Source organism: Sinohyriopsis cumingii, chromosome 8, assembly GCF_028554795.1.
Source record: "Sinohyriopsis cumingii isolate HCF-2022 chromosome 8, ASM2855479v2, whole genome shotgun sequence".
Taxonomy (NCBI): Eukaryota; Metazoa; Mollusca; class Bivalvia; order Unionida; family Unionidae; genus Sinohyriopsis; species Sinohyriopsis cumingii.
In genome coordinates this window covers 66,076,292-66,148,380 of record NC_142968.1, presented here as the reverse complement: position 1 = coordinate 66,148,380, position 72,089 = coordinate 66,076,292, and the positions used below count along the sequence as shown (strand labels likewise).

At 34.3% G+C, this 72,089-nt stretch overlaps 1 pseudogene; it reads right to left on the bottom strand.

Moving 5' to 3' along the window:
• Positions 1-23,273: 23,273 nt before the first annotated feature.
• Positions 23,274-63,437, bottom strand: LOC149793719 (microfibril-associated glycoprotein 4 pseudogene; annotated as a pseudogene).
• Positions 63,438-72,089: the final 8,652 nt, after the last annotated feature.

Genomic DNA, 72,089 nt, shown 5'->3' with positions numbered 1-72,089 from the left:
GCCAAAAGGTTCGCGCTGAATACCTTTACAGTGTGACACACACATCAAGTGCATACAATCTGATAGAAAAGGCAGTGAAGAAACGAAGAGTGGATCATATTTCGTGCATAGTAAAACTCGTTTCAGGCACCCTTCCATCTCCACGTAAAGTCTTTTTTCTTTCCATATCGTCGCATGTACTGCTGGTAAAGGATCACGATGCCTTTATATACAAGGGGTAATCCGGTTTAAACATCATGCCTATGAACGACGGTTAAAGGCCTGAAATGTTGACATAACCCGTCGATCAGTAACCCATTCGTCAATTCGAAGGTTTGATCAAGAGCATTATGGTACCTCCAACTCTCTTGGACTATCTTGTTTTACCACGATCTTGCCATGGAAAACGGATGTTTCTTTAACGCCGCTCATGTGCTCAAACATGTAATCAAGACCAACTTTGTTAACACAAAGAGGAAATAAGGACTCTGGTTGAGTGTCGAATTGTTTGGCGATCTGGACAGGGGACTCTAGAATATACGAAAACGTTGGCACATTCCGCCCACAGAACAATGCCAAAGCGAAGATGAATTCAATAAAGGACTTTTTTCTGCCACACCAACGTCTTAAAAATGAAACAAATATCTGGTAGCCATCGGCAGAAGACAAAAACATTTTCAAGGAACGGTACCGATCGTTATGAGGCATCACCTTTCAGCACTAAGACGATCGTTTGCTAATGACATTTCTAATTGTTCGTTGGTAAACCTGGCGCAGCGTATTCTATTATCCAAGACAGAATACTTGCCAGATCCATATAGTTACTTTCTACTGTTTGCCGACAAAGAAAAACTCATGAAAGACGTGAAGTTTGTATTTTCCGACGAGTTTGGAAATGTAATCATTATTGCAGCTTACATCATGTCACAGCCAATGCCCGCTTAAAAGTGTATGATGCCTTGGAATCGAGTCCTCTACTTTCACACCTACAATTGTATGTACATTAAGCGGCCTGGTAGCCATCAACCAGACATCAAAGGAGACCATGCAGACGCATGGACGTACGAGTACCCAGAAGACACTATCGTAAATTTTTGCTAGCGGTGGCCCCAGACATTACGGATACCAATACCGAGAGCGACATTGACAAATTGCATAGCATGTTCAAAGTCAAAGGGCTGATACTGTACTATTGTTCCAGTCAAATAGCTAACTTTGACGTGATGAAAGAAGCTTTAGTGTAAGAGCAAGGTCAATAATTTTTTGTGAACACATTGGATCCACCAAAATTGTGTTTGCAAAACCACTAAAGTGTACGATTGTGTACCAGATTATTGTGAGCAATTATCAGGTGTTCAGACACAGCGTTATGGAAAGGAACAATTTATGTGGAGATGGAATGGTGACTGAAACGGGTTTTATTATGCACAAAATAAGATACACTCTTCGTTTCTTCACTGCCATTTTTAGCATATTGTATCCATCAGATTGTGTGAGGCTTCCCGATAGCAACATGTTTTCGTGTGAAACGCTGAGCTCCAGTATAAATAGGGAAAATGTCCAAGACGAAGACTTCATTGTCAATACAACCACCGACATGGAAAGATGATGAATAATTCAAAACAGCAATTCAACGAGAGACTCGCTAAAATTTCCATGCACTCGCAAACCACTTTGGATACCACTAACTCGTGATGTACAAATTAAAGAAACATTCTTGTTGCGCGTGATGTAGCATGGCTTTTGCGACTTTAAAAGTCGATTCAAGTTGTTCAAAACATGGCCTAAGGACCTGGATAGAATGCCTAGTACCAAATTGTTAGCCGTAGCCAGATTTGTCTCCTCTGGACTATTTTATTAAATGCAGCCATTACAAAGAGCTTGTACAGATTCACGTTAAATGCTCAGAACAATTACATCCTTTACGACACAAATTTGTAAATCAGTAGTACCCGAATGCTATATGAGTGTGATTACTTTGAAAGTGTCCCGGAAGATGAAGACTTTCAGAATTGCATAAACAAACATTTAGAAGAGGTGTCTCCTCAAGACAAAACATCTCTGAGACGTATAGTCTGTGTTAGTGACTGAAATAAACCTGTTACACTCTGCAACAGTAGATACAGTGAGTATAAAGTATGATATTTTCCTAAAAACGAAAGATATTATAGTGTGTCACTATTATAAAAGCTATCCATACCAGGGCTTTTGTCATCGGTGCTGGAAAGAAGTTGACTGTTTCCATCTATGACTGGACGACTTTCAGTGTGTGCCGTAGTGAATACATTTCTCGGATTTCGATTACTAGTAAATTCATTGTGGACTTTTTAAGAACAGCACTTGGAGAACAACGTGACCTCCAAAACTCTGTATGTAAAGGAAAGATAAACTATGTTAGAAATATTGAGAATGTTGATAAATACGAGATGTGTAGCTCTTTGTGAAGAAAACAGCGTCATGCATGCCAAGATGTGTGTATCGCTAGTTAGTTACACCAACAAATTATATATCACTGGAAGATGTAAGTGACGGAAAAGTCTTGGCTTCGATTTCCGAATACAAACTGTGGCTGACTATGCCAAACACTTTGCCTATCACTAATCAAAGAAAGGAATATTAACTCAGAACAAATAGAAGACGTATAAATGAAATCAGAAACAATTTTATAAATAGGTGAAGAAGAACCTGAAACAGAATAAAATGTTACAATGGTAAGAGAGTAGTCGCAGTACCATTGTACAAATAGAAACAAATAAGGTAGAAATGAATATTCCTGCGAAATTCGAGGCAGTGAATTTCATAGATAATAAACTATTACTGGAGCGTGTACGTATATTTCATGGAAGACAAATAAAGCGAGAATAGTATGCACTTATTTGTTTATATGCAGTTGTGGTCATTGTAATTTGTGCCACATTTATGTATGGCGTCATTTATGCCTAGTGTGTTGCGCGTTTTAATTATACAAGAAGAAATGAAGCTTTTTTTTAGGACAAAAATTACATCATCGTAATTACAGTATTATTTACACTACTCAAAATGTATAAAAGCAAAATATGGTACATCCCACTACCAGTCTATCTGCACATTATGTGGCATTGTTTAAAGGTCCAATATAGCAATTGCAGTGCAAGTGTTAGCCAGATAGTTCCAACGGAGCTGAATTTTGTGTGTGAAGATACTACTTCAAAACCGCGTTCGTTTTTTACCCATCGGTTTAAAACCTACCTCTCCAAATTATTTAAGATTTCTTACCAATTTTTTGGGCCATTAGTGCTAAGAAGGAGGTCCTGTAGTGTGCGCTTCACCTTTCATCAAACGAAACGATTTCTAGAAAAACATTATAATGAAAATGCCGTGGAATGTGTTATTTCGGCGTATAATCTATGATTTCTGCTGTTAAAGTGTGTGATAACTGATTGGGGGCTGCAAAAAACATTAGGAATAAACCTTCTCAAACACAGGAGATGCAGTACAGGAACAGTTCGAAAGAATTAAGTGACTGATGATGCAAGCAGTTCTACATCGATAATTATTAAAAAGTCAGAGCAAAATTACGAAGTGCAAAAGATTTAAAGAGCTGTTTAAAGGAACGCTTCGTCAGTAGCTTATATATTCACTTTACAAGGTATAATTATATTTGTTGCTTTTTATGTAGCAAGTTGTGCAAATTGTTTATAAAAGATGATTCGCTCGTTAAGAACATTACAAATGGTTCATGAAAGTGCATATTCGCTTTGCGTTTGCTGCCCTCCTCGTCAAGAAACACACACACACACTTGCTTCCAACATATGCAACTACTATACTGATTATTTAAGACCCGATTCGGTGAGCACTTTGAAGTCTTGCAGGAAAAAAGTAGATCTAGCTAGTTGTTTAATTTTTACGTAATAAATTATTAATCTTGTTCATAGATAGTTTAGTCATCAATGCAGCCATGACATGTCAAGTATTGTTGGTCTTGCAATAAAATGATTTTGTTCTTCGCTGCTTCTATGAATTTGTTGATAAAATATTGAATGGCATACTATTTTTAGCTAGTTTTGAGCCGTTAAACGGTTCATTTTAACGTACCTATTTCATTAGCATATATTGTTTCCTGTGCATTTGCTTGGTTTTGAAATGTTTATTAACTGTAGATATGTCATCCTATTTCTGATGCACACATCAGTCTTGTCAGTAAAATATACTCTTTATAAAATATCCTTTCAAGGTATCAAATTTATAAAGAGATGGATCACCTACACGCATCCATAATATTAAACATATCATCGGTAAAGATAAAGGGTACTTTTTGAATATATTGGTATGTATTTTCGAATTCAAACTACTTATAGATAATAAAGTTTTGGTTGTCCCAATGTATAAATTGTCAAGTTACCGAACTGACTGATTTATACTTTGATATGTTCTCCTCTTTGAATGCTTCACTGAAGATATGTCTATCGATCTAAAAGGAGATTTATCTTATCTATCAACAAGCTTTGTTAAAATTAAAACCCATTTACTGGTTTCATTTTTATATCATTCTTTCATATTGTAAGCTTTCCTCAACAGACACATGTATGCCTGAGTAAGCTGAAAACTAATCCGTATTTTACATTCGCAGCGACTCCTTGACGTTTTGGTCGCAAAGCTCTTTTCCTTCATTACACTTTTAATTTCGTTTTAACGTTTCAGTCCAAGAGTATTCCCAGAGTATGTCTATAACCCTGAAACTGTTCTTGTATCCATTGTGAGATGTTTAGTACGTTTGAATCTATATCATGTCTATCTGGCTCGATGATTGAATTCGTACTGAGATTGATGAAGTACATAAAAGGCAGCCACGGCTGTCATGCGGGCAAGCGTTTGCTAATAAACATGTTTATCTAGTGACTTCAAAATGTTATATACAACAGTATGTTCCATATAAACTCCATACACTATCATCACAACATCTAAACCAACATTGGATAGTGGTATCCATCATACAGAACAAGATGCTTGGTTTAGATTGTGCTATGTGAATCCCGTTTGGACATCAGAAGCATGTGTTCAGCAGTGGCAAAATCCCGACCATAGCAAATACTTTGTTAGTGTTCACTGAGAGTGGAGTACTCTCTTGTCAAGTGTATAGAATTCCATCCTGTGAGGCAGAAGGCTTTTTTATCTGAATTCATTTTCGGCATTATATTTTTATCCACCATCAGTGTAAATCTTGGACTTTCTGAGCCTATAAGTTTTGTTACATGTTTAGGATCTTATAAACAGCAACAAGAAAAAAAGTGAAGACAACAAGTTTTGTAAAGTTAACATATAATTTATTTCTCTAAAACACAAGGTAAACTGAGGAAAATAACATATGGTTTTAAGAATCAAATCCAAAAGTAATCCAAGAATAATCCAAGAATTAAAACTTAGAGGTCCTAGTAATAAAATGGTCTAATGGATTTGAGTTCTAATCCCGACGAAAATCCAAAATGGAAGGTGATTTCATATGCTGTAGTCAGTACAGTATTGAAGTGTCAACAATTCTTTGTTGAACCACATAAAATAATATTCCAGTGTTTGAATTCTGAATAAAATGTCAATAAATGTCTTTGTCCAAGAATTATGTCTGACCGCTTAAATATTCACGGGGAAAATAATAAATAATTCCATAAAATACAAGTTCAACTCAAACTGGTCACAACAAAACAAACACCTTAACGTCTAAATGTTTAAAACCCGAACTAAAATTATTTCTCAAAACATCACTATTAAATCTGGCTACTGCGTTAAACAGACGCCCGGATAAGGGTAAACCTTCCAGTAAAACCAGAATTTCTAGATGTTTAAAGTCAGGTACTTCCAGTACAGCCTCAGTTTTTCTCTAACTTTCACACTAAAAATGAATTTTAAAAAATAAAAAAGTTCTTTCTTATTATGAATCAATGTCAGGAACTAGGTCAGCGTTTGATCCAAAGTTCTAATATTAGGTTTTCGAAAAACTGAAATGAATTTCTGGAAAATATCAGATTCCATAAACAAAGTTACATTACAATAGCATGTAACAGAATAAAAAAAAATTAAAACTAACAAACAAACAATTAAATTAAATCAAATATGAACTAAATCAAATATACATACCAGTTTATATAAATATGTCGATAAGTAGATAAATAGATCATCTTATAATTTAAATATTTTTCGTTATTTGCCTTTAAGCATCTTACCTTTCAGTTTTGTTGTACTTGCTGTTTTTGGAAGTGTTTATCCTCCTATGAGTTTTTGACATTCTTTAACTTTAAGGTTTTATAACTTAACTTTAAATTAGTATTATATAGCCATCATTGTGCTAACGTACCTTTAAAATCTGAAACATATATCTATCTATCTATCTCTCTATCTATCTATCTATCGACATATTTATATTAACTGTTATGTATATTTAATTTAGTTTATATATTATATATATATATATATATATATATATATATATATATATATATATATATATATATATATATATATATATATATATATATATATATATATATATATATATACTGTACACTGACCAATGCAGACGTTTCACATAATAAAACATGTTTGAAACATTTTTCAAAAATCTTTAAAAATGAATTTATTTCATTAGCATAGACACACAATGATTGTGATGTTTTCTGAATTCTCTCCTTACGCTACATACACTGTAGGATTACCTGTTTGTAAGAATCTTTATCATAATATGTTGTGTTTTGTTATTATTATTATTCTTTGAAACTATTTTCTGTAGATTTTTTAGAACTTAACATGTAACATGATGTTTAGATCTTAACATGTAACATCTTATCATGATTGTGTTGACGTGCCGGTAAACAATACACATACATATATAGTCCTGAAACCCATGCTTATGTTTCGTTTTGTTCTGTTAAATTGTATTTTTGAACTTGGGGTCTGCATGTTATCTATATAGCCATATGTGGTCCCCAAGAATTCAACAAAAAAATGACAACGTAACTTGTTTATTATAGATGAGGCGACACGGATCGATTACATCTGTGAAGGTATGTATGATTCCTTCAGTATGCGGTTGAGGAAATAAAAGCTGTTATAACAATCTAACAAACTCTGAGCGGAAATAATGGAGATCGCACGGAGATTTCTTACAAGTATTCTTTTCGAAAAGCACTTCAGTTACTTGATCTGCATATCATTATCTCGATCTCTACTGAAAATTATGGTATGTCCTATACATCTACTGTGTCTTCATTGTCGACAGGATAACTATCCAACTTCTACATTCTACAGGTGTCGGAATAAAATAGCTATCCATAACATATATTTTGTTCAGACAGAAAAACTTAATTTTGGCAGTCCCCATCCCAGTCTGCAAGTGTTTCAGTCAGTTTTGAGTGAAGTAAAGCCGTGAGGACATGTCAAAATTTTACACTTTGATAGAAACAGACTTTATAAAAAAAGTGCAGGGTCATTTTTCGAATACCAAACATATCTATACAAATCTTAATAACTGCTTTAATAATCCCTGGTACAGTTTAAGATAAGAGATTGGGTAATTATGATGAAGCGTTGCTGACCTAGCATACGTGTTTCGTATATGAAGTAGAATTCTTCAGTAGGTATGACACTTACAGCGTATAAGGTTTAATGCCAGAAGCTCAAGTAAGACTATTAAAACGTTGATATCGTCAATTTACAGTAAATAATAGGAAAAAAGCTTTTGTTCTGCAAAGAATTTTAAAGTTGCTAGTATTCTTGTCGGTATGTAAGAAATATAATCTGAATAAATGTATATCGCTATCTAAGGATGTGTATATGCCCTAGAGTAACGCTGAAATATTAATTATGTGATTGTATTAACATATTTGCCGCAAATTTCAACGTGTTCATTTTGTCATCTTTAATATGTCGTTTAAAATACTCTTTAGCATAATAAAAAGTGTGCTGTCCTAATTATGTTATGTTACAATGATATTAATAAGGTCACTATAAGACTTTGCCAGCTCGTAAAAGATCTCTTTGAACTAAATATGCATATCATTTCCTTCGGTTTTAAATCGGTCCTTTGTAAAGCTTCATGTTCTGTAATATTTTAAGACTTTCACAGTAACGTCTTCTAAGATTGTTTAGGAAAATTTGCATTTTTTAAAGATATCCTTAGGCGTCAAGAACGGCATTTTCCACTTTAAATCAATTAGAGTATTACAAAATTGTTTATACAAAAGGACATGGACAACTAGAGAATTCATAATAATTACCACTAGTATTTTGACACTGGAGATGCGTCAAAATGTGAATGAAGATGGTTGGAAAGATGGATAGAAGGTTAGAGCAGCCCTTGCAGCACAACATGGCAACTATCTCCATCCAGTTACAGGTTAAAGCGTCAATTTTAATGCAGAAATTACAGTAATGCGCAGGTTTTTAATTACTGTCAGGAAATATATTGCATTGTCTTTTCAGATACTCTTTCTACACTGAAAGCGTTGCAAAACCTTAAATTTGACTAGCCGTCAATATGACAGATTGCATTGAACCATTATTTTCTCATGTCATCTCGAAAATGTATTCCGTTCTAGTAGGAAGTACATACCACTTTTCAATCATTTGGTTGTCAAATTATTTTCAAACTTTGTATATGCCATCTTGTTTCTCACAGAAATGGAACTTTTGTTCAAATCTTCCAATTTGAAAACAACTGGTTCGCCTATTATAATTTACATGCTTTTAAATATTTGAAATATGTATTGGGTAAAATTAGGAAAGTAACCCTTTACCCACATTCGTTTGCGTTTGCACATTCAAAACTGCTTGTCTAGGTCTCAATAGTGGCGAGAGAAATGTATCAGTTTAAGCGCAGCCAAAAAGATTACTTTCCTCGTTTAGATTTGTAAGGCGACAACCCATTTTTCTAGTATCATCTGAAGTTAAATTGTTTTATATTCTGGTATTTAAGTTTCTGTTAAACCTTTCCACGACAGATTTGTTGTTGTTTTGTTTTTGTTTTGTTTCCAGCTAACTCTTAAAAATGTGTTTCTTTTCAGAAGCCTATAACGATCATGTTGTAAACCTAACATTATTCATCATACTGTATTTTGTTAGGTTTTCGATATTTGAAGCCCTTTAACTGCATCATGTACGTAATGTTTTTACGACAACATGGTAATTCATCTAAATTACGCGTGACACTCATTCAAAATGTGAACAAAACGGGTACGTTAGCTATTCTCCATGTAAAGTCCTTGTTTATAAAGTCATAACGTTATAGTTCGGTAAAGCTAATTACATTTTGAAAGTTAGAAGCACACATTATTTACTAAAATTACTACTGCAATTGCTGCTGCTACTACTACTACTACTACCGATGCTGCTACTAATATAATGATACTTCTACTACATAAACGACTAATACTACTACTACTACCACTACCAATAGAAGACAAATGGACTTTATTACAAAATATACATGACACTCCTTGCCAAAAATGGCGTGGACATGAGGCTTCACTTTCTGGAAACCTCACGTTTCAAATTCACGAATAAACATTTCACTGACAGGACACGGCACCTGATAATTCGTTACAATGTTTATTATCACAACATCAATGAAAAGGTTTCTTTCAATTTTTTTAATTAAACATATCTGAATTTTTTCATTATTATATTATTTCTCGAATTTGTTCCCAGATTACAAACACACACACACACACACGCACACACACACACATATATAGAGACAGACAGACAGACAGACAGACAGAGATTGAAAAGGGCACTTCGTGAAGGTAATAACAAAACTTATTTTTTAAAAATCCTCAGAATGTTCGAAAACGACTGTACTCCTATATATTGGACTCACTAGTGGCAATTTACAACAAGACATAACAATACAAATTTGTGCACAAATAATAGATGAGCAGGTTCGAGTCTCTATCACACAGTAAACCAATATGTTTTTGTGGTTTTGTTTTAAGTTACCCTGGCACGTAACAGATGGGCCTTCCGATGTTTAGATCTACGGTACTAAATCATAGGAACTATATTCTGGAAAGGTTCAGACGATTTAATATGGTGTGTGTGCGTTTGTGTGCTTGTGTCTGTGGGCGTGTCCTAGATGTGTGTTTCATTTTGTGCTGTTGTAGTTTGTATTGCTTCATCAGCTTCCAAAGCACCCCGTAACATAAGCATCGTGTTTATTATCATATGGATCTATATCTTTGGTCACGGTATGAGTGGTTACTTCAGCAGACGGTACAGCAACAAAAAAAAAAACAACCTGTCATTGATATTCTCTGACCAACCTGGAGTCAAGAGATAGAGATCTTTAAATATGTACAGGTATAACATGTGTGCTGTTAAAATGTTCTTCCGTCACGTAACCTATCATTCTCGGTGTCTCTGACTGAAAAATACCATTACGTGCGAGCAATGCTACTCTATGTTATGGAAGTGTAAAGAAATAAAATAAATGGTATTCTTTATTCATTTGAATAATAAAGCTAACTTCTGTCAATTATCAGCACCCCGATCTGCAAATAGCTGTAATTTTAAACGTATGAAAATAAACCTATGAGAGCCTGTAAACAAGCTTTCATTGTGGCAAACAAGACGTTTGAAAATTGACATCAGTATTATTTCGACTACAAAGAATGTTTACAAATGCATTTATAATTGATTCATAAATGCATTATAAATACGAGATGGGGTAATTTTCTAACATTTATTACAATATGGTGAAGTTACATAACAGTAAGAAATGCCGCGGATTGATTTTTTTCTGACCTGGTCAGTTCTGAATGTGTTGGTCATTTTACTAAGAAGTGTAATTCATTTTTAATTTCCATGTTGTGACATAAATAGAGTAATCTACGTGCCCTACCTGTAACTATATGAATAGGGAATGTATAGCTGTCATGTTTTGTTATGGCCAATAACATTTTCATATTCTATAAGAATTATTGCATACCTTTATTTATAAACAGCTTAAACCATTTACTTCATCGTGCTTTTTTGCAAGTGAAAACCCATTAACAGTTGTCTAAATAAATCAACTTCGACATTAGCATAAGTCGCCCATGTTACTCTGTCACTATCATCGAGTGACTCAATGAGCATTTCCTGGGATATATATATATATATTGTTACATACAAAGGGGTATTTACTTGACCGAGAGGTTGTCAAACCCTGGCGCGCTTCTCGCTAGAAGTCATAAGTTTACCCGGACTTTCCAAAGACTTCCATACAACTTCAGTTGTAAATTACAAGGCCCGACGTGTCCATTCTACACCTAAATTTTTCTCTAATTATAGCAAGACCTTCAGATTTAAAAAAAACCTGCCAAATATCTATCGACCGCACATCTGCATGTTTTATCTTCATCATGTTTCCGTACCGCCAACCGTTCAAGCCAAATAAAATATATGAGTATCCCATAACCCTGGGAACTATTTCAACTCACCCACCTTAGGGCAGTCAATGTATGTTTTCCAGGCACGTTTCGCCCATATAACTGCACCATATTTGCAAACATGGCGACAAAAACGGTATCTGCCAAGTCCCTTCTTATTTATTCCCTTGTGTAATTTACCGGTTTCCTACCGTAAATACTGACAATGAAGTCACACCACCAATGTACACCACTAGATTTTAATATGGACTATCTTACGACAGGGACATTCATTCGGTTTTGGCCAGAATTCACTACTAGTAAACCACGGTATCGTGGAAACTCACTAACACTTCACTCCGTGACGTTTGCTCCTAATAATTTGCTGATTATTTCGGGCTAGGAATATTTCCATGGCGCCGAATTCAAATAATCACACAAGTAATCATACAAATCTAAGAATTCCTTAAAACGGGCCGCTATAACCAAATGCGCAAACACAAAATGTATATATATATATATATATATATATATATATATATATATATATATATATATATATATATATATATATATATATATATATATATATATATATATACAGATCCGAGGTCTCCATCTTTCTTATCATTCTAAAACAATATCAGCAAAAATACACATATCATCAGCATCAGGTAACAAAATCATATTTTGTAATTCATTGTCAACAAAGATTCCAGTTTCATCATTTGCATTCATTATTGATAACATATCATGTTTTAAAAATCATAGTGAAAAGGAGACAGATTCTAACCCTTATATTACAAGTATCGACAGCATGATAATCAATCGATAATATAACGAGAGTGCACTCCTATATTGGTTTGGTAATAACGTTCTTTAATTACAAGGACCCTGCCAAATGCATTAATCTGTACTGTGCGAAAATCCTTGCTGAACATAAATAATATATGTTTCTATGCTATGACTAAGTTATTTCCCTTACTAGCAGTTCTAAAAGATGCATTCAGAAATTTGAATATTTAAATGAATTTCGAAACATAACTGTATACAGTCATGCATTTTATGCTATTTGGGGGAAACTCTCAAATTTTTTTAACGATCCTTAAGTAAAAACAAACGATATTTTTGACATAAATAATTATATTTGTCAAAATCGTTTTCCTGAGAGAGAGAGACGGACAGAGAGACAGAGACACAGAGAGGGAGGACTTCCATCACTTTCATATTGTATTCATGATAATTCATCTTATGACACTGACCTACTCCAGATTTAAATGAAAAGCAAATCAGCACCGCATATGCAATCTTTACCCAGCATTCAAGCCACAACCCTCGCATTCAATACCAGCCTAAGGGTTATATATTATGTTAGTTATCTAACACCAAGGTCACTTCCAATCTGGGAAGTAGTTTTGACGTACTTTTTGGCAAAAATTCTATTTCTGTAATTGAAATTTTCTTTCCTCCTAAACCATCCATGTACTATGGAGAGATCCTATCGAACGAGTGACAGTCGGTTCAAATTAACCTTTTACAGCTAATATTTAAGTAATAATTGTAATCTTTCTTTTTCACGTTACCTTTAATATTAACATTTGCAAATATGCTGCTATTTTAAATGTGTATTAGGTTGGGTCTGAGCACGGCAGGCCTCACGCTTAAGAATTAATTGTCTATTGACGTTGCGAATAGACGAAGGATAATTAGAACTGACGAATTACAATGGATTTGTGTATAGGACTCTTTCATAATTTGCGGCACTTGGATGTACTCAAAAGATTATTTCTGGGCTAGGGCAAGGCGATCGTCTCATGCCCGTGCCTACGGGGTCACGAGGTCCAACTGACAAAAATAATTAGGGATGCTACATTATGTTCACCGACCCGATTGCGGTGCCGGAGTAGGCGCCTTGAGCCTCGCACACTCAAAGGCCGGGCCTGTTCCGACGGTTTTCCTTCTGGGCCGATACCACAAGGTCAGTGACAAAGACTTCTCTCCTGCTTGTCTGTTCTACTACCCCTACAAGATTCTAAACGATAATTGTTATGGATCTGTCTCTGATCATTTTGATATCATCTTCACAGACATTCTTTAATTACATTAAAATATATCTTTTAATGATAGATAAGTCCATGCCTTCCGAAAATTAGGCCAATCATTTCATCAAAATCTGGCAAAACTCCACCTACCAATTACAAAGCCAATTATACAGGGAAAGAATTTTCAATTTGGTTACAGTTTTGACTGTGTGTGTGCATGTGCGTGTGTATGAATAAATGGTGTGTGCATGTGCGTGTGTATGAATAAATGGTGTGTGCATGTGCGTGTGTATGAATAAATGGTGTGTGCATGTGCGTGTGTATGAATAAATGGTGTGTGCATGTGCATGTGTATGAATAAATGGTGTGTTTCAATTTGATTTTTTACTCGGTCCTTTGCCACAAACCACCACAATGAAAACGTAAAAATATACTATCAGTATGGGGATCCTTCACGATATTTGAAGCTTGTTCCGTTTTGCGGAATAGGCGGAACTCCGTCACAAATGTTTCGATCAAGTATGAAGCTTTCCTGTAATGTATGATTAGTAACAGTTATTTGGTCTGCTTACATTATATGATAGAATGATTTTGTGACATTTATCCATCGTTTAACCATCATGTATCCATCATTTGTCATTCTGCATGTGATCGTCTAGAATACATCGCAATGCATATCACGATATTTGCATCTTCTCTTCCATATTATTGTTATCCATTGCTATCATTTCTATTCCTGTTATATTTATCGTGTCTTATCTGCATTACATTATATGATATACACAAGTGCAAATAAGACCAATTATTTGATTAATGATAACTAGATTTAATACAGACTCGACAGGATAAATATTATACTATCTTGTAATCGCTTACTACCACATGTCAAACAATTTGTGTTACTGAAGTCATGGTATAGGGGAGGTAACCCAGTTAATAATATACAATAATATCCTCAGCGGTTGTTTCCATGCTACATAAACATAGGGGCCAGTATTTATGTACAAATTTAATGTCGAAATCAGCGACCTAGTATAAAAATGTTTTTATAAAAATCAAATACACAAGTGAGGTCAAAAAGATCCATAATTTTGGATACCTATATTAAAACAAAGAATAAGAATATTATGCACTTGACCAAAGAAGTCAATGGCAGTTCATAGCAGAAGAAGTTTATGCACCCCACTCCGAAATTTCTGCCCGCAATTTTCATGTCCAAAGGTCATTTTTGCCACCATGTGATGCTCACAGTGTAAACACAAGCCCTTTTCCTAGATTATAATTGTGCAAAACAGTGTGTACTAAACAGGCTGATGCAACTGAAAATAGTTGTCATCCAAGCCGTTTTTTTAGGTATTCTACTCACTCCAAACCCATGCGTTTACTGCTGTGGGAGGCTACCTCTTCCTTTTAGCCAACTATTGGTATTTCGCTATCAACATACTGCAGAGCAACTATGGAAGGTGTACATGCCTACATCAATTTCAAAAACAACACAAGCCTGAAACACCTAGTTCCCAAATATTTCCATATCTTTAAATAGTAAACAATAATAGCTGAAAAAGTCACACCACATCCTTAAATTACGAAATTTGCCAGGGGCCAATTTACGAAACTGGACCCTGCCAACTAGGGTTCATTCAGATCCATTTTCCAGTGAATAAACAGCATGTGAAAGGCGTACACGAATTTCTCCGCCTTCATAGGCTGCATATGTGCCACAAGGTTACAAGCTTGCGACGGCGAATCGCTCAACAACCTAACACAGTTATGTAGATGAGGTGAAAGAACATCGTCAGATGGATGATTTAGTATGGCAATCACAACGATGAAAAAGACGTGTCAGTTGATGAGGTGAAAGAACATATGGATGATTGACTGCAGTGATGACAATGATGAACAGAGATGACGGAAGAGATACCCGTGGACAAACTCCGACACTCCGACATGTCCCCCTTTTCCTCCTAGTTTAGCGCAGGTTAGTTCGTGCAAATGAAATCATGATCTTGGAAGTGCAGGTACCTTCCAGTAGTATGGTACTGCTCCACCCTAAAGCCTTCTACCCATCCCCCTCAGCGAATCCACGCAACAAAGATATCATATCAGAGAATAGTCATATGGGGTTAAAGACTTTGACCTGAGTCAGTAACCAAATAAACCGCTATTATCATTCTACTTTACACGTATCTGATAGAGTGATATAAACTCCGGCAATTTGACAAGAACATGCACAAATACAGACACAACAATAACTACATACACAAAAATATGCACAAATACAAGCTCAAGTACATGCACAAATGCAAACATGATTATTGATTAAGATCCTCATTTGCGTCAACGCTCTCTTGGTGAACAAATCGACCGGGTACAACATGGTTGGTACACTGATGGTCATACCAGCAGCTTTGAGTTTCCACATCTTAACTTCAATACAACATCTTAAATGTCCACATTAGACGTTCTAAAGTTTCCTTTTCGATCATAGAAAATCACAAGCAATGGATGTTTGCAACGTTGACTAAAATAGTTATCGACAAGTTCCGTGGCGGTGAAAGCCCATAAAAATCAAAAGTCAAAAGATGTCTAGGCAATCCCACATATGCAATCCATTGCGCTCTAGGTTCCGTTATTGAATCCAGGTTAAGGCTGTTATTTCGCAACATAGACGAGTGACAATCGAAGGCGAACTCGAAGAAATCTTTGAGTTTAGCCATTGTTTATACAGTATAACCACACAATGAGCTATCTAAGAAAGACAAAAATAGTTAAGATTATTTTGAAAGGTGTGATAAATAGACTATTGTAACCTTGTTTAGTTGTGCATAAATACGCATAAACGTTTAGTGCAAATCCATAAGTTGCATAGAGCCAATCAAAAGAGCGCAACCTGTTCCCTGTCAACATGGCGAAAACGCACTTGGTCATTAAATTCATATGATAGCAGCCTCGGTTGAACCATATAGTCAAAATACATGGTGGAAAATACAGATATGATTAAACTGCAAAATAATTTTGACGTGTTTAATAACTTGTGCCCTTATTTCATGATTTCAAAGTTTCTCACTAGAACCGACGTCTCCTAGCTCGCCCGCCCAAAACATGCTTAGAGGTGAAATCCGGAGGCGGGTGAGAAAGCAAGTTCGCCCTCCCATCGTGCAGGATCGCATGACAGATGTAATCCAAAACAATTGAAATGGAAATAGCCAATCAGATGGCTGGAAATCGTTATTTAATTATCATTTTTTCTTTCTTCCAACCATATATGTCAACATGGCGAAAACACACTTGGTCATAAATTCATATGAGAGCAGCCTCGGTTGAAACATTCAGTCAAAATACATGGTGGAAAATACACATATGATTAAACTGCAAAATAATTTTGACGTGTTTAATAATTTGTGCACTTATTTCATAATTTCAAAGTTTCTCACTAGAACCGACGTATCCTAGCTCACCCGCCCAAAACATGCTTAGAGGTGTAATCCGGAGGCCGGGGAGGAAGCAAGTTTGCTCTCCCATCCCCGTCCTACATGCAGGATCGCATGACAGATGTAATCCAAAACAATTGAAATTGAAATGGCCAATCAGATGGCTGGAAATCGTTATGAAGAAACAAATATTTAATAATCATTTTTTCTTTCTTCGAACCATATATGTGTTACATATGCCACCGTTCCATGTCAAACTATTTGAGCCAAATAAGTGCTTTATTTCAGTTTTACTTCGTATCGTCGCCATTTCTTTCTCCTAACCACGTATATGAGACTTGAACTTCACCATTGCATTTATTCGCGGTGAGCGGTATTACCGATATACCGATTTACTGCCGTATTTTTCCGGTGGTATGTACCATGGTACTTTTTCACTGTACCGCTTCGACGGTAGTTTCCATTGGTAAAAATGAAGAAAACTCAACGGAATCTTGTTACAATGTTATTGATATTAACAGCGAGTGTTAATTATTCATGACAAAACTGTCTTAAAAACTATGTTTTTGACAAATAAGTTAATCTGTCAGAAATTAATTGTGAATATTACCAATATAATTCTATTTGCGATCCTCTAATAATGTTTGACACCTATCACGTATGCCAACGCGGTGGCCAAATGGAATGTTGTGAAGATATTCGGGTTAAATCGAACTTTCGGAAATTTTTTGGATGAAATAAACCAAAAATTAGAAACAAAAACACGTATGATGTTTTAGTTATTTACTAGCGTATGTGAATGTGTTGAGTACAGAGGAACCTTGTTAATCATAATTCTGTTTGTTCGGAAACCTCGATAGTCAGTCGAATAACACAGATTCACCTTCACAAATTTGGAGGTGTCGATTCGTCGGTTTCTGACTGGAAGTATACTATTGACATATCAAATTTAAAAATTGATCACGTGATCTTTTATGTGCAAAAAATTCAAGCAACATAAACCTTACTGCAACCAGCCAATGTATAAACAATGTCTGTTTTTGTTACTCGCTAACGTTGATGTTAACAATGAAATAAACTCATTAGCATCAAAGCGTCCACACTTTTCATATACCATTAATAAATTAAGTGTGTCATTAAGTCTCTTTGCTGTTTGCGTACTGTACTAAACAGTCATTGTTTGCTCATGTTTTTGGCAGCAATAACTGTTGTAAATTACGACTTTTTATAATGTCTGCATTTTATTAGTTTACCATGATGCAGTAAACTGAGAGATAACAGATGTATTAGTTATGTTTTTTTACATTATTATGGCGACACCATCAAGCAAGCGTAGAGGAGTAGAGATACCAGCCGGCATCACCCAAAATCCACCAATTAAAATATCTGAGAAAATTATATCTCACTTATCCTTAGACATTGGCAATAAAAAAAGCCAAAGACAAATGGTTGCCCATACCTGCCGACTCAGGAGACCTAACCCGTGCTCATCACACCAAATAGCAGCAAGTCAAAGATGCCGTATTCACGTTGTTCTCTGACATGTCGGTGTATGTTATAATAAAGTGAAATAAAAATAAAGACAATAGATGTATTCATGAATTTATTTCAACCTTTATTGAATATACAGAACATGCACAACTAACAAACACATGCATCACATGTTGACAGACAGAAATTACACAACAAAAATAAATTCAGGCCGCTGTCACAGAACATTGAATTGTTGGTTCCTTACGTAAGTGTGGTATAAGTTTAGAATGAGTCTCTATGTCTAAGTGGAAAGAGATACATCGGTATAACTGATGAAAATAGCTTATGCACTACTTATGCTGTTGGGACTTAAACTTTATTCCCAGATATATGAAGTTTATGTCGACGCTTCTGTTGTTTCAGACTTTTACAATGATACAGGTTACGTAACGGAAACAAATCAAATGATTGTGTGCAATACATAGCTTGTTATCGTGGTCGTTTTCATTCACAAATATCCAAAATATGATTTTATTATGTTTTATCAGGGCAACTGTTTCCTCCGTGAAGAAGGCTGAGTCCTCGAAAGCATATTAGGAAAACAAATCCAGAGTGTCCCACTTATTTATAATGACTTCGCGTGAACTGGCTAACCTAAGAATTAAAGTGATTCCATTTCATTAAGATGTAAGAAAACCAGTACAATGGAAACGACTCTTCTTTTTTTAATTTTCGTTCATATGTTTCACATTCTCACAATTTAATAATAATAATAATAATTATAATAATAATAATAATAATAATATTATTATTATTATTATTATTATTATTATTATTATTATTATTATTATTATATGCTTTATTCATTGATTTAGGTCACCGACCCATGTGACAAAATACAAGCAAATATAATGTGCGCTATCGTATAAAGAAGTTAAATATGGTGTTCATCATGAGTATACATACATAATTTCCTATAATCGATGCATAATATTATTAACATGTTTCTACCGCTAGGTATATTATTCATCAATCATTTGAGTTATCAAAGATCGTCTGAGACGAAAAGCTGAATTGATATAGTAAGAAAGATTTCTTATAATTAATATAATAATATGACTCATGAGGGATACCAATTTTTTCTACAGACTGATATTGTCACGGAATTCAATTCTTTTATTTATTGAATACATATACTCGGGTTTCGTTTTATGTGTACAACGATACCCGAGGGTGATTTATGTATATTGCATTGTATTTCAAAATAGTGAGTTCAGTTCATCCCATGCCGCACGTGCGAAGTGCTCTCGATGGGATGAACCGTATGCCTACAATGTACAGACTATGTCTGTTTATAAATACCTCACCGTACGTACATTTCTTTACAATACGGATATGTCTTGTCAGCCAGCAGTCTGATCTTCAGCTATAGAGGTATGTAAGTTTATTAATTTCTAGTCTATAAGTTATAACTACTGTATTACCAATTTTATTTTTGTATGTTTGCTATGTAGCTTTGGTGTACGACTTCGCAAGGGATTTATATTAGTAATGTTAAGCTACATTTTTTAAGAACTGTTTAGTATAATAGGATTCTAATCGAGTAGGATTATGTTTATATTTGAACCTGTCATTTTGTAATTATTGTGCTGATAATGTAATCTATATAACTTACCGTGTATAATGTCATTACGTTATTATGCCCGTGTCATGTATAGTACACGGTATTGGATATATTTTCAGCTGTCTAATGTCTAATGTTCGGAGTGTCCGGAGTGTGTAGAGCTGTGTAAAGCTGTCTTGAGTGTCTAGAGCGTCCAGAGTGACCAGAGTGACCCGAGCGTTCAAAGTTATCAGATATCGGGGCCGATGCGGTACAAGCTGTAAAGCCAACCACAGGAATTAACTGTAGCAGATGTGAAGCTGAACTGTAGCAGCCGTGGAGCTGAAACAAAGTGTACTGATGATGGAGTGTATCTTCTTACATGTAATTTGTTAGCCGTGGGCTAATTTTGGGGTTCGTAAAACCCAGTGTATCTTTCGGGACTGCAAAGATAAGTTGTATATCTGTCCCTTTTTTATCACCTTAATTTCACTACCTGAGTGAATTCAATTTTACATGAGTAAAATTCGATACTGGTTACTACCTGAGTAAACTATATCCATCGTTTCATTGTCAAATCGTTGTGAACCATTCACCCCTTGTCTTTGTATCTGCTAAATTAATTTATTTGTATTTTTCATAATTAAGTCTGTGCGTTATTATGTTAATTAAATCTAATATTTGGATTATATCTACACGCAAATATTCATAATTAATTGCTCATTCAAGTCACCCATTATTAGACATTGTATTTATATCATCGCCAAAAGTGTTCTGTTGTGAATCCGCAAAATCCCACCCGGTTATCTTGTTACAGATATAGATAACAAATTTCATTCAAGTATTTCTTTATTTAATGGTCATAAGCTGAACGAACACAAAATGGAATTCATCTTCTACCAAATTTATTTTATTTTTCCTCCATAATTCGCAAATAGAAGATCTCAAATGGGCAATGATTTAATATTGAATTTATTAAACGAGTTGAATATTGTCAAGCTGTCATAAATTTAATATTAAATCATTACTCGTTTTAGATTATTGTTATCACAGTTTTTATTTCATTGGAAATTATTTAGATGGAAAGAAGAACGAATAATTTTGTTCATTCTGATGGACGTTGCACCTTTCATTTGTTGTTTGTAAAAATTAGTCCCAATCAAAGTTGAACTAGTATTAGCTTGACATTTAAAAGTCGATTATACTTTTCTTACAAACTATAAATCAAGGAACAAGCGTTCTTCCGAGTAAACAGAACATTTTACAAAGACAAAATCATTTTCGACACAGAATGTCCAATGCGCGTGATGTCGCATTGTTTGATGCAATGCCCGTTAGATTACCTTACCAGGCGTTTTCAATTTTCTTTATAGGGCATCTGTTTTAAGTCTTGAAAATTCTAAATCATGTAGTATTAATTAGTACAATATTGCGTATTACTGTGGGGCAAATCAAACATTTTAATTTTGATTTGTATTATAGATAATAAAAAATGATGTAAAAAGAAAAAAAAAATTCTGTCTGTCTTGCCAATGTAGCACTGTTTGTTCATATGCACCAAAGCGACGTTCATAGGGACGATTTTCTAATCGAAAGATGAAAGTTTTTTTATTGCCATGCGATGATAGAGGATATTTTATGTTCCTTTGTTAGTTCATTATATGGTACAAAGAGTGATATTTAAAGGAGTATATTTGAAAGCATAACGTGAAGGATGTGACCAATTTATACATACAAGGCCCATTTAAGAACTACACAAATTTCAAAGTGACTATACTAAATAAGTTTCATGAGAAAACGCAGATACGGCAAAATTTCATAGTCTGAAACCACCTGATTATTTCCTTTTACTTTAAGGCTATTTACTGTTTGGTAGACTTGCAATATTTAACATAAGGTCTGGAACCCTAACAATGTATTAGGAACATCTTCCAAGAATTAGCAGAGTAATTTCCAATTATTTATTTTGTTGCAATGATGCCTTCACTGCCCTCACATGAATAATTCTCATTGAGGTTCTTTTATTCAGATGTAACTAACACTTTGACATTCTTCATTTTTCATATATAGAAAGGCTCCTTTGTAAATCCAACTCGATTAATCAAAACAAACTTAACATAGAATCTTCTTTGATGGCGGATGTATAAGTTCACAGGGTTGTAGGTAGTCGCTCAACATAAAATGTAAAAGACACGTATAACGATCGGTTGTTACTCTTACACCTTGCTTACTTCATTTATAGTAGAAAAAAGTCTGGGGAGCAGGAGGAGGAGGAAATAAAGGAGTTAAAGTGGATAATAATTTTCCAAGCTTATAAATGGAGACTTGATGCCCAAATTGCTCAAAGTATACTTCAATTATTACATATAAAAGGATATGTATATTAAAATGTATTACTACAGATATTGGACATTATAAGATAAATTGTTACAACTTCTTGGTTACATGTTTTTGATTTCTTGAGTATATTATGGCTTGCATGCAATTTTTATTATTTTATTCTGCAATTATCTTTTAATGTGCGTTACTAATAGGAATATATATATATATATATATATATATATATATATATATATATATATATATATATATATATATATATATATATATATATATATATATATATATGCTCTATTAGAAAATGTTACTGCATATATCCAATATGTACATAGAGTGTTACGTGTATCAAATTGTAATATCTCAAAATTCAACTATTATGTTAAGCTAGAATTGAATTCAATCACTGTGGACGCAAGTAGCAGCAGTTTAAACAAAAGATGTAAACAGCAGAAACCATTTAGTGCAAAGGAAATTTCTCATGTGTGAGAGAGCGAGCGATGCAATATGTCTTAATATTTTGCCAATATAATTTTTTACTCACACAATAATGAAATGTAAACGGAGTTAGTTTAATGACCTTAGAATGCGATTGTCAGGAATGGCAGGTAATCAGTGTTAAGTATCACTCATCATTGCTTTCATGCAATGAAAGTTGGGATTGAGTTGTGACGATGATATGGCTTATTTTTGCGGCACTATCTACGAAACATCTGAATATAGAAGAAATATTCCGACGCTTTTTATGAGCAAAATCGTAAATCATATTTTTTCTCATACTTTTCAGCAGTGTGGTTCTGCTTAACTTTGTCAAAACATCATTTTTTAGTACCATTTAGAACGACCTAAGCTAGAATCATAATCTAATTTAGATAGAGTATTTACAGTTAGATAAAATGAAGAATAATTTGGCATGGTCAAATGTGGCTTGACAATTATATTAAAAATGTCAAGTACATATACCTATTCTGTCACATTACAGTTCAATGCCATTTTCCAGATGTACACTGACAAATGTACGGGTACTGTATTTCTCCGTTTAACGAGAGCTACGTTTTCTGATTTTCATATCTGCATATACCATAGACGTATAATACCCAGCATATGCATTCCAGTTTATTCCTTTTCCAAACGTAGTAGACCCATAGATACCATTCAAATTTGCAGCATGGCAAACGTTGTACCACCAACCCCCTTTATACAATTCAGCACAATTCAAACTAGAACTGTCATTGTCTCGATCCTTTGTTGTAAATTTAGATCCGGAATGGTGTGAGAAGGAATCACCCGCAGTTCCACTGTATCCTTCTAAGGTGAGGAAATAACCGCTATTCTCGTTTCCAACTTTGAAAGAATTGTATCTGGCGTAGCTTTTGTTTCTGCTCGAAACAGCCAGTTCAATAAACAATTCGTAGCTGTCCTGTGCTGTAAGAGCAAAAATGTTTTCATTTCCCAGCCAGAAGTTTTCATTCAAGTCACCAAAACCCCGTTTATAATCTGACCAATCGCGATAGAAATCCACATCCCCGTTTACTCTTCTCTGAATTACCGTCCATCCACCACCGGCTGTATCCATGTCACAACGGACATAGATTCCCTCGGGAAGTCCCTCTGGAAAAATAACATACACGCCTGTCTTGAAGTACTCTTGTTGGTACAGTTCTTGACAATCCCTCGGTCTTCCAAGTAAATTCCTGAGCCATCCGTCACAATTGGGATAATAATATGGACACGCAGGTCCAGGACCGTACTCACGTGCATCATTATATTGACACGTGCATTGACATGTGTTTGGATTAGTACTGTATGGATTTTCTTGTCTCAACTCAATCTGACCACCCTTATTTTGGGCCCTGTTGGAGGTTTGTGGAAGGTCGGTCAGTTCAGCAAATAACTCATCTGTTTTCCGACTTTGTCTCTTCAACAGTAGACACCGCCGCACATAGCGAAGCTACGAGGATCAGAAAGACTGCGTTGCCGCCCATTGGTACGCTGAAGGCAATCGTTTGGTTTGCAGTCACGTTGCGTTACTCTTACTGTGCTCAAGTGATCATGTGTAAATGGTTTTCAATTCGACTTCAATTATTGTTTCCCATGATTTAATCTGGAACGCCTACAATTCAAGCCGTTGATAAGTTACATACACGTGAAAGCACCTCTTAGATTTGTGCCACCTATATGTGATTTCTTGCATTGTTAGATCTACTTGTGACATATAGAGTTCTTAACTCTTTAGGTCTATGATCAAAGTAATACGTTTGTGATTTGAAGTCTTTTTAATAGCGCCTACGAGTTTAGATGCATCAATTGCAAGTGCCTCAGTTAAAGAGTGAGTGCTTTAATTGTTACATCATGCAACTCATTCGTGTATTCGTGTCCACTTTTGTTAAGTTTAATTTCATTATAATCATAATCATATAGAATCTTTTCTTGTTCAAGAGAGAACATTTATGATACTAGGGTAGATTTAATTCATCAAGGGTCATAGTCTAAAAATACTTGACTTCTTTCCCATCACTTGACACAATTAACTGGAGCAAAAGGGTTACTTTGAAATTTCTATGATGGAAAAATCAAGTGAAAGTTAGCGTGTTTATTGATTCATTTTACTACATTAGAAAGGGTTTTGCTTTATAGATCGAGCGATTATAGCTAGGTGGATTCACAATGATAAGGTGATTGTTGAATATACACATTTTCCATTCCATATGTATATGCTTTGGCAATCTGACTAAAATCAGATCTCCACAGTTCGGACAGAGACCGATAAAAGTTCATGATTTGATAGCATTTCGAATTCCCAGTACACTTATATTTAGTAGCTTTCAGATAAAGCATTACGAATTCGTGTTAGGGATAGTTACCGTTAGTAATAATTTGTTCCGAATGGCGTGCGTCATTTTCAAAACTTTGAAAATTGTTATTTCATTAGCGAACTACAAGGTCAACAGCATATGACCTCTCCTTTGGATCATTAAGATTTCCACGTAGGAGTGTGAAGATCTGATTTTAGTCAGATCGAATCTTCAAAAAAATGTTTTGTCAACCGGAAATTTGTCTGAGCTTTGGAAAGAAGTCAAAGATCTCAGATGAATTTCACTCATTTAGAAATGTTCTCCTTACTGAAGTAATACTGTATAAATAGTTATAATACATTTTAATAGTTTAGGAGCAAGAACGCATACTTTACGTGAATAATTGATAATTGGAAACAACCACGTTATTACCCGTACCAAGCAGAACAGTCTCCTTGGCTAAGGATATCAACGCCCATGTGTTGCACTGCGAAGCATGATGGTGTCAGTCACTTCTCAAGACGTCAGTTACCTGCGCTTGTTTTTGATTTTGCCTATTTCTTAACACACTTATTATGTTTAGTCAGCATTCGGATAAATGACTTCCTTGAATAGGTATTCCGCCATTTGATAATTACATCAAGGAAGCTTTGGGAACGCATATAACGTGGAGCAAACTTCAAGAGATTTAAATGATTTGTTTTCAATCTAGACGAAATTTCTGCAATATTTTGCTTTAGTTTTGTTCATGCAGCAGTTTAGTCTACACTTTTTAAAAATTTCCTGGAACTGTCAGTGTTACATTCATTGGGAATGTCCACTGATTTGTTATCGGGGCTTTCTTCTGTAAAATTTTAATAAATGTAACAGTTTACTCCATGGTTTAGAATTCGTTAGGTTTTTCTGACATTTCAAAAAGGTACTTAATACTTAGTAAACACAGATAAGTCGCTCTTGTGTAGTGCGTAAATTGATTCATTCGTGGGTTTTAAGGTTGAATAGTACTATTAAATCCAGGTCAACGTCACAAGACTTGAATGGAGGACATTGTTTTATTCAGAAACATAGGATGACTTGATTTTTGATTAGCTAGTGTAACCCATTTGACCCTGTTTACGGTTTTGATTATGAATGTGAGACACTAACTATTGTGAATTTGTAATCAATATGATAGAATTATTACGTAGAATTATGCATTCTTAGTAGTAATTACCATTCTTAATTCGTATAATAGCTTTACGGAAATACTGTGAATCCAAGTAAAGACTATTTTGAGTAATAGCTCTCACTGAAATGCAGTAAATTCATTTAAAGATATTTTAGTATTCTATCATAGTGATTCTTCTTTACTTTGATTACTTGATTCTTTTGGAATTTAGGATTTCATTTGCTATACTGAAAATTATTTAATTTTGACTTTGTGTTATAGGGAAGTACATAACATAGTCAATTTTGCCAAACTTTTTGATTTTAGCTCTTTTTGTTACTGTTTTACGACAATAGTCGTAACAGTATGCATGTATTAACGTATAATGTAAGGTTCAAAGGTATGTCAACACAATCGCGTTTATATAATAGGAAATAAAAGTAAAGTTCTAAAATATAAAGATAAAAAGAAGCATTTGTCAAGTAAACGTAAAAGTTAAGCACTAAAAGTTCAAAGTAAAATTACAAAAACTCAAATGATAAAGATAAATACCAAATCTTTAAATGTAGGATAACTTGTGCTATACAACCGCAGTATTTGAAAAGACTAACATTTGGTCTGGTTCTACATAATCAAAAAGCTTCTTTATATGCCCACATAAGTGGTAAGTTGATAAACTCGACAAGCATGTTGTGCTCTCAAAGGACACTGGCAAGGTATGCATTCTGGGCAAAGTTCAACCTTCAGAAGTTATGCATGGGTCATGTGTGTCCCATAGGAAAGCCTCATAATGCAACTTTATATCTGCTCTTTTGTTCTGTATCAGGGGCCTCCAGTGTTTGATGATCCAAAACTTGTTTGTGGACTTTTCATTCTGCGTATTTTACTAGCGTTATAGAACATGCCGATTTATAAAATATTTTAAGTCAGTACACGGATTCTCCTCATTGGAAAATGTTAAATATAGGACAGCTTTTGGCTCCTTTTTCTCCTTTTTTATTACATTTAATATTACTGTGACTAGGCAGCCAACATCGTACAGTAACGATTGCAGATTTTATTAGCAAGTCGTTTTTTGTAAAGTTTGGAATATAAATGGGTTGTCAAGCTTAAGGGTTTCTGTGTGGAAAGGGAATCAGTAAAGATGAGGATTATTTCTATTGTTCACGTTTTGATATTCAAATTATGTGATTATGGGACGATAAATATCCACAGCAATATTATGTTATATTGAAAAAGTTAGACAAAGTTGGTAAAGTCGCATGGGCTACGAAGATTAAAGATTTGCCATAATATTATTGCTTTGAATAATACAAGATATTGGGGTTCAAAATGTATTGTTTCGGAGTTCACACAAAGGATTAGAGATAATTTATTCCAATGTTGGTCAGAACATAATTACTAATTCTTTAATGAATGTTATTACTAAAGTACGTATAAATCCCTACTACCATCTGATAAATACCATTCATGCAATATACCTTTTCATTTAAGAACATGTTTAGTACAGCTAAGGTGTTCCAGCAATAAACCAATAAACTAATGTTCGAAACATGAAGAAGGAAGTGAAGAAGAACCTCATAATATTAGAAAAGTATATCTCATAAATGTATATTATACACACTAAGCGTTGAAAAAGCTGTCTCGCTTATGGCTAGCAGTGATGTAGTGATGCTGTTTAATTTATCACACTACTTGTACAGATCATTGGCTAGGAGAGAGGCTATTTAATCTCCATCCGATTAAAATCATATGAAAATAGTACTGTTCGGAAATAATTGTAGAAGTAAATCTAGCATTTATATTTCACCTGTATTAAGGAAAATGCTGCGTTCCAGTTGTGTACATCATAAATAGAAAACTGTATTATGCGCCGGAGGCCTATATTAAAAAAAGAAAATAAAGCGATTTAAGTTTTATTAAAAAGTTTAATGTTGGTGCGGTACGAATATAGGTTCGACGTTCGAGTTTATACGATAGGAGGCTCTGATTTTTCAATGAATTTACTTTCAAATATAATACGATGGGTTGAGGCTAATGTCATAGATAAAATATTATTTTGGAGTGTCGCTAACCAAGGTATTAACTTGGAATAAGATATATTTTGCAGTGTTATTAAGACTGATTCTTGACTCAAGATGAGGATGAATTTGCATGCCAAAATGTTGGAATGAAATGTAATCTTTGAGCGTGCAAGATTTCATCTCTGGGTCTTAGGATAACATCATACGCGTGATTAGATCGGTTAGGGGATGCACTGCTACTGAAGAACTAATTTCGATTGTCTGAGATAAAGCAAATGGTTCAGTTTTTCTCAGCATAGATGATGTCGAAAATATTATATATAAACATCTAAAAGTGTGACTGCCTATGGATTTTCTGTATTAAACACATTCAAATATATCTGAAAACTTAACTCAAATAGAATCTCTTATGGTATTGCTCATCAACAATAACACAAAAGTAAAACATCTTTAACTATGGTATTATAGGGACATTATCTTTGGGCCATTGTTCTTGATTTTGTTATGCGCATGCAACTGATATATATTTTATTTATTCTCATTAATAGATAAAGTAGGAACACTTACAGGTAGTTTCATTGCGAACTTGTTCTCAATAGATGTAATATAAAACAATACATTTCGTTATCAATCATCCTTGGCCTGACGGACTTTTTCTTGACCAATAGAAAATCATTACATTCCTCCAAAAGACTCCTATAATACATATTACAAACAAAAATATTGATGGTACAAAGTACAAATACAAGGCAAATAAACGTTTGGGATTTCTTTTCAGGTTTGTAGTTTCAGGAATCAGTCTTCAAAAGATGTATTTGCTAGGCATTTAGTTTCAGGGATCAGTTTGCATTTGCAAGTTTCAAGATTTAACATTCTCATCCGTGGATCGATTTTTTTTTCACAATTTGTACGAGCATCCAGACTGTAGATTACAGGTACTGTACGTTTAATATCCGGTACAGGGATATATTCGTACGTTACCATTCATACTCATGAAGTGAGATGAATTCGGTGTTTGCAGTGATAGTTGGTATATAAGACAAAGTATGGAAACCATATCCACACTAGAGGTATTGCCTTTAGTTCAAAAATATAGGTGGAATGAGAATAAAGGGCTAACATTACCAAGTGCAGTATTTCATATCATAATTATGACTAGTGAAAGTCATTAATTGTAGGTCGGAGGGATTCGATTTCAAGAGAATAGCAGAATAGTAAAGTGTTATAGAACAGTGTGCTACTTGAGGGCATGACGTGGAATACAATCTTATAAACGGTCTGCGGATTCTGTGGTATAAGGGAAAATGAACATTAGTTAGCCATCTTCGGGAAATGGAACATGATTGTGTCTTCTTGACCTCTAACGCGGCTTTTGTGTTAAAAATAATCTGCGGATTATAAGGACAATAGAAAATTAACATTAGAACACCATTTGTATGGGCTGCTAGGAAAGAAGGAGAATCCCATCTTGAAAATGTTCATAGTGTTATTCTTTGTATATCCTTTACTGTAATTCAAAATGAGGAGGTTTAGAATTTTCGGTATTCTAAATTTAAAATTCTCTCTAAAAATTGCTTTGTATATTACAGGCAGTATGTTTAGCAAAATAACTTTCACTGTCAGTATTGCTAACATTAGGTTTTGTTTTTTATATTCACTTTGGGTGATAAAGACTATATTGAATAAGGGCAATTTTCTGCCCCCCCCCCCCATTTTTATGGGGAAAAGATTTCTTGTAAATAACACAACTCTGTGTCTCATTGTATTATTCGATGTATAAATCACTCTTTTCTGCATTACATATGCATATTAACTTCTTTGTTATACCTAAACACGAAACACGACCCTTGAACATAGGCTGGTGTGCGAAATTTAAGGGAAAATGCTACATTTGAGCAACTTGAAACTAGAAATAAGACATATGCGCAGGCTTGCTCAAACATGGTATTTACACTGATTGATTATTTTTTGTGAAAATGTTTCGGTCCTTAAGTGAGCACGTTTGAGCTAATCACTGTAAACTAAAACATTCTTGAATTTTGCCGTCTGTGTACCATTGTCGTTGTTTTCCCTGTTGCACGGTAGCTGCCTACGTATCACTACGCGTGAGCAATTAGACCTGCATTTCTAGAGTGCACTGTATTTTTTCCTTCATTATTATATTAACAAATTCCGCGAATAATAGCTATTAAGATACTTTAAAACAATGTTATCCATTCATTTCTTCTTTCTTCATTCTTTCTAAATTACCTTGTGAACACGATTTTTCGAAGAGACGCTGAAGGGGCATTTAGAACTATATCTAAACAAAGACTACGTGAAGAAAACATTAAGTGAAATGGTATTTTTACGTTGCCAAGTTTTTGCAAAAGCATGCTGTAAATAATAGGATAAGTACACACACATACACACACACACACACACACACACACACACATATATATATATATATATATATATATATAATTTATTTTATACATGAATAACAGGGCTTTTTCTTCATTTCCATCACGATACCCATTGCTACGTTTAATTCACTCACTATACAGTGTAATTCCGTACATGTAATCTTTGAATGAATCTGTCAATTTCCAGATAGAAACAACGGTTACAACCAGCGTATTTTTTCAATAAATTTGGTTAACTGTGTCTTTATTCATATAGTAAAAATTATAATTCTTTACAACCAAAGCGTTAACTGGGCAAACAACAAAGGGTCGTCTGAAGTTCTACAAACCTGCTTGGAAGAAATTTGTCATTTGCGTGTTATACAAACTATACAACGCAGCTTCAGTAACTCAATTGGTATAGCATTATTGTGCCAAATTGTCGCACCAAGTTTGAGTACTTGAAACTCATTTTTCTTCTTTCTTTTTTAGAATTAATATCCATAATATCAAACAGATGTCAAGCTAGAGTTTGAAATAAAATTAGTAACTGCTCAGTTTTCAAAATCATTTTATTTTTATGTCGTGCAAGGTAACATTTTTACCAATATGTTATTCATCTAAAATGGAACTGTACAATGGTGGCCAATCATGTCTGCATCAGAAAATAATAGTATTAGAACCAGTGTTGTAAAGTGACTATTCTTCCAAACTAGCTGGTAAAATGTTCATACAAGTTTATTTATATTCAATTTTTTCATGCTACATTTTTATCACGTTTTCTGGTGCACTCGTCCACATGAATAAAAATCGGTTTTAGACTGACATAACAACTTTAAACTTGCTTACTACATCAATGATATTTCTAACAATTACTGAAATTAGAACCATTTCCAAACAGTGGGAACCATGTCCACAGTCGCGATGGAAGCCAAATAACTGAATTTATGTATGATTGTTTAATTGAAAATATTATTTGCATTACTTCTAAAAACCAGCAATTATATTAAGCCTCAATTATTTGCAAATCATTTTATTTTTATGTTCCTAAAGTGTAACATTTGTGTGGGTATGGTATTCATCTAAAACGAAAATAGAGGAGAGTGGCCAAATATCATTGCATCAGAAAATGATTGTGGTGGAACCAGTGTTGTGAAGCGATTATTATTCCATAGTTATATAGTCTAGGTTTTTAAACATGTTTGTGCTAAATTTTGTAAGACTTAACGTTTTATCATATTTTCCTAATCACACCTCCAAATCAAGAAAAACTGGTTTTGGACTGACATAAATCTGTACTTGCCTACTAAATCAATGATTTTTCTAGCAATTACTGCAATTAGAAATTACACATTTTGTTCCAAACAGTGGGAAACATGTCCCAAGTTCAGGATGGAAGCTAAAGTAACTGAATTGATTTGTGGTTTGTTAATTGAACATGATAATGGTATTATTCCTACCCCTTAACCAGCAAATATAAAAATAAACAAAACAAGTTTAATCAATCTATTTATCTAAATACTGGATATTTATTAAATACTTAAATAATATTAAACATCATTCAATAATATTAAACAATATTTTATTGAGGAACAGTTTTTGTATTTTATGATTAATTACCTTTTTGTCAACGTATTTTAGAAACAGTTTTCAATTGACATAAAAGTTTGATATTCTATTTTTGTCTACGATGGACCATTTTAGAATAGTTTTAGAAACTAAACTTTATTTAAGAGCTTATGCATATCAGGAATTTGAAACTGAGAGAATAGCTCATGAGAAGTAAATGGAAAAGATGACTACTTTTCATGTCTTGTTTGATAGTGTTGGACACCCTGTAACCATGGCAACGGACACATGAACACAAAACTGATGTCAGAAATAAATGTTAACCACCTCATGTGTACAGTATACATAATATAAGGACATTTGGAGAGGGGTCAGAAAACAGCCCATATTCAATATAGTCCTTTTCTAACTTAACAGTAGGGCATGACTTTCTTTCGGTACACTGAATCACACACTTTCGTAATAGTAGGAGGTTTCTTCAAAGGACCAATACTTCCGTGATCTAGAAATAATTGTCGAAAGTTTCCACAACAACGTCGTGAACTGTTCACATCGGATCGACAATAATTCAACATGTCTCAATGAGAATCAAAAGGGTTTTGGATCCAGGCGTAGATTGCTACTCGTTGTTGTTTGTGCATACCGTAAGGGTCGCAGTCATGAACTTCTTGCAAATGCAGGAGTACGACTTGCTCATTGGTCTGAGTATTTAAAAAATGTATGATAAGGCCTTCGGACATTTCTATCATTCCAAACGTTGTAGACATTTTAGCCAAAGGTGTGGCTGAATAACTCATGGAATCTTTACATTGCACTTGTCCCACTTTCATGAAAATGATTTAGACTCCGTTGTTGACGACTGATGGCAACTACGCTCATTTTTCCGAATAATCTTTCAAAGAAATTATCCGTAGTATCCCAAAAAATTGTCAGTCATAAAAGTAGCGTATCAAATGACATTTCCGGTAGCGATGGACCTCATCTTGTCTCCAAGTGTCGTCAGTGGAATGTAAAATCCACTCGGCAAAATCATAAAGGTGCGAGAGCCACGAAATCACGTCCTCTTGGAATCACGCTACAGATCCGGCACGGCTGAAATAAAGGTTCTTGAATGCACTTGTCGCATGCAGGATGAGACACCCAAACGTTTTGATTAATAATAATAATAATAATAATGAGGACTTTGTATAGCGCCTAATCTTTAGAAGCTCTAGGCGCTTTACAGCATTAGACAACACCTATAACATACAATACATCTATAATGACATGATTACAAAAAACGAACACCATGAAATTAGAAAACAAAAACGTGCTGAAAATATTTTAGGTAGGAAACATTATTAGATCTTTAAGTTTGTTCTTGCAGTCGAAATAAGTGAGTTTTAATTACACTCTTGAATGAAACTTTTAATCTCCTGAGAACAATACAAGTCAGTGAAGAAAAAATCCACACGATGGTCCCGTTTATTTTTCTTGTTCTGGTCGTCATTAAACACTTCAGTAGTTCATTATCATATCTCTGAATGTAACATTTTTGATCTAGCTCGACAACTTGATCACCATACGTCATTTTTGTCTAGTTGATACCCGAGAACACGCTAGCCATCATACCGCCTCAAACATATCGATCTCTCAGCCAAAAGGTTCGCGCCGAATACCTTTACAGTGCGACACACACATCAAGTGGATACAATCTGCTAGAAAGGAAGTGAAGAAACGAAGAGTAGATCCACTTTCATGCATAGTAAAACTAGTTTCAGGCACCCTTCCATATCCACGTAAAGTCTTGTTTTTTTCCATATCGCCGCATGTACTCCTGGTAATGGATCACGATGCCTTTATATACAAGGGGTAATCCAGTTTAAACATCATGCCTATGAACGACGGTTAAAGACCTGAAATGCTGACATAACCCGTTGATCAGTAACGCATTCGTCAATTCGAAGGTTTGATCAAGTGCAAAGTGGTACCTCCAGCTCAGTTGGACTATCTTGTCTTACCACATTCTTGCCATGGGAAATTGATGTTTCTTTAACGCCGCTCATGTGCTAAAACATATAATCAAGACCAACTTTGTTAACACAAGTAGGAAATAATGACTCTGGATGAGTGTCGAATTGTTTGGTGAAAATATACGAAAACGTTGGCAGTATCCGACCACAGAACAACGCCTAAACGACGATGAATTCAATAACTTTTTAAAAATGAAAAAATATCTAGTAGCAATCCTATAATCTGCAGAAGACAAAAACATTTTCAAGGAACCGTACTGATCTTTATGAGGTATCACCTTTCAGCACGAAGACGATCGTTTGCTAATGTCATTTCAAATTGTTTGTTGGAAAACCTGGCGCATCATACTATATTATCGCCGACAGAATACTTGTCAGATCCAAGTAGTTACTTTCATCTGGTTGCCGACAAAGGAAAACTCATAAAAGATGTGGAGGTTGTACTTTCGGACGAGTTTGGAAATGTAATCATTATTGGAGCGTACGTCACGTCACAGTTAATGCCTGCTTAAAATTGTATGATGCCTTGAAATCGAGTCCTCTACTTTCACACCTACAATTGCATGTACATTAAGCGGCCTGATAACCATCGACCAGACATCAAAGGAGACCATTCAGACACATGGACGTACGAGTACCCAGAAGACACTATCGTAAATTGTGCTAGCGGTGGCCCCAAACATTACGGATACCAATACCGAGACCGACATTGACAAATTGCATACCAAGTTCAAAGTCAAAGGGCTGATACTGTACTATTGTTCCAGTCAAATAGCGAACTTTTGACGTGATGAAAGAAGCTTTAGTGTAAGAGCAAGATCAAGAATTTTTCGTGAAAACATTAGATCCACGCAAAATTGTGTTCGCAAAACCACTAAAGTGTACGATTGTGTACCAGGTTATTGTGAGCCATTATCAGGAGTACAGACACAGCGATATGGAAAGGAACAATTTATGTGGAGATGGGAGGGTGACTGAAACGGATTTTACTATGCACGAAATAAGATACACTCTTCATTTCTTCACTGCCATTCTTAGCATATTGTATCCATCAGATTGTGTGAGGCTTCCCGAGAGCAACACTTTATCGTGTGAAACGCTTAGCTCCACTATAAATAGGGCAAATGTACAAGACAAACACTTCATTGTCAATACAACCACCGACATGAAAAGATGATGAATAATTCAAAACAACAATTGAGCGAGAGACTCTCTAAAAACTCCATGCACTCGCAAACCACTTTGGATACCACTAACTCGTGGAGATGTAGAAATTAAAGAAACATTCTTGTTGCGTGTGTTGTAGCATGGCTATTGCGACTTTAAAAGTCGACTCAAGTTGTTCAAAACATGGCCTACAGACCTGGACAGAATGCATAGTACCAAAGCGTTCGCCATAGCCAGATTTGTCTCCTCTGGACTATCTTACAAAAATCCATCAATTCCAAAGAGCTTGTACAGAATCGCGTTAAATGCTCAGAACAATTACATCCTTTACGACACAAATTTGTAAATCAGTAGTACCCGAATGCTATATGAGCGTGATTACTTTGAAAGTGTCCCGGAAGATGAAGACTTTCAGAATTGCAAAAAAGATACATATACAAGAGGTGTCTTCTCAAGACAAAACATCTTCGAGACGTATATTCTGTGTTAGTGACTGAAATAATCATGTTCCACACTGCAACAGTAGATACAATGAGTAAAAAGTATAATATTTTCCTAAAAAAAGAAAGACATTATTGTGTCACTATTATAAAAGCTATCCATGTCTGGGGGTTTGTCTTCGGTGCTGGAAAGAAGTTGACTGTTTCCATCTACGATTGGACGACTTGGAGTGTGTGCCGTAGTGAATACATTTCTCGGATTTCGATTATTAGTAACTTCATCGTGGACTTTTTAAAAACAGCACTTGGAGAACAACGTGACCTCCAAAACTCTATATGTGAAGGAAAGATAAACTGTGTTAAAAATGTTGAGAATATTGATAAATACGAGATGTGTATCTCTGTGTGAAGAAAACAGCTTCATGCTTGCCAAGAAATGTGTATTGCTAGTAAGTTACACCAACAAATTATATATGACTGGAAAGATGAAGTGACTGGAAAAGTCTTGGCTTCAATTTTCGGATACAAACCGTGGCTGACTATGCCAAACACCTTGTGTATCACTAATCAAAGAAAGGAATTAAATCAGAACAAGTAGAAGACGTAAAAATTAAATCAGAAATAATTTTATAAATAGGTGAAGAAGAACCTGAAACAGAAAAAAAATGTTACAATGGTAAAAGAGTAGTCGCAGTAGCATTGTACAAATAGAAAAGAATAAGGTAGAAATGAAGTTTCCTGAGAAATTCGAGGCAGTGAATTTCATAGATAATAGACTATAACCGGAGCGTGTACATATATTTCATGGAAGACAAATAAAGCAAGAATATTACGCACTTATTTGTTTATATGCAGTTGTGGTCATTGTAATTTGTGCCACATTTATGTACGGCGTCATTTATGCCTAGTGTGTTGCGCGTTTTAATTATAAAAAATATAAATACATTTTTTGTGCTTGCACATTTTGCGAAAACATTAAACGTGTATCAGATGTATAAAATGTCTAATGTTGATGATGATATTTTCAGAGTTCGCAGCACCATAGTTATAGCTGCATCAACGTCCTCCTGTGTTCTTAAAGTGATTGACGGAAGCTGGATCGTCAAAGTTCGGAGGCCTTATTTCGTCGCCATCCCTTTAACATCTTGATTGCTGGACAGAATGGCTCAAACAAAGCGAACTTGTAAAACATTTGATCAAACACACATCAGATTTGTTTCATCGTCCACATAAATGTATATTATGGTATTACAGACAGCAGAATGCTGAATACACATTACTCCTAGAAAGTCAAGGAAGATCCATTTTGCCTACAGGTTGTATTACACACGATGATGATTGGATCGTCTCGGACTTTTATTCAAACACATTTGGTCTTCCTCGATGACATGTTAGGAGAAGACGAAGACAAACTGAAACGTAACAGTATTATTTACACTACTCAAAATGTATAAAACCACAATATGGTACATCCCACTACCAGTCTATCTGCACATTATGTGGCATTGTTTAAAGGTCCAATATATAAATTGCAGTGCAAGTTTTAGCCAGATAGTTCCACCGTAGCTGAATTTTGTGTATGAAGATACCACTTCAAAACCGCGTTCGTTTTTACCCATCGGTTTAAAACCTACCTCTCCAAATTATTTAAGATTTCTTACCAATTTGTTTGGCCATTAATGCCAAGAAGGAGGTCCTGTAATGTGCGCTTCACCTTTGGCGTCTATCTCAAGAATATTTTATATTAAAACATCATACTAAAACACTTAATTTCAGTAAAACAGTATTCAACTTGACACCCATTCAATCTAATCCTCATGCCAAACTGATTCGGGCACAGTATGACATCAGTAGCGTGTGCAAAACTCACACCTCCATGGACATTTTTAGATGCCGATCTAAAAGAAATGATACGATGGTCTACTTTATCAGCATGTCAATTACTACAAAGAATCATTCACATGCATCATCAAACGAAACGCTTTCTCGAAAAACATTATAATGAAAATGCCGTGGAATTTGTTAATTCTGCATATAATCTATGAATTATGCTGTTACAATGTGTGATAACAACAGACTGGGTGCTGCAAAAGACATTAAGAATAAACCCACCAAAACGCAGGAGGTGCACAGCAGGAACAGTTCGAAAGAATTAAATGAATGAAGATGCAAGTAGTTCTACATCGATGGAGTTTTGCAGACTAATTATTATAAAGTTAAGAGCAAAATTACTAGGTGCAACATATTTAAAGAGCTGTTTAAAGGAACAATGCATCAGTATCTGCTATATTCACTTTGCTAAGTATAATAATATTTGTTGCTTTTTCTGTAGCAAGTTGTGCAAAATTTATAGCAAATTTGATTCGCTTGTTGATAACATTACAAACGTTTCATTAAAGTGCATATTCGTTTGAGTTAGCTACCCTCCTCGTCAAGAAACACACACACACACATATATACACACAGACATACACATACACACATATACACACACACACATTCACATACACACATATACTCGCTTGAGTTAGCCGTCCTCACCCTCAAGATACCTACATATATACACATACACAGACATAGCATACACACATACGCATTCACACACAGACGCATACACAGATATACATATACAAACATATATACATACACACATAAAATATCGACAGCAGAGACTAGAATTATTGGTGGTTTAGTTAAACTGGTTGATTACGATTGCTGTAAAATTGCTTCCTTCCTGGCTAAAAGTGTCATTTTGCCTCTGTCAGTGGGAGGTTGGTTGTTTTGTTTAATCAATTAGAAGTGGAAACAAAGAAAAAGTCGGATTATAGATTTGTGTTTTTTGTTTAGTGTAAAGTGTATCAGCTTTTGCAAACATCCATATCAACATAAATGATTACCTACTGAATTGCTAATATTGTTCTATCTCTCATTTAAATTTTATTATTGTTGTACGTCATTTCTAAATAGCTAAGTTTCATTACAACGTCTAACCATCTATTTTTACTGTGTATATTCGCCAAATAAGTCTTAACCTTACTGTCATAAAATAATAAGTAGCACCATTAACGCATTGACCAAGTTTGTAACTGTGTTTAAGTAGCTTATGTGCTTCCAACATATTCAACTACTATACTGCTCATTTAAGACCCGATTCGGTGAGCACTTTGAAGTCTTGCAGGAAAAAAGTAGATCCAGCTAGTTGTTTAATTTTTACGTAATAAATTAATAATCTTGTTCAGCGATAGTTTAGTCATCAATACAGCCATGACATGTCAAGTATTGTTTGTCTTGCAATAAAATGATTTTGTTCTTCGCTGCTTCTATGAATTTATTGATAACATATGTAATGGCATACTATTTTTAGCTAGTTTTGAGCCGTTAAACGGTTCATTTTAACGTACCTATTTCATTAGCATATATTGTTTCCTGTGCATTTGTTTGGTTTTGAAATGTTTATCATCTGTACATATATCATCCTATTTCTGATGTACAGATCAGTCTTGTCAGTAAAATATACTCTCTATAAAGTATCCTTTCAAGGCATCAAATTTATAAAGAGATGGACCACCTAAACCGCATCCATAATATTAAACATATCATCGGTAAAGAAAAAGGGTATGTTTTAAATATATTGGTATGTATTTTCGAATTCAAACTACGTTATAGATAATAACGTTTTGGTTGTCCCAATGTATCAATTGTCAAGTTACCGACCTTACTGATTTATACTTTGACATGTTCTCCTCTTTCAATGCTTGAGCTGAAGATAGGTCTATCGATCTACAAGGAGATTTATCTTATCTATCAACAAGCTTTGTTAAAATTAAAACCATTTTACTGGTTTCATTTTTATTATCATTCTTTCAGATTGTAACCTTTCCTCAACAGACACATGTATGCCTGAGTAAGCTGAAAACTAATCCGTATTTTACATTCGCAGCGACTCCTTAACGTTTTGGTTGCAAAGCTCTTTTCCTTCATTACACTTTTAATTTCGTTTTAACGTTTCAGTCCAAGAGCATTTCCAGGGTATGTCTATAACCCTGAAACTGTTCTTGTATCCACTGGGGGATTTTTAGTATGTTTGAATCTCTATCATGTCTACCTGGCTCGATGATTGAATTCGTATTGAGATTGATGAAGAACATAAAAGGCAGCCAAGGCTGTCATGCAGGCAAGGGTTTGCTAATAAAAATGTTTATCTAGTGACTTCAAAATGTTATATACAACAGTATGTTCCATATAAACTCCATACACTATCATCACAACATCTAAACCAACATTGGATAGTGGTATCCATCATACAGAACTAGATGCTTGGTTTGGATTGTGCTATGTGAATCCCGTTTGGACATCAGAAGCATGTGTTCAGCAGTAGCAAAATCTCGACCATAGCACATACTTTGTCAGTGTCCACTGAGAGTGGAATACTCTCTTGTCAAGTGTATAGAATTCCATCCTGTGAGGCAGAAGTTCTTTTTATCTGAATTCTATTTCGGCATTATATTTTCAGGGACAATCAGTGTAAATGTTGGACTTTCTGAGCCTATAAGTTTTGTTACATGTTTAGGATCTTATAAACAGCAACCAGAAAAAAGTGAAGACAACAAGTTTTGTAAAATTTAACATATAATTTATTTCTCTAGAACACAAGGTAAAATGAAGAAAATAACTTATGGTTTTAAGAATCAAATCCAAAAGTAATCTAAGAATTAAAACTTAGAAGTCCTAGTAATGAAATGGTCTAATGGATTTGAGTTCTAGTCCCGACGAAAATCCACAAGAATTCTGTCTGAGCACTTAAATATTCCCAGGGAAAATAATAAATAAATCCATAAAATATAAGTTCAACTCAAACTGGTCACAACAAATCAAACACCTTAACGTCTAAATGTTTAAAAGCCCAACTAAAATTATTTCTCAAAATTTCACTATTGAATCTGGCTACTGCGTAAAACAGACGCCCGGATAAGGTTCAACCCACCGGTAAAACCAGAATTTCTAGATGTTTAAAGTCAGGTACTTCTAGTACATCCTCAATTTTTCTCTAAATTTCACATTAAAAATGAATTTTAACAAATAAAAAAGTTGTTTACTTATTATGAATCAATGTCAGGAACTAGGTCAGCGTTTGATCCAAAGTTCTAATATTAGCTTTTCGAAAAACTGAACTGAATTTCTGGAAAATATCAAATTCAATAAACAAAGTTATATTACAATAGCATGTAACAGAATAAAAAAAATATAAAACTAACAAACAAACAATTAAATTAAATCAAATATAAACTAAATCAAATATACATAACAGTTTATATAAATATGTCGATAAATAGATAGATAGATCATCTTATAATTTAAATGTTTTTCGTTATTTGCCTTTCAGCATCTTACCATTCAGTTTTATTGTACTTAATTATAGCCATCATTATTTTAACGTACATTTAAAATCTGAAACATATATATACATTATGTTCCATATATACTCCATACACTATCATCACAACATCTAAACCAACATTGGATAGTGGTATCCATCATACAGAACTAGATGCTTGGTTTGGATTGTGCTATGTGAATCCCGTTTGGACATCAGAAACATGTGTTCAGCAGTGGCAAAATCTCGACCATAGCACATACTTTGTCAGTGTCCACTGAGAGTGGAATACTCTCTTGTCAAGTGTATAGAATTCCATCCTGTGAGGCAGAAGTTCTTTTTATCTGAATTCAATTTCGGTATTATATTTTCATGGACCATCAGTGTAAATGTTGGACTTTCTGAGCCTATAAGTTTTGTTACATGTTTAGGATCTTATAAACAGAAACAAGAAAAACGTGTAGACAACAAGTTTTGTAAAATTTAACATATAATTTATTTCTCTAGAACACAAGGTAAAATGAAGAAAATAACTTATGGTTTTAAGAATCAAATCCAAAAGTAATCCATGAATAATCCAAGAATTAAAACTTAGAAGTCCCAGTAATAAAATGGTCTAATGGATTTGAGTTCTAGTCCCGACGAAAATAGAAAATGGAAGGTGATGAAAGACAATAATATTCCAGTATTTGAATTCCGAATAAAATTTCAATAAATGTCTTTGTCCAAGAATTTCGTCTGAGCACTTAAATACTCCCAGGGAAAAGAATAAATAATTACATAAAATATAAGTTCAACTCAAACTGGTCACAACAGAACAAACACCTTAACGTCTAAATGTTTAAAAGCCCAACTAAAATTATTTCTCAAAACATCACTATTAAATCCGGCTACTGCGTAAAACAGACGCTCGGATAAGGGTCAACCCTCCGGTAAAACCAGAATTTCTAGATGTTTAAAGTCAGATACTTCCAGTACAGTCTCAATTTGTCTCTAAGTTTCTCACTAAAAATGAATTTTAACAAATAAAAAAGTTGTTTACTTATTATGAATCAATGTCAGGAACTAGGTCAGCATTTGATCCAAAGTTCTAATATTAGGTTTTCGAAAAACTGAACTCAGTTTCTGGAAAATATCAAATTCAATAAACAAAGTTACATTACAATAGCATGTAACAGAACAAAAACATTTAAAACTAACAAACAATTAAATTAAATCAAATATAAACTAAATCAGATATACATAACAGTTTATATAAATATGTCGATAGATAGATAGATAGATCATCGTATAATTTAAATGTTTTTCGTTATTTACCTTTCAGCATCTTACCTTTCAGTTTTAATGTACTTAATGTTTTTCGAAATGTTTATCTTCCTATCAGTTTTTGACATTCATTATCTTTAAGTTTTGGAACTTAACTTTAAATTGGTATTATATATCCATCAGTGTGCTGACGTACCTTTAAAATCTGAAACATATATATATATATATATATATATATATATATATATATATATATATATATATATATATATATATATATATATATATATATATATATATACTTTACACTGACCAATGCAGACGTTTCACATAATAAAGCATGTTTGAAACATTTTTTCAAATATCTTTAAAAATTAATTTATTTCATTAGCATAGACACACAATGATTGTACTGTTTTCTGAATTCTCTCCTTAGGCTACATACACTGTAGGACTACATGTTTGTAAGAATCTTTATCATAATATTTTTTGTTTTGTTATTTTTATTATTCTTTGAAACTATTTTCTGTAGATTTTTTAGAACTTAACCTGTAACATGATTTTTAGATCTTAACATGCAACATCTTATCATGATTGTATTGACGTGCCGGTAAATAATATACATACATATATAGTCCTAAAACCCATACTCGTGTTTCGTTTTGTTCTGTTAAATTGTATTTTTGAACTTGGGGTCAGCTGTTATCTATATAGCCATATGTTGTCCCCAAGGATTCAACAACGTTCAAAAGAATGACAACGCAACTTGTGTATTATAGATGAGGCGATACGGATCGATTGCATCTGTGAAGGTATGTATGATTCCTTCAGTAAGCGGTTGAGGAAATAAAAGCTGTTATAACAATCTAACAAACTTTAAGCGGAAATAATGGAGATCGCACGGAGATTTCTTACAAGTATTCTTTTCGAAAAGCACTTCAGTTACTTGATCTGCATATCATTATCTCGATCTCTATTGAAAATTATGGCATGTCCTATACATCTACTGTGTCTTCATTGTCGACAGGATAACTATCCAACTTCTACATTCTACAGGTGTCGGAATAAAATAGCTATCCATAACATATATTTTGTTCAGACAGAAAAACTTAATTTTGGCAGTCCCCATCCCAGTCTGCAAGTGTTTCAGTCAGTTTTGAGTGAAGTAAAGCCGTGAGGACATGTCAAAATTTTACATTTTGATAGAAACAGACTTTATAAAAAAGTGCAGGGTCATTTTTCGAATACCAAACGTATCTATACAGATGTTAATAATTGCTTCAGTAATCCCTGGTACAGTTTAAGATAAGAGATTGGGTAATTATGATGAAGCGTTGCTGGCCTAGCATACGTGTTTCGTATATGAAGTAGAATTCTTCAGTAGGTATGACACTTACAGCGTATAAGGTTTAATGCCAGAAGCTCAAGTAAGACTATTAAAACGTTGATATCGTCAATTAACAGTAAATAATAGGAAAAAAGCTTTTGTTCTGCAAAGAATTTTAAAGTTGCTAGTGTTCTTGTCGGTATGTAAGAAATATAATCTGAATAAATGTATTTCGCTATCTAAGGATGTGTATATGTCCTAGAATAACGCTGAAATATTAATTATATGATTGTATTAACATGTTTGCCACAAATTCCAACATGTTCATTTGTTCATCTGTAATACGTCGTTTATAATACTCTTTAGCATAATATACACTGTGCTGTCCTAATTATGATACGTTACAATGATGTTAATAAGGTCACTATAAGACTTTGCCAGCTCGTAAAAGATCTTGTTGAACTAAATATGCATACCATTTCCGTCGGTTCTAAATCGGTCCTTTGTAAAGCTTCATGTTCTGTAACATTTTAAGACTTTCACAGTAACATCTTTTAAGATTGTTTAGGGAAAATTGCATTTTTAAACATATTCTTACGCGTCAAGAACGGCATTTTCCACTTTAAATCAATTAGAGTGTTACAAAATTGTTTATACAAAAGGACATGGACAACTAGAGGATTCATAATAATTACCACTAGTATTTTGACAGTGGAGCTGCGTCAAAATGTGAATGAAGATGGTTGGAAAGATGGATAGAAGGGTAGAGCAGCCCTTGCAGCGCAACATGGCAACTACCTACATTCAGTTACAGGACAAAGCGTCAATTTTAATGCAGAAATTACAGTAATGCGCATGTTTTTAATTACGCTCAGAAAATATATTGCATTGTCTTCTCAGATACTCTTTCCACACTGAAAGCATTGCAAAATCTTAAATTTGACTAGCCATCAATATCACAGATTGCATTGAACCATTATTTTCTCATGTAATCTCGAAAATGTATTCCGTTCTAGTAGGAAGTACATACCACTTTTCAATCATTTGGTCGTCAAATTATTTTCAAACTTTGTATATGTCATCTTGTTTCTCACAGAAAGAGAACTTTTGGTCATTTTGTTCAAATCTTCCAATTTGAAAACAAATGGTTCGCCGATTATAATTTACATGCTTTTAAATATTTTAAATATGTATTGGGGAAAATTAGGAAGTAACCATTTATACACATTCGTTTGCGTTTGCACATTCAAAACTAATTCTCTGGTTCACAATAGTGGCTATAGAAATATATCAGTTTCAGCGTAGCCAAAAAGATTACTTGCCTTGTTTAGATTTGTAAGGCGACAACCCATTTTTCCAGTATCATCTGAAGGTAAATTGTTTTATATTCTGGTGCTTAAGTTTCTGTTAAACCTTTCCACGACATATTTGTTGTTGTTCTTTTTGTTTTGTTTCCAGCTAACTCTTAAAAATGTGTTTCTTCTCAGAAACCTATAACGATTATGTTGTAAACCTAACATTATTCATCATACTGTATTTTGTTAGGTTTTCGATATTTGAAGCTCTTTAACTGCATCATGTACTTAATGTTTTTACGCGTGACACTCATTCCAAACGTGAATAAAAACGATACGTTAGCTATACTCCATTTAAATCCCATGTTTATATGGTCATACCGTTATAGCTCGGTAAAGCTAATTACATTGTGAAAGTTAGAAGCACACATTATTTACTAAAAGCACTACTGCAATTACTGCTACTACTACTACTACCGATGCTGCTGATACTAATATACTGATACTTCTACTACATACACGACTAATACTACTACTACTACTACTACTACCACTACCAATAGAGACAAATGGACGTTATTACAAGATATACATGACACTCCTTATCAAAAATGGCGTGGACATGAGACTTCACTATATGGAAACCTCACGTTTCAACTTCACGAATAAACATTCCACTGACAGGACACGGCACGTGATAATTCGTTACAATGTTTATTATCACAACATCAATGAAAAGGTTTCTTTCAATTTTTTTAATTAAACATATCTGAATTTTTTCATTATTATATTATTTCTCGAATTTGTTCCCAATTTACAAACACACACACACACACACACACACACACGCACACACACACACACATATATATAGAGAGAGACAGACAGACAGAGATTGAAAAGGGCACTTCGTCAAGGTAATAACAAAAATTATTTTTAAAAAATCCTCAGAATGTACGAAAACGACTGGACTCCTATATGTTGGACTCACTAATGGCAATTTACAACAAGACATAACAATACAGATTTGTGCACAAATAATAGATGAACAGGTTCGTGTCTCTATCATACAGCAAACCAATATATTTTTGTGGTCTTGTTTTAAGTTACCCTGGCACGTACCAGATGGTCCTTCCGATGTCTAGATTTACGGAACGCAATCATAAGAACTTCTTGAAATATATCCTGGAAAGGTTCAGACGATCTAATATGGTGTGTGTGTGTTTGTGTGTTTGTGTCTGTGGGTGTGTCCTAGATGTGTGTTTCATTTTGTGCTGTTATAGTATGTATTGTTTCATCAGCTTTCAAAGCACCCCGTAACATAAGCATCGTGTTTATTATCATATGGCTCTATATCATTGGTCACGGTATGAGTGATTCCTTCAGTAGACGGTACAGCAAAAAAACTGTCATTCATATTCTCTAACCAACCTGGAGTCAAGAGATAGAGATCTTTAAATATGTACAGACATAACATGTGTGCTGCTAAAATGTTCTTCAGTCACGTAATCTATCATTCTCGGTGTCTCTGACTGAAAAATACCATTACGTGCGAGCAATGCTACCACATGTTATGGTAGTGTAAAGAAATAAAATGAATGGTATTCGTTATTCATTTGAACAATAAAGCTAACTTCTGTCAATTATCAGCATCCCGATCTGCAAATAGCTGTAATTTTAAACGTATGAAAATAAACCTACGAGAGCCTGTAAACAAGCTTTCATTGTGGCAAACAAGACGTTTGAAAATAGACATTAGTAATATTTTGAATACAAAGAATATTTACAAATGCATTTATAATTGATTCATTTATATCACATGCATTATAAATACGAGATGGGGTAATTTTCTAACATTTATTACAATATGGTGAAGTTACATAACAGTAAGACATACCGCGGATAGATTTTTTTCTGACCTGGTCAGTTCTGAATGTGTTGGTCATTTTACTAAGAAGTGTAATTCATCTTTAATTTCCCTGTTGTGACATAAATAGAGTAATCTACGTGCCCTACCTGTAACTATATGAATAGGGAGTGTATACCTGTCATGTTTTGTTATAGCCAATAACATTTTCATATTCTATAAGAATTATTGCATCCCTTTATTTATAAACAGCTTAATCCATTTACTTTATCGTGCCATGTTTGCAAGTTAAAACCCATTAACAGTTGTCTAAATAAATCAATTTCGACATTAACATAAGTCGCCCATGTTACTCTGTTGCTAGCATGGAGTGACTCAAGGAGCATTTCCTGGATATATATATATATATATATATATATATATATATATATATATATATATATATATATATATATATATATATATATATATATATATAATAAATAGGTATATACATTATAAGTTACACCAATATGTTATACATTTAAAATGAAAACCAACATATATTATACAACGTCCACATTCACACACCCACGTTTGAAGATTGTCTTCCAAGGGACAATTACACTTTACAGAACTATTGAGTGGATTTTTTTCTACAGATTTTCTATTCTTGTATTCCCAGATCTCGAATGAATAGAGGAGAATGGGCTTAATACGTATATACAAAAAATTACACATTGTGTGATGATAGTGATCCGAGTTTTTTTTTATTAATTTCTTGACAGCAATTAAACCTTGATTAACTTGTATAATAAGTTTTTGAATTGCTTTTGACCAATTTAATCTGCTGTAAACTTTACTCCCAAATAGTTCTAGTAAGTTAACATATTTGGTCCAATTTTCAGACTTCTTACGTCTACCTCCGTTTCTAAAACCAATGATACATGTATACGTCTGTTCCATGATTTCTGAAAGGCCCCATTTTACAAAACAATAGTTCCGATGTCTCTATCTTTCTTATCATTCTAAAACAATATCAGCAAAAATACACATGTCATCAGCATCAGGTAACACAACCATATTTTGTAATTCATTGTCAACAAAAATTCCAGTTTCACCATTTGCATTCATTATTGGTAACATATGTTTTAAAAATCATGGTGAAAAGGAGACAGATTTTAACCCTTATATTACAAATATCGACAGCATAATAATCAATCGATAATATAACGAGAGTGCACTCCTATATTGGTTTGGTAATAATGTTCTTTAATTACAAGGACTCTGCCAAATGCATTAATCTGTACTGTGCGAAAATCCTTGCTGAACATAAATAATATATGTTTCTATGCTATGTTTAACTCATTTCCCTTACTGGTAGTTCTAAAAGATGCATTCAGAAATTTGAATGTTTAAATGACTTTCGAAACATAACTGTATACAGTCATGCATTTTATGCTATTTGGGGGAAACTTTCAAATTCTTTTAACGATCCTTAAGTAAAAACAAACGATATTTTTGACATAAATAATTATATTTGTCAAAATCGTTTTCCTGAGAGAGAGAGACGGACAGAGAGACTGAGACACAGAGAGAGAGGACTTGCATCACTTTCATATTGTATTCATGATAATTCATATTATGACACTGACCTACTCCAGATTTAAATGAAAAGCAAATCAACACCGCATATGCACTCTTTACCCAACATTCAAGCCACAACCCTCACATTTTTCAATACCAGCCTAAAGATTATATATTATGTTAGTTATCTAACACCAAGGTCGCTTCCAGTCTGGGAAGTAGTTTTGACGTACTTTTTTGAAATGGTCTATTTCTGTAAATGAAATTTTCTTTCTTCCAAAACCATCCATGTACTATGGAGAGATCCTATCGAATGAGTGACAGTCGGTTCAAATTAACCTTTTACAGTTAATACTTAAGTAACAATTGTAATCTTTCTTTTTCACGTTACCTTTAATAGTAACCTTTGCAAATATGTTTGTCACGTTATAAGTACGGAACAATAGCCAGATTGCAACATGTAAATGCTAGACCCTGAGGCTAATTAGTCGCTTCATAAATGTTGCGAGTGTACGCCGACATAAAAAAAAAAACGGGGAGAAGCCAGTTGTGTATAACATGGCCATAGGAACTTGTTACTGGCGCCTTATACTGCCGAGTGCGATTCACAGGTAAGTGGCAGGAATTGCCGATGTTGACTCAAAAGAACATCAAGTCAGGGTTGTAAATCCACCCTTGACAGTCTGCCGGGGAGGGGGCAATGTCTTCTCATTATGTAGACCATGGGTGAATCGACATCCACTCGGAATTGAGCAAGGCGTGGCCACCATTGGAATCTCAAGTTTAAATCTAGTGTCTTGAAACTAAACGTCAGTAGTCGCTAAACCATCTTATGGGAATTACATAAGGTAGTTCTAAGCTACTCCGACGTCATTCGAAATTGGCTGGAAACATTTTTATTCTGGGAATTACACGGGAGCTTCGGAAAGGTCAGTGACTTATTTGCTGGATTGTCGCAATCTATTACGGCAAGGTAATTGTACTTTAATTATGTGCAGTATGCATACTTCATTACTAGAATCGTTAGTACGTAGAATTACCATTTGTAGGGTTTGATTCATTTGTAGTGTTTGATCTACATACATATTTTGAGATATGAGCAATGTTTATGTAAAGAATTAATATTGTGATTCGCTATTTGGTTAATTCGTAGTAACCTCGTGCATTTATTCATGTGATATTCTAGATTTGCAAATGTTGAATTGAATTATAACTTTGTATAATCGTTGCAGTGTGCAACATTAGTTAATATGAGTATTTGACTATTTTGTGTATACTTTGTAGGAGTATAATGTGTAAGGATATATCAGCGCATGGATATGTGGATATCTGTGTACACTTTGTAGAAGTGTAATGTACAGAAATGCGTCTGATTACGTGATATTGTTCTGTATAATAAGATTGAGAATCTGTATATACCGATGTGATGAAATCTATTGATATATGCATGATACGCTGTTGATACCGTGTATACAATACCAGAAAGTATGGGTATTTTGATGAACACGAATGCGTGACCAAAGAAGGTAATGGCTTATCTGATGATAGATTGTTGTTTAGTGTGAGACTAGACAGTAGAGGAATATACTAATGTCCTTGTGTGTGTTCGAACAGGAAGCTTTTAGGGACCGGAGGAACTGTAAGAGACAGAGAAGGGAAATACCCTGGTACAGTTGGTCCTGAGTCTCTGGGAGACCAGAAAAATAGAGAAGGGTAGTGGAGGAAGTGAATGGTGAAGGACGTGGTTGTTGGACTGAAGGTGTACTGGGTACCAGTCAAGAAATACTACAGATCATGAGATGAGTAGAAACACAGGACAGGAGGAAAATCTATCACATTAAGTCAGATGATGGAATAGGCCGTCACTTGGTCGAGTGAAAGACAAGTGATACGGTTTTCAGTATTGAATTTCATTTGAGGAAGGATTATCTGTAATTGAATGGCATTACATTTGTTGTTTATTTGAATTTCACTTTTTGTGTATTCAGTAATTTAACTGTCGGCATCGCTGACTGGGGGCTCGGAGCTTTGCATCTCTATCAGTATCAATTTCTAACAAAAACGAGCCAGGGTGGGTCTTCTGTAATAATTAAAGATAATACTGCGAGCACCCCACCCCAACCTAAGGTAGTCAACGAGAGACCCCTTTACAATGTTGTTATTTTAAATGTGTATTAGGTTGGGTCTGAGCACGGCAGGCCTCACACTAAAGAATTAATTGTCTATTGACGTTGCGAATAGACGAAGGATTAGAACTGACGATTTACAATGGATTTGTGTATAGGACACTTTCATACATTTGCGGCACTTGGATGTACTCAAAAGACTATTTCTCAGAGAAAGTCGTTCAGTATTTCACTCTATTAGGAAGGGGTAGCGAACGAACCGGGAGTTTTCTAAATTAAGCATTCTTAAAAGTTCGATGTTACAAATTAATTCCAGGAAACGCTTAAAATGTAGCTGCTTCCGGGGCATTACTGGGATAGGGCAAGGCGATCGTCTCATGCCCGCGCCTTCGGGGTCACGCGGTCCAACTGACAAAAAATAATTAGGGATACTACATTATGTTCACTGACCCGATTGCGGTGCAGGAGTAGGCGCCTTGGGTCTCGCACACTCAAAGGCCGGGCCTGTTCTGACGGTTTTCCTTCTGGGCCGATACCGGAACGTCAGTGACAAAGACTTCTCTCCAACTTGTCTGTGCTACCCCTACAAGATTCTAAACGATAATTGTTATGGATCTGTCTCTGATCATTTTGATATCATCTTCATAGACATTCATTAATTACATTAAAATATATCTTTTAATAATAGATAAGTCCATGCTCTCCGAAAATTAGGCCAATCATTTCATCAAAATCTGGCAAAACTCCACCTACCAATTACAAAGCCAATTATACATGGAAAGAATTTTCAATTTGGTTACAGTTTTGACTGTGTGTACATGTGCGTGATAACTAGATTTAATACAGACTCGACAGGATAAATATTATAATATCTTGTAATCGCTTACTACCGCATATGTCAAACAATTTGTGTTACCGAAGTCATGGTATAGGGGAGGTAACCCAGTTAATAATATACAATAATATCCTCAGCGGTTGTTTCCATGCTACATAAACATAGGGGCCAGTATTTATGTACAAATGTAATGTCGCAATCAGCGACTTAGTATCAAAATGTTTTTTTTAAAAAAATCAAATACACAAGTGAGGTCAAAAAGATCCATAATTTTGGATACCTATATTAAAACAAAGAATAAGAATATTATGCACTTGACCAAAGAAGTCAATGGCAGTTCATAGCAGAAGAAGTTTATGCACCCCACTCCGAAATTTCTGCCCGCAATTTTCATGTCCAAAGGTCATTTTTGCCACCATGTGATGCTCACAGTGTAAACACAAGCCCTTTTCCTAGATCATAATTGTGCAAAACAGTGTGTACTAAACAGGCTTATGCAACTGAAAATAGTTGTCATCCAAGCCGATTTTTTTAGGTATTCTGCTCACTCCAAACCCATGAGGTTACTGCTGTGGGAGGCTAGCTCCTCTTCTTAGCCAACTATTGGTATTTCACTATCAACATACTGCAGAGTAACTGTGGAAGGTGTACATGCCTGACATCAATTTCAAAAACAACACAAGCCTGAAACACCTAGTTCCCAAATATTTCCATATCTTTAAATAGTAAACAATAATAGCTGAAAAAGTCACACCATAGCCTTAAGTTAAGAAATTTGCCAGGGGCCAATTTACGAAACTGGACCCTGCCAACTAGGTTTCATTCAGATCCATTTTCCAGTGAATAAACAGCATGTGAAAGGCGTACACGAATTTCTCCGCCTTCATAGGCTGCATATGTGCCACAAGGTTACAAGCTTGCGACGGCGAATCGCTCAACAACCTAACACAGTTATGTAGATGAGGTGAAAGAACATCGTCAGATGGATGATTTAGTATGGCAATCACAACGATGAAAAAGACGTGTCAGTTGATGAGGTGAAAGAACATATGGATGATTGACTGCAGTCATAACAATGATGAACAGAGATGTCGGAACAGATACCCGTGGACAAACTCCGACACTCCGACATGTTCCCCTTTTCCTCGTAGTTTAGCGCAGGTTAGTTCGTGCAAATGAGATCATGATGTTGGAAGTAGTTCGTGCAAATGAGATCATGATGTTGGAAGTGCATGTCATATCAGAGAATAGTCACATGGGGTAAAAGACTTTGACCTGAGTCAGTAACCAAATAAACCGCTATTATCATTCTACTTTACACGTATCTGATAGAGTGATATAAACTCCGGCAATTTGACAAGAACATGCACAAATACAGACACAACAATAACTACATACACAAAAATATGCACAAATACAAGCTCAAGTACATGCACAAATGCAAACATGATTATTGATTAAGATCTCATTTGCGTCAACGCTTTCTTGGTAAACAAATCGACCGGGTACAACATAATCGGTACACTGATGGTCACACCAGCAGCTTTGAGTTTCCACATCTTAACTTCAATACAACATCTTAAATGTCCACATTAGACGTTCTAAAGTTTCCTTTTCGATCATAGAAATTCACAAGCAATGGATGTTTGCAACGTTGACTAAAATAGTTATCGACAAGTTCCGTGGCGGTGAAAGCCCATAAAAATCAAAAGTCAAAAGATGTCTAGGCAATCCCACATATGCAATCCATTGCTCTCTAGGTTCCGTTATTGAATCCAGGTTAAGGCTGTTATCTCGCAACATAGACGAGTGAGAATCGAAGGCGAACTCGAATAAATCTTTGAGTTTAGCCATTGTTTATACAGTATAACCACACAATGAGCTGTCTAAGAAAGACAAAAATAGTTAAGATTATTTTGAAAGGTGTGATGAATAGACCATTGTAACCTTGTTTAGTTGTGCATAAATACGCATAAACTTTTAGTACAAATCTAGAAGTTGCAGAGAGCCAATCAAAAGAGAGCAACCTGTTCCCTGTCAACATGGCGAAAAAACACTTGGTCATTAAATTCATATGAGAGCAGCCTCGGTTGAAACATTCAGTCAAAATACATGGTGGAAAATACACATATGATTAAACTGCAAAATAATTTTAACGTGTTTAATAAATTGTGCTCTTATTTCATGATTTCAAAGTTTCTCACTAGAACTGACGTCTCCTAGCTCGCCCGCCCAAAATTAGAGGTGAAATCTGGAGGCGGGGGAGGAAGCAAGTTCGCCCTCCCATCCCCGTCCTATGTGCAGGATCGCATGACAGATGTAATCCAAAACAACTGAAATGGAAATGGCCAATCAGATGGCTGGATATCGTTATGAAGAAACAAATATTTAATAATCATTTTTCTTTCTTCGAACCATATATGTGTTACATATGCCACCGTTCCATGTCAAACTATTTGAGCCAAATAAGTGCTTTATTTCAGTTTTACTTCGTATCGTCGCAATTTCTTTCTCCTAACCACGTATATGAGACTTGAACTTCACCATTGCATTTATTGGCGGTGCGCGGTATTACCGGTATACCGATTTACTGCCGTATTTTTCCGGTGGTATGTACCATGGTACTTTTTCGCTGTACCGCTTCTAAGGTAGTTTCCGTTGGTAAAAATGAAGAAAACTCAACGGAATCTTGTTACAATGTTATTGATATTAACAGAGAGTGTTAATTATTCATGACAAAACTGTCTTAAAAACTATGTTTATGACAAATAAGTTTATCTGTCAGAAATTAATTGTGAATATTGCCAATATGATTCTATTTGCGATCCTCTAATAATGTTTGACACGTATCACGTATGCCAACGCGGTGGCCAAATGGAATGTTGTGAAGATATTCGGGTTAAATCGAACTTTCGGAATTTTTTTGGATGAAATAAACCAAAAATTAGAAACAAAAACACGTATGATGTTTTAGTTATTTACTAGCGTATGTGAATGTGTTGAGTACAGAGGAACCTTGTTAATCATAATTCTGTTTATCCGGAAACCTCGATATCCGGACGTAGTTCAATGGGAGTGGAATTAGTGAAGGGTTAATTTGCTCCGTTAATACAGAAATCCACGTTGCGGATCCGGAAATCAAAATCGGGCACCAAAGTGTAAAATTAAGACAAAACTTGCCTCGACAATGCGGAATTAATCGGCCCAAATATAAGGAAATTCGAAGAATCGTACATGAAAATATAGTCAGTCGAATAACACAGATTCACCTTCACAGATTTGGAGGTTTCGATTCGTCGGTTTCTGACAGGTCATATACTATTGACATTTTTTCTGCCTATACCGCCCTCCTCCTAGTAGAAAAAACAAGCTGACTGACTCTCTCTTTTCGGAGCAGTTTCCGAATCTCCTGGAGTATGGAAATTCGATAGGTGGCAACCTGATTATTCTTGGAGATTTCAACTTTCACTTTGATTGTCCCGGAAACCCAAACACATTAAAACTCCTAGATGCCATTAATATTTTCAACCTCAAACAGTCAGTTAACCAACCCACCCATAAACATCGTCACATTTTAGACAGGATTCTTCATAGTTCTGATGCTAATATTCTACGGTCCTCCCTGGTATCCCATGAACTTGCATCAGATCACCTCTGCATTATATGCCATCTTGACGTATCAGTCCCTAACCCTCCACCTTTATCTGCTACTAAGAGAAACCTCCGTATGATAAATAGAACGAAACGAATGCATGACATCCAAGCAAACCTACCAATTTGCTTACCTCCTACAGCAGAACAACTCGATAACTGCCTGCGTTCATTGCTCGACAAATATTTCCCAGCTAGCAAGTGCAGAGTATCAATTCAAAAGTGTTCTCCATGGTATAGCAGTGTTAGGGACCAGCTTCGCACTGCTAAAAGAGACCGCCGTAAAGCTGAAAGGCTTTGGCTTTCCACCAGACTCACTATTCATAAGCAAATCTATGAAGTCGCTCAGAAGAATGTCACAAATATAGTCCATGCAGCGAAATCAGCCCACTACACTACTAAGATCATGGAAAGTTCCAGCTGCAAAGAGCTCTTCGAGATTACTAACAATCTAATGTCAAGGAACAAATCTACACCACTTCCAACTACCTTCTCTCCAGTCGATCTTCCGGACATGTTTGCAAATTTCTTCTGTGACAAAGTACAAACCATTAGAGATAAGCTTGACACCACAGTTTCAATTAACTCATCCTCACCATACAGTTGGAATACTCAATTTGCGCGGCAACCAATAGCAGCATTTGAACCTGTCTCAATGGATTTCGTACGTACAATCGTGATGAAGAGTGCACCAAAGTCATGGAAACTTGATCCAATTCCAACATCACTGCTGCTTGAGTGCTTAGATCCAGTATTGCCTTCACTAACTGATGTTATTAATACCTCTCTCTCTCTCTGTCATCAGAGGAATTCCCATCATTTTTCAAAAACTGCCATTGTAAAGCCTCTGCTGAAGAAACCAACACTAGACCATAACGATTTAAACAACTACTGCCCAGTTTCTAATCTCCCATTCATATCAAAAATCTTAGGAAAGGTTGTTCTATCCCAGCTTGTATCTCATCTGAATTCAAACAGTCTTTTTAGCAATGTACAATATGCATATCGCCCTTGCCACAGGACTGAATCTACTCTTCTAAAAGTAGTTAATGACATTCTCTCTGCTTTGGATAGCGGAAAGATTACAGTCCTCACCCTCCTCCTTGATTTGTCTGCAGCATTTGACACAATAGACCATGATATATTACTTCACCGTCTGCAGCATGTATTTGGCACTCTTGATACAGCCTTACTGTGGTTCAAGTCCACTTGGTCAACAGGACACAAATTGTGTCTGCAAATGGAATACACTCCAGCCCAGTTCATCTACGTTGTGGTGTTCCACAGGGGTCTGTTCTTGGACATGTTCTCTTCAGTCTGTACACTCAGATGCTCTCAAGTGTCATAGATCATCATCCAGTGTTTCACCAATTGTACGCTGATGACACCCAAATATACAAATCTAGCCACCTAACTGAAGTTGATGCTACCATCCAAGGTGTAGAGAGGTGCATTTCTGATATGAAATCATGGATGACATGGAACAAGCTGCACATGAATGATGATAAAACTGAGGCCATTCTGATCACAACACAAAGATTTTCTCATTCACATCATTTACCTCAAATAATAAATATCAGCAACACCAACATTAAATTCACACAATCAGTAGTAAACCTAGGTGTTACTCTGGACAGTACTCTCACATTGCACCAACATGTCATGAACATATGCAAGGCTGCATATCTTGAGCTGAGACGCATCAGCTCAATTCGCAAATATCTTTCAGTTGATGCCACTAAGACTTGTGTGTTCATTAGTACTTTCAACACTGGACTATTGTAACTCATCTCAATATCTACTCCAGAAACTTCAAAACGTTCAAAACACAGCTGCTCGGATCATACTTAGAGCACCGCGATCAGAGTACACCTCCCCGCTTCTCTGTACCCTACACTGTCGATCCATTCGATCCAGAATAAAACACAAAATTTTCCAGTCCAAAATACCTATCCGACCTCACCCTTGTGTACACACCAACAAGCTACTTACGCTCCTCTTCTGACAATCGTATACGCATTATTCCCACTATGAAAACAGTCATATGGACAGCGTTCTTTTGCATACCAGGGCCCAGCAACGTTGAATGAATTGCCCACTGAACTTAGACACAAAGACACAGAGTGCTCTCAAAACTCACTTATTTCGACTGCAAGAACAAACTTAAAGACCTATTAATGTTTCCTACCTTAAATATTTTCAGCATGTTTTTTATGTTTTCTAATTTCATGGTGTTTGTTTTTGTAATCATATCATTATATATGTTTTTTATCTTATAGGTGTTGTCTAATGTTGTAAAGAGCTTAGAGCTTCTAAAGATTAGGCGTTATACAAAGTCTTCATTATTATTTTTATTATTAAATTTAGAAATTGATCACGTGATCTTTTATGTGCAAAAAATTCAAGCAACATAAACCTCCCTGCAGCCAGCGAATATATAAACAATGTTTTTGTTACACGCTAACGTTGATGTTAATAATGAAATAAACACATTGGCATCAAAGCGTCCACACTTTTCACATAATATACGATTAATAAATTAAGTGTCATTAGTCTCTTTGCTGTTTCCATACTGTACTAAACAATCATTGTTTGCTCATGTTTTTGGCAGCAATAACAGTTGTAAATTACGACTTTTAATAATGTCTGCATTTTATTAGTTTACCATGCTGCAATAAACTGAGAGATAACAGTTTTATTATTTATGTTTTTTACATTATTATGACGACACCATCAAGTAAAGCGTAGATGAGTAGAGATACCGGCGGACATCACAAAATCCATCAATCAAAATATCTCAGAAAATTATATCTGACTTATCCTTAGACATTGTCAATAAAAAAAAAACAAAGGCAAATGGTTGCCCATACCTGCCGACTCAGGAGACCTAACCCGTGCTCATCACACCAAATACCAGCAAGTCGAAGATGTATTCACGTTGTTCTCTGACATGTCGGTGCATGTTATAATAAAGTGAAGAAAAAAAATAAAGACAATAGATGTATTCATAAATTTATTTCAACCTTTATTGAATATACAGTACATGCACAACTAACAAATACATGCATCACATATTGACAGACAGAAATTACACAACAAAAGAAATTCAGGCCGCTGTCACAGAACATTGAATTGTTGGTTCCTTACGTAAGTGTGTTATAAGTTTAGAATGAGTCTCTATGTCTAAGTGGAAAGAGATACATCGGTATAACTGATGAAAATAGCTTATGCACTACTTATGCTGTTGGGACTTAAACTTTATTCCCAGATATATGAAGTTTCATACGTTTATGTCGACGCTTCTGTTGTTTCTGACTTTTACATGGATACAGGTTACCTAACGGAAATAAATCAAATGATTGTATGCAATACATAGCTTGTTATCATGGTCGTTTTTATTCACAAATATCCAAAATATGATTTTGTTATGTTTCCTCCGGGAAGAAGGCTGAGTCCTCGGAAACATATTTGCTTGAACTGGCCTGAACTGGCTAACCGAAGAATTAAAGCGATTCCATTTCATTAAGATGTAAGGAAACCAGTACAATGGAAACGACTCTTCTTTTTTAATTTTCATTCATATGTTTGACATTCTCACAATTTTATAATAATAATAATAACAATAATAATAATAATAATAATAATAATAATAATAATATGCTTTATTCAGTGATTTAGGCCACCGACCCATGTGACAAAATACAAGCAAATACAATGTGCGCTTTCGTATAAAGAAGTTAAATATGGTGTTCATTATGAGTATACATACATAATTTCCTATAATCAATGCATAATATTATTAACATGTTTCTACCGCTAAGTATATTATTCACCAATCATCTGAGTTATCAAAGATCGTCTGAGACGAAAAGCTGAATTGATATAGTAAGAAAGATTTCTTATAATTAATATAATACTATGACTCATGAGGGATACCAATTTTTTCTACAGACTGATATAGATAACAAATTTTATTCAAGTATTTCTTTCTTTAATAGTCATAAGCTGGACGAACACAAATAAAATGGAATTCATCTTCTACCAAATTAATTTTATTTTTCCGTCATAATTCACAAATCGAGGATCTTAAATTGGTAATGATTTAATATTGAATTTATTAAACGAGTTGAATATTGTCCAGTTTTGTGAGCCTTGGAGAGCAATAGCTGGACATTATTCAAGGAGTTTCATAAATTTAATATTAAATCATTACCGGTTTTAGATTCTTTTTGTCACACAGTTTTTATTTCATTGGAAATTATTTAGATGGAAAGAAGAAGGAATAATTTTGTTGATTCTGACAGACGTTGCACCTTTCATTTGTTGTTTGTAAAAATAGTCCCAACCAAAGTTAAACTAGTATTGACATTTAAAAGTCGATTATACTTTTATTACAAACTATAAATCAAGGAACAAGCGTTCTTATGAGTAAACAGAACATTTTACACAGACTAAATCATTTTCGACACAGAATGTCCAATGCGAATGATGTCGCATTGTTTGATGCAATACCCGTTAGATTACAGTTGAGGAGCCATGTTTACGTAACCTCAAGAGTCACTTTTACAATTAAACTTTGCATTGTAGCCATATTCATGTGGAAAAAATGTTTACTGGATGCACAAATTACCATATTTAATGTAACGTATGTGTGACCAGATATTTGCAGTGCTTATTTTGGGACAGTAGACTATAGAATATGCAAACAAAGTTCATTTTTGACTCGGAATTGCATCACATATTTACCGCGTAAATATGCAGTGGTTGGATAAACTTCTGTCAGTTTGGACAAAGGCACGCAAAAAATGTACAGGTTCTGTCAGACTTATTTCATGCTTCACTTCCAGCATGAATACTGGGTTCATTTTCAGCTATTATCCCATGTGCATACCGAACCATTAACAAAAAGTAAATCCGTACACAATTAATTCTTATGAATGCATCGTGGATTGTATCTGGCATGCTTTTGCAATTTAATATGACATATACTTGATGCAATAACTGCTTTCTCTGATTTTTGCAAGACATTTATGTAAGGACTCATCTTTTTGAATCCTTGGGACCGTTTGACTTTTTGCAAGACCATTACGTAAGGACTCGTCTGTTTGAATCGTTGGGACCTTTTGACATTTTGCGGCCAGATAAACATGTGCTGAATATTTACTTAAAGTCGAACTATTTTATGTTTACCTGGTGCTGAAACTATGTCAATCTCTCTTCTTGGTAAAATACAATACGATCCCATCGATATTTACCTCCGTTTAGCAATATCAAAAAAAGACTTTTATTGTTTTGTAATTAAAAGAAGTTAGTATTAACGAAAACGTTATAAATATTTTCTTTTGAGATGTATTTTCTTCTGACCTTACCAGGCGATTACAATTTTGTTTATAAGACATCTGTTGTAATTCTTGAAAATTATAAATCACGTAGTATTAATTAATACAATATTCCGTATTATTGTGGGGCAAATCAAATATTTTAATTTTGATTTGTATTATAGATAATAAAAAATGATGTAAAAAGAAAAAGGTTTTTCTATCTGTCTGGCCAATGTAGCACTGTTTGTTCATATGCCCCAAAGCGACGTTCATAGGGACGATTTTCTAATCGAAAGATGAAAGTTTTTTTTTATTGCCATGCGATGATAGAGGATATTTTATGTTCCTTTGTTAGTTCATTATATGGTACAAAGAGTGATATTTAAAGGAGTATATTTGAAAGCATAACGTGAAGGATGTGACCAATTTATACATACAAGGCCCATTTAAGAACTACACAAATTTCAAAGTGACTATACTAAATAAATTTCATGAGAAAAAGCAGATACGGCAAAATTTCATAGTCTGAAACCACCTGATTATTTCCTTTTACTTTGAGGCTATTTATTGTTTGGTAGGCTTGCAATATTTAACATAAGGTCGGGAACCCTAACAATGTATTAGGAACATCTTCAAAGAATTAGTAAAGTAATTTGCAATTATTTATTTTGTTGCAATGATGCCTTCACTGCCCTCACATGAATAATTCTCATTGAGGCTCTTTTATTCAGATGTAACTAATACTTTGACATTCTTCATTTTTCATATATAGAAAGGCTCCTTTGTAAATCCAACTCGATTAATTAAAACAAACTTAACATACAATCTTCTTTGATGTCGGATGTATAAGTTCACAGGGTTGCAGGTAGTCGCTCAACATAAAATGTAAAAGACACGTATAACGATCGGTTGTTACTCTTACACCTTGCTTACTTCATTTATAGTAGAAAAAAGTCTGGGGAGCAGGAGGAGGAGGAAAAAAAGGTGGTAATGTGGATAATAATCTTCCAAGCTTATAAATGGAGACTTGATGCCCAAATTGCTCAAAGTATACTGCAATTATTACATATAAAAGGATATGTATGTTAAAATGTATTACTACAGATATTGGACATTATAAGATAAATTGTTACAACTTCTTGGTTACATGTTTTTGATTTCTTGAGTATATTATGGCTTGCATGCAATTTTTATTATTTTATTCTGCAATTATCTTTTAATGTGCGTGACTAATTGGAATATATATATATATATATATATATATATATATATATATATATATATATATATATATATATATATATATATATATATATATATATATATATATATATATATATACACTCTATTAGAAAATGTTACTGCATATATCCTACATGTACATAGAGTGTTACGTGTATCAAATTGTAATATCTCAAAATTCAACTATTATGTTAAGCTAGAATTGAATTCAATCACTGTGGACGCAAGTAGCAGCAGTTTAAACAAAAGATGTAAACAGCAGAAACCATTTAGTGCAAAGGAATTTTTTCATGTGTGATAGAGCGAGAGATGCAATATGTCTTAATATTTTGCCAATATAATTTTACTCACACAATAATGAAATGTAAACGGAGTTAGTGTAATGACCTTAGACTGCGATTATCAGGAATCGCAGGTAACCAATGTTAAGTATCACACATCACTGCTTTCATGCAATGAAAGTTGGGATTGAGTTGTAACAATGATATGGCTTATTTTCGCGGCACTATCTACGAAACATCTGAATACAGAAGAAATATTCCGACGCTTTTTATGAGCAAAATCGTAAATCATATTTTTGCTCATACTTTTCAGCAGTGTGGTTTTGCGTAACTTTGTCAAAACATCATTTTTTAGTACCATTTAGAACGACCTAAGCTGGAATCATAATCTAATTTAGATAGAATATTTACAGTAATATAAAATGAAGAATAATTTGGCATGGTCAAATGTGGCTTGACAATTATATTAAAAATGTTAAGTACATATACCTATTATGTCACGTTACATTTCAATGCCATTTTCCAGATGTACACTGACAAATGTACGGGTACTGTATTTCTCCGTTTAACGGGAGCTACGTTTTCTGATTTTCATATCTGCATATACCATAGACGTATAATACCCAGCATATGCATTCCAGTTTATTCCTTTTCCAACCGTAGTAGACCGATAGATACCATTCAAATTTGCAGCATGGCAAACGTTGTACCACCAACCCCCTTTATACAATTCAGCACAATTTAAACTATAACTGTCATTGTCTCGATCCTTTGTTGTAAATTTAGATCCGGAATGGTACGAGAAGGAATCAACCGCAGTTCAACTGTATCCTTCTACGGTGAGAAAATAACCGCTATTCTCGTTTCCAACTTTCAAAGAATTGTATCTGGCGTAGCTTTTGTTTCTGCTCGAAACAGCCATTTCAGTAAACAGTTCGTAGCTGTCCTGTGCTGTAACAGCAAACATGTTCTCATTTCCCAGCCAGAAGTTTTCATTCAAGTCACCAAAACTCCGTTTATAATCTAACCAATCGCGATAGAAATCCACGACCCCGTTTACTCTTCTCTGAATTACCGTCCATACACCACTGGCTGTATCCATGTCACAACGGACATAAATTCCCTCGGGAAGTCTCTCTGGAAAAATAACATACACGCCTGTCTTGAAATACTCTTGTTGGTACAGTTCTTGACAATCCCTCGGTCTTCCAAGTAAATTCCTGAGCCATCCATCACAATTGGGATAATAATATGGAGGTCCAGGACCGTACTCACGTGCATCATTATATTTGCACGCGCATTGACATGTGTTTGGATTAGTACTGTATGGATTTTCTTGTCTCAGCTCAATCTGACCACCCTCATTTTGGGTTGCTGGAGGATTGTGGAAGATCGGTGAGTTCAGCAAATAACTCATCTCTGTTTTCCGACTTGTCTCTTCAACAGTAGACGCCGCCGCACATAGCGAAGCTACTAGTATCAGAAAGACTGCGTTGCCACCCATTGGTGGCAGATTTAATCTGGAATGCCTACAATTCAAGTCGGTGATAAGTTATCCAATAGGTATCAACCTACATACACGTGAAAGCACCTCTTAGATTTGTGCCACCTATATGTGATTTCCTGCATTGTTAGATCTACTTGTGACATATAATAGAGTTCTTAACTCTTTAGGTCTAAGATCAAAGTAATGCGTTTGTTATTTTGAAGTCTTTTTAATAGCGCCTACGAGTTCAGATGCATCAATTGCAACTGCACCAGTTAAAGAGTGAGTGCTTTAATTGTTACATCATGCAACTCATTCATGTATTCGTGTCCACTTTTGTTAAGTTTAATTTCAGTATAATCATAATCATATAGAATATTTTCTTCTTCAAGAGAGAACATTTATGATACTAGGGTAGATTTAATTTATCAAGGGTCATAGTTTAAAAATACTTGACTTCTTTCCCATCACTTGACACAATTAACTGGAGCAAAAGGGTCACTTTGAAATTTCTAAGATGGAAAAATCAAGTGAAAGTTAGCGTGTTTATTGATTCATTTTACTACATTAGAAAGGGTTTTGCTTTATAGATCGAGCGATAATAGCTAGGTGGAGTCACAATGTATGCTTTGGCAATCTGATTAAAATTAGATCTCCACAGTTCGGACAGAGACCGATAAAAGTTCATGATTTGATAGCCTTTCGAATTCCCAGTACACTTATATTTAGTAGCTTTCAGATAAAGCATTACGAATTCGTGTTAGGGATAGTTACCGTTAGTAACAATTTGTTTCGAATGGCGTGCGTCAGTTTCAAAACTTTGAAAATTGTTATTTCATTAGCGAACTACGAGGTCAACAGCATATGACCTCTCCTTGGGATCATTAAGATTTCCACGTAGGAGTGTGAAGATCTGATTTTAGTCAGATCGAATCTGCAAAAAATGTTTTGTCAACCGGAAATTTGTCTGAGCTTTGGAAAGAAGTCAAAGATCTCAGATGAATTTCACTCATTTAGGAATGTTCTCCTACCGACGTAATACTGTATAAATAGTTATAATACATTTTAATAGTTTAGGAGCAAGAACGCATACTTTACGTGTATAATTGATAATTGGAAACAACCACGATATTAACCGTACCATGTAGAACAGTTTCCTTTGCTAAGGAAAACAACCATGTGTTGCACTGCGAAGCATCATGGTGTCAGTCACTTCTCAAGACGTCAGTTGCCTGCCCTTGTTCTCGATTTTGCCTATTTCTTATCACACTTATTATGTTGAGTCAGCATTCGGATAAATGACTTCCTTGAATAGGTATTCTGCCATTTGATAATTACATCAAGGAAGCTTTGGGAAAGCATATAACGTGGAGCAAACTTCAGGAGATTTAAATGCTTCGTTTTCATCCTAGACGAAATTTATGCAATATTTTGCTTTATTTTTGTTCATGCAGCAGTTTAGTCTACACTTTTTAAAAATTTCCTGGAACTGTCAGTGTTACATTCATTGGAAATGTCCACTGATTTGTTATCGGGGCTTTGTTCTGTAATGTTTTAATAAATGTAACAGTTTTCTCCATGGTTTAGAATTCGTTAGGTTTTTCTGACATTTCCAAAAGGTACTTAATACTTAGTAAACACATATGTACTTAATACTTAGCAAACACATATGAGTCGCTCTTGTATAGTGCGTAAATTGATTCATTCGTGGGTTTTAAGGTTGAGTAGTACTATTAAATCCAGGTCAACGTCACAAGACTTGAATGGAGGACATTGTTTTTTCAGAAACATAGGATGACCTAATTCTTGATTAGCTAGTGTAACTCATGTGGCCCTGTTTACGGTTTTGATTATGAATTTGAGACACTAACTATTGTTAATTTATAATCAATATGATAGAATTATTACGTAGAATTATGCATTCTTAGTAGTAATTACCATTCTTGAAAGTTATTGAGAGGAGTTATTTATTTATTTTAATCATTCGTTGGAATTACAGTGCTTGAAATATTCAGATTAATTCGTGTAATAGCTTTACGGAATTACTGTGAATCCCAGTAAAGACTATTTTGAGTAATAGCTCTCACTGAAATGCAGTAAATTCATTTAAAGATATTTTAGTATTCTATCATAGTGATTCTTCTTTACTTTGATTACTTGATTCTTTTGGAATTTAGGAATTTAGGATTTGATTTGCTATACTGAAAATTATTTAATTTTGACTTTGTGTTATAGGGAAGTACATAACATAGTCAATTTTGCCAAACTTGTTGGTTTTAGCTCTTTTTGTTATTGTTTTACGACAATAGAGTCGTAACAGTATGCATGTATTGACGTATAATGTAAGGTTCAAAGGTACGTCAACACAATCGCGTGTATATAATAGGAAACAAAAGTAAAGTTCTAAAATATAAAGATAAAAAGAAGCATTTGTCAAGTAAACGTAAAAGTTAAGCACTAAAAGTTCAAAGTAAAATTACGAAAACTCAAATGATAAAGATAAATACCAAAATCTTTAAATGTAGGGTAACTTTTGCTATACAACCGCAGTATTTGAAAAGACTAACATTTGGTCTGGTTCTACATCATCAAAAAGCTTCTTTATATGCCCACATAAGGGGTAAGTTGATAAACTCGACAAGCATGTTGTGCTCTCAAAGGACACTGGCAAGGTATACATTCTGGGCAATGTTCAACCTTCAGAAGTTATGCATGGGTTATGTGTGTCCCATAGGAAAGCCTCATAATGCAACTTTATGTCTGCTTTTTTGTTCTATATCAGGGGTCTCCAGTGTTTGATGATCCAAAACTTGTTTGTGAACTTTTCATTCAGCGTATTTTACCAGCGTTACAGAACATGCCGATTTATAAAATATTTTAAGTCAGTACACGGATTCTCCTAATTGGAAAAGGGTAAATATAGGGCAGCTATTGGCTCCGTTTTCTCTTTTTTTATTACATTTAATACCAGTGTGACTAGGCAGCCAACATCATACAGTAACGATTGCAGATTTTATTAGCAAGTCGTGTTTTGTAAAATTTGGAATATAAATGGGTTGTCAAATTTAAGGCTTTCTGTGTGGAAAGGGAATCAGTAAAGATGAGGATTATTTCTATTGTTCACGTTTTGATATTCAGATTATGTGGGTATGGGACGATAAATATCCACAGCAATATTATGTTATATTGAAAAAGTTAGACAAAGTTGGTAAAGTCGCATGGGCTACGAAGATTAAAGATTTGCCATAATATTATTGCTTTGAATAACACAAGATATTGGGGTTCAGAATGCAATGTTTTGGAGTTCACACAAAGGATTAGAGATAATGCATTCCAAAGTTGGTCAGAACATAATTACTAATCCTTTAATAAATGTTATTACTATAGTACGTATAAATCCCTACTACGATGTGATAAATACCATTCATGCAATATACCTTTTCATTTAAGAACATGTTTAGTACAGCTAAGGTGTTCCAGCAAACAACTAATGTTTGAAACATGAAGACGGAAGAGAAAAAAAAAGACAGAGCATTCAGATTTTGGGAACTGAATAAGAGAAGAAATATTTATATAATAGATAATGAATTTGAGCTTGTTTGCGTTTGCCCAGAACCTCATAATATTAGAAGAGTATATCTCATAAATGTATATTATACACACCAAGCGTTGAACAATTTGTCTCGCTTATGACTAGCAGTGAAATTATACTACTTGTACAGATCATTGGCTAGGACAGAGGCTATTTAATCTCCATCCGATTAAAATCATATGAAAATATTACTGATCGGAGATAAGTGTAGAAGTAAATCTAGAATTTCTATTTCAACTGTATTAAAGACAATGCTTCGTTCCAATTGTGTATATCATAAAGAGAAAATTGTATTATGCGCCGGAGGCCTATATTATTAAAAAAAAATAAAGCGAATATAGTTTGTTTTTTAAAAATTCCATATTGGTACGGTACGAATGTAGGTTCGATATTTTAGCTGTGGGATGTTTTTGAATGGCAGCTGAAACCTTGTTTGCATCTTTCGACTATCTTCTATACGATGAGTTTATACGATAGGAGGCTCTGATTTTTCAGTCAATTTACTTTCAAATATAATACGATTGGTTTTGGCTAATTTCATAAATAAAATATTATTTTGGAGTGTCGCTAACCAAGGTATTAACTTGGAAAAAGATATATTTTGCAGTGTTATGATTCTTGACTCAAGATGAGGATTAATTTGTGTGCCAAAATGTTGGGATGAAATGTTATTTTTGAGCTTGCAAGATTTCATCTCTGGGTCTTAGGATAACATCATACGCGTGATTAGGTCAGTTAGAGGATGCACTCCTACTGAAGAATTAATTTCAATTCTCTGAGATAAAGTAAATGTTCAGTTTTCCTCAGCATAGATGCTGTCGAAAATAGTATATATAAGCATCGGCAAGTGTGACTTGCGATCCACTAATCAATCTGTTAGCCGCGAGACGCATTAAATCCTAAGCATTTTAACAGGTGTCCCTCTGTTACCTAATACGCAGGATGAAAATTAATTTACCACCAGAAACAACTGCCAAAAAAACCCTCATATAAATGTGGTCTCCTCCACAACGGATGAAAAATGAGGACGAAGTATCTCGAACTTCTCCGGATGGCATATTTAGCATCGATTTAATTCGCCTTGATACAGTAATGACTGTAAGTACGCTAGGACAAATATGCTAACAACTTCAGACTAAATATGTGAAACAAAACAGATTTCCGTATCCAAAATGCATTGTTAGGAAATAACACGTGTTCTTAGTCATATTATTTGGGGAAAATACTTAAAATGTACTCTATAGGTCCAAAATTTAAATATAATACTTAAACTGCATTACTCTTAATGGGATTGTATTGCCACCACAGGACTGCCTATGCCTTTCCTATATCAAACACATTCAAATATATCTGAAAACTTAACTCAAATATAATCCTTTATCGTATTGCTCATCAACGATAACACAAACGTAAAACATCTTTAACTATGGTATTACAGGAACATTATATTTGGGATGTTGTTCTTGATTTTTTTATCTGCATGCAACAGAGGTATATTTTATTTATTCTCATTAATATATAAAGAAGAAACACTTACAAGTAGTTTCTTTGTGAAGTTGTTATCAATAGATGTAATATAAAACAATAACTTTTGTTATCAATCATCCTTGGACTGACTGACTTTTTCTTGACCAATAGAAATTCATTACATTTTTCCTACAGGCTACAATAATAATTTTTACAAGTAAAAAGTTGATGGTACGAAGTACAAATAAAAGGCAAATAAACTTTTGGGATTTCTTTTCAGATTTGAAGTTTCAGGGATCAGTCTTCAAAAGATGTATTTTCTTGTCATTCAGTTTCAGGGGTCAGTTTGCATTTGCAAGTTTCAAGATTTAACTTTCTCATCCGTGGATCGATTTTTTTTTCACAATTTGTACGAGCATCCAGATTGTATATTACATGTACTGTACGTTTGATATCCAATACAGGGATATGTTCATACGTTACCATTCATACTCATGAACTGCGATGAATTTGGTGTTTGCAATGATAATTGGTATATAAGACATAGTATGGAAACCACATCCACACTAGAGAAAATGCCTTTAGTTCATATATAGAGGTGGAATGAGAATAAAGGGCTAACATGACCAAGTGCAGTATTTCATATCAGGATTATGAGTAGTGATTGTCATTAATTGGAGGTCGAAGGGATTCGATTTCAAGAGAATAGCAGAATAGTAAAGTGTTATAGAATAGTGTGCTACTTGAGGGCATGACATTAAATAGAATCTTACAAACGGTCTACGGATTCTGTGGTATAAGGGAAAATGAACATTACTGAGCCATCTTTGAGAAATGGTACATGATTGTGTCTTCTTGAACTCTAACGCGACTTCTGTGTTAAAAATAATCTGCGGATTATAAGGACAATAGGAAATTAACATTAGCACACCATTTGTATGGGCTTCTAGGGAAGAAGGAGAATCCCATCTTGAAAATGTTCATAGTGTTATTCTTTATATATCTTTTACTGTAATTCAAAATAAGGAGGTTTAGAATTTTCGGTATTCTAAATTTAAAATTCTCTCTAAAAATTGCTTTGTGTATTATAGGCAGTATGTTTGGCAAAATAACTATCACTGTTAATATTGCTAACTTTAGGTTTTGTTTTTTATATTCACTTTGTGTGATAAAGACTATATTGAATAAGGGCACTTTTCTGCCTCCCTCCCCCCCCCCCATTTTTATGGAGAAATGAATTCTTGTAAATAACACAATTCTGTGTCTCATTGTATTATTCGATGTATAAATCTCTCTATTCTGCATTACATATGCATATTAATTTCTTTTTTATACCTAAACACAAAACACGACCTTCGAACATAGGCTGGTATGGGAAATTTAAGAGAAAATGCTACATTTGAGGAACTTGAAACTAGAAATAAGATATATGCACAGGGTTGCTCAAAGAAGGTATTTATATTTACACCGATTGATTACTTTTTATCAAATTTGTTTGGTTCTCATATTAACTTAAGTGAGCACGTTTGAGCTAATCACTTTAAACTAAAATATTCTTGAATTGTGCTGTCTATGTATCATTGTCGTTGTTTTCCCTGTTGCACGGTAGCTGCCTACGTATCACTACGCATGAGCAATTAGGCCTGCATTTCTAGAGTGCACTGTATTTTTTCCTTCATTATATATTAACAAATTCCGAGAATAATAACTATTGAGATACTTTAAAACAATGTTATTCATTCATTTCTTTCTTTCTTCATTCTTTCTAAATTACCTTGGAAACAGGATTGTTCGAAGAGGCGCTGAAGGGGCATTTAGAATTATATGTAAACAAAAACTACGTGAAGTAAACATTAAGTGAAATGGTATGTTTAAACTGCCAAGTTTTTGCAAATGCAAGCTGTAAATAGTAGGATAAGTATATATATATATATAAAACAATATATATATATATATATATATATATATATATATATATATATATATATATATATATATATATATATATATATATATATATATATATATATATATATATATATATATATATATATATATAGATATATATATATATACATATATATATATATATATATATATATATATATATATATATATATATATATATATATATATATATATATATATATATATATATATATATATATATATATATATATATATATATATATATATTGTTTTATATTTGAATAACAGGGATTTTTCTTGATTACCATCACGATACCCATTGCTACGTTTAATTCACTCACTATTACAGTGTAATTCCGTACATGCAATCTTCAAATGAATCTCAATTTCCAGATGGAAACAACAGGTACAACCAGCGTATTTTTTCATTAAATTTTGTTAACAGGGTCTTTCTTCATATAGTAGCAATACTAATTCTTTAAAACCAAAGCGTTAACTGGGCAAACAAAAAAGGGTCGTCAAAAGTTATACAAATCTGCTTGGAAGAAATTTGCCATCTGCGTGTTATACAAACTGAACAACGCAAACTTCAACAACTCAATTGGTATAGCATTATTGTGCCAAATTGTCGCACAAAGTTTGAGTCCTCGAAACTCCTTTTTTCTTCTTTCTTTTTAAGAAATACTATCCATAATATCAAAGAGATGTCAAGTTACAGTTTGAAATAAAATTAGTACCTGCTCAGTTTTCAAAATCATTTTACTTTTATGTCGTGCAAGGTAACATTTTTACCAATATGTTATTCATCTAAAATGGAACTATACAATGGTGGCCAATCGTGTCTGCATCAGATAATAGTGGTATTAGAACCAGTGTTGTAAAGTGATTATTCTTCCAAACTAGATAGTAAAACTTTCATACAAGTTTATTTATATTCAATTTTTTCATATTACATTTTTATCACGTTTTCTGGTGCACTCGTCCACATGAAGGAAAATCGGTTTTAGACTGACATAACAACTTTAAACTTGCTTACTGCATCAATGATGTTTCTAACAATTACTGAAATTAGAACCATTTCCGAACAGTGTCAACCATGTCCACAGTCGTGATGGAAGCCAAATAACTGAATTTATGTATGATTTTTAATGGAAAATATTATTTGCATTACTTCTAAAATCCAGCAATTATATAAGCCTCAATCATTTGCAAATCATTTTATTTTTCTGTTCCTAAAGTGTGAACATTTGTGTGGGCATGGTATTCATCTAAAAAGAAAATAGAGGAGAATGGCCAAATATCATTGCATCAGAAAATGATTGTGGTGGAACCATTGTTGTGAAGCGATTATTATCCCATAGTTATATAGTCTAGTTTTTTAAACATGTTTGTTTGTGCTAAATTTTGTAAGACTTAACGTCTTATCATATTTTCTTAATCACTCCTCCAAATCAAGAAAAACTGGTTTTGGACTGACATAAATTTGTACTTGCCTAATAAATCAATGATTTTTCTAGCAATTACTGAAATTAGAAATTACACATTTTGTTTCCAAACAGTGGGAAACATGTCCCAAGGTCAAGGTGGAAGCTAAAGTAATTAAATTGATATATGGTTTGTTAATTGAAAAGGATATTATTTTTACCCCCGAACCAGAAAAAATAAAAATAAAACAAGTTTAA